This window comes from Neovison vison, chromosome X (assembly GCF_020171115.1).
Source record: "Neovison vison isolate M4711 chromosome X, ASM_NN_V1, whole genome shotgun sequence".
Taxonomy (NCBI): domain Eukaryota; kingdom Metazoa; phylum Chordata; class Mammalia; order Carnivora; family Mustelidae; genus Neogale; species Neogale vison.
Genome location: NC_058105.1, coordinates 129,064,206 through 129,136,294, shown reverse-complemented (window position 1 = coordinate 129,136,294; position 72,089 = coordinate 129,064,206). Strand labels below are relative to the sequence as shown.

At 40.6% G+C, this 72,089-nt stretch overlaps 1 long non-coding RNA gene across 2 annotated transcripts; it reads right to left on the bottom strand.

Annotated features, from left to right (window-relative positions):
* Positions 1-16,503: 16,503 nt before the first annotated feature.
* LOC122896580 lies at positions 16,504-68,252 on the bottom strand. 2 transcript variants are annotated; one of them, XR_006382420.1, is made up of 3 exons: positions 68,089-68,252; positions 56,444-56,558; positions 16,504-16,870 (listed from the first exon to the last, which is right to left on the bottom strand). It is a non-coding gene; the product is annotated as an uncharacterized LOC122896580 (long non-coding RNA). The 2 variants fall into 2 exon arrangements; XR_006382421.1 differs by lacking the exon at positions 16,504-16,870 and adding an exon at positions 46,049-46,067.
* Between the last annotated feature and the right edge of the window lie 3,837 nt (positions 68,253-72,089).

Here is a 72,089-nt window from a genome sequence, read left to right as displayed (position 1 = left end):
TATTGACATGTGGAAATCAGATGCACGCTCACAAGTAAGTAAGGGACAAGAGAATAAATCAAAAGGGAAATGAGGAAACAATTTGAGGTCAACAATGAAATCCATACTCCAAAACTATATAGGATGTGGCTAGACTAGTCCTTAACAGGCCATTAATGTAAAAATCTATACCAAAAGATAAGACAGTCTTGGAGTGCTTGGGTGGTTCAATGGGTTAAGCATCTGCCTTTGGCTCAGGTTATGATCCCAGAGTCCTGGGACTGAGTCCTGAATCAGGCTCCCTGTGCAGCAAAGGGTCTGCTTCTCCCTCTGTCCCTCCCCCTGCTCTTGCGCTCTCTCTCAAATAAATAAAATATTTTTATAAAAAATAGGACCATCTCAAAATAGTAACATCACCATTCCCCTTCAGATCTACATTAAGAGAAGCGAATTATATGCAAACATTATAAATACTGACGTGTGGCTAGATGAAGCAGAATACTGAAAAACAATACAGAGAAGTGAGTGAAATCGGTGAAATCTAAGGTGAGATCCTTGTAGAGATCAACGAAATTGAAAAGGAAAAAAAATAAAAGAGGATTCCAATTATTGAATAATAATTATGAGATTCAGTTAGTAATTAAACACACACACACATACACAAACTTCCCACAAGAAAAGTACAGTCCTGATGGTTCCACTGGTGAATTCCAGCAAGTACTTTAGAAGAATTAATACGATAAATCTATGAGCATTTCCACAATGAAAACAGGAAACTCTTCCCGAGTTTTTCCATGAAGACACTATGGTGCTGATGCCAACCAGGTCAGGACATCCCAAGAACCCGACAACCAACATCCCATAGAGAAATCCTATATATATCGGCGTTGATGTTATAGTGGTGAGCATAGTGCCTTCCTTAGGGACGACATGCACCCAAAATTCCTCCATAAAATCTTGCACATCCCATTAAGGACCGTGACCAAACAAAAGATACAGTAAGGTAAAATGTCAGAGGCAAAGAGCACATTTTTGCATCTGGCCCAAAGGAAGACCACAGGCTTGATTGGAAAGGGGAGTCATCTTAGGAACAGGACTTCTCCTGGGATATCTGGGGGGATCAGTTGCTTTACCACCTGCCTGGTGAAGAGAGAGAGAGCGTTAAGTAGGGAGAGCAGCAGGCAGAGGGTGAAGCAGACTCCTGTCTGAGCAGAGAGCTCGATGTGGGGTTCAATCCCAGGACCCTGAGATCATGACCTGAGCCGAAGGCAGACGCTTAACTGACTGAGCCAGCCAGATACGCCTATTCATTTTTTTTAAAGATTTTATTTATTTATTTGAGAGAGAGAGAGAGAGAGAGAGAGGAAGCAGGAGAGCAGGAGAGAAGCAGAAGGAGAGAGAATCTGAAGCTCTCTCCATACTTAGCACAGAGACTGATAAGGAGCTCCATCTGAAGACCAGGAGATCATAATCTGAGCTGAAACCAAGAGTCAGACACTTCACTGACTGAGCCACCCAGGCGTCCCTAGAACAATACATTTTAATCTATTTTGGCAAAACCAGGATTGTAACTGAGTACGGACACAGACACTTAAAAGCAACATGAAACAGTCAACCCCATCAAAACACTTTGTAAAGGATACATGGTATTTTTTTGATAAGCTAATAGAGTCATGGAGTTTACAGTTAAGTGTTTGAGTTGAAATTTAAACAACTACATTGATAAGTGTACCCCAAGTTGGCTTTTAATCATGAAAATATTCTACGCCACATGTAAGAGAGATGTAAATATTGATGATGCATATGAAATTCTGCACTTTTGAGAAAGACGGAAATGTTTTAGGTGAGTTTCAATTTGTTTTAAGGATTTTATTTATGCATTTGAGAGAGAGAACAAGCAGGGGCAGAGAGATAGGAAGAAGCAGATTCCCTGCTGAACAGGGAGCCTGAAAAGCAGAACTCAATCTCAAAACCCAAAGATCCTAACATGAGCCAAAGGTAGATGCTTAACTGATTGAGCCACCTAGGCACGCAGAAAAGATAGAAATGTTTTATAATGTGCTGGCAAAAAAGCCTGGGGAAATTAAACAAATAAAACTCTCCCTACATTTTGGATGACAGCATTGACTGATTCAACCCCTTTAGAGGAAGCTCTCACAATATTTTAAAGTTAAAATCACACCGCTATTGTCCCTGTGATGCCAATGGTCAGAATTCACCCTAAAAACATGTGTTCCAATGTGGCCCCAGATGTTAGTGTACAGATAAACAACGCACAATCGTTTGAGGGACCACAGTTGATAGTAAGTTCAATCTCTGCATGATTAGGTTAAATACATGCTACCAAGCCAATTTTATAGAATAATATGCAGAGCCTAAAGAAAAATTAGAGCGACTTGTATTTGATGATATAAAAAGATGTAATATGGGTATAGGCATCTCAAGGAGAAAATGGAAATATATTGTGAAGAATGTCATATATGTGGCTCTATGGGCTGGGGCATTTTCCAAGTGATTAATTCTTGGGGGCCATAGGCTCAAAAAACAGGAGCAGGACCTCCTTTTCATTGAGAATCACTATATTTCCTGCTTTAAGGAGCTTCATGCATTAATTACTTTTTAAAGACCCATGTCAGTCCAATTTCCAAATTAAAGGGGAAATGTGGTGGTCAGTGGAGTATGAATATAATTTGACCATAAAAAAAAAGTAAATAAAGAAGTCACGACAGCACAGCATAAACACTAGACACATAATGTAAAATATTAAAAAAAAAAAAAAAAAGAAATCAAAAGATTCCATCTCAGCTACCCCAATAAATACGCAGAGCATAAATTTTTCTGTCCAAAGATACACTGCCAACTAAGATAATATAAAGTCTATCCGCATGCTTTTAAAATGATGCTTACTGGGACGCCTGGGTGGCTCAGTGGGTTAAAGTCTCTGCCTTCGGCTCAGGTCATGATCCCAGGGATCTGGGATTGAACCTGGCATTGGGTTCTCTGCTCAGCAGGGAGCCTCTTCCCTTCCTCTGTCTCTGCCTGCCTCTCTGCCTACTTGTGATCTCTGTATGTCAAATAAATAAATGCAATCTTTTTAAAAAATAAATAAACAGGAGGCTGAGTGGCAGGGGAACAGTTCTGTGTGTTGATGGCCTTCACTTCTCCATCCACTTGTGTGAACAAAATGATGAGAACTCGAAGCACATGCTGTATCTACACCAGGTTCTTGGTTTTCACGATATGCTACCATTACACACAACATCACCAATGTGGGACCCCGTGAAGGATACAGAGGACTTCTCCATAAATCTCTGTGACTCTATACTTATCCCCCAATTTAATAAATAAATAAATAAATGCAGTATGAATAAAAGACTGTGAGTTATGATGTATCTGGTCAGAGATTTAACCCAATGCCCTAAATAATGCATTTTTCTTACCATTTTCTGATACCACTGAGAAAGAAATTAAACCTAAATGTACAATGTCTTACTTTATAAATACTTCAATGCCGTGTGCTACACAGATTTGGCTTACTTTTCCCTTTGAGGTGTTTTTAAATGTTAGCAATATGTGACACTTTTGTTTACTCTTTATGCTTCTCTTGGAAATAAAATTCCAGATTCAAAAGAACTCACTCACTCATGAACAGTATGGTTTAGTATCTCCTGCAACTACTAAAACACATTTTCCTGATTTCACCCTTAATGGGTTTTTTGGTTTTTGTTTGTTTTTTCCTCTCTCTCTCAGATCAACCATCTTCTGATTTGCTTCTTTTTTTTTTTTTTTAAACTTGTTTGTTTCCCATTTTCCAGAGTCTCTTTCCATGCTTCCCCTTCAAACTGTTTGATTACTTTTATTTTTATTCTTCCTTAAATAAGAGAGACAGATCATAAATCTGTGTTTGCCCCAACTGTTTTATGTGTGTGATGGTTTCCCTGATTTAATACCCCAGCATGAATCAGCAGTCTGGAAATTAAAAGACCAACGAACTCTAAAAACACAATTGATACGGACTTTTATGGCTCACGGTAGCAACAAAAAATACAAAAAACAAACCAAACACAACCAAACAAAAACAAAAACGGTATTTCTTCAGAGTAGAAACATTCTGAGAACCTAGCTTTCTTTGTAACATTTAAAAGTGGCATAAACATTGTGAGGAACAGGTCCTGATTGAGTTTGTATTTAATGCTCTAGAAGAAAATACTATATATAGCTTCCTAAAGTGTCTTCATTAGGGGATAATGTGAAAAAAACCTTCAAAACAAAAATAGAAAATCTTGCAACTTTATTGCTGATTAACTATCTGAAGCAAGTAGGCAGCAAAATAAAATTCAATTTAGACCACTATTAACGCTGGATGGAATTTAATTGGGAGACGAACTAAATCCTGGATTATTGTTTCTGTCTAAGATGCGTGAGCTCAAAGATGGTACTTTTGTTAAAATGTTAATGCAGTGTGGCTTTTATCATTTTTAAGAGTAAAAAAAAATAAAAATCAGGAAGCACAGATTTTCAAGTATACAGAATAAAAATTAATCACAAGTAGGCACATTTTTCTTCTCCAAATTAAAATATATTCCTGGGAAGTAAAGTTATTCTAATGCTTATTTAATAAATACATTATGATAAGCAATTCTTTACGAAGCAGGTGTAATAAAGAAAAGACTAAATTTGTTGTTTTCTTATACTTATTTTAAAAGTTGACTTTTCTAGGGAAGCCTGGGTGGCTCAGTCAGATAAGCATCTGCCTTTGGCTCAGGTCATGATCCCAGAGTCCTGGGATGGAGCCCCACATTGGGCTCCCTGCTCTGTGGGGAGCCTGCTTCTCTCTGTCCCTCAGTGGCTCCCCCTGCTCCTGCTCTCTCTCCCTCTCTCTCTCAAATAAATGAATAAAATCCTTAAAAAAATAAATAAAAGTACGTTTTCCCAACAGGTCATATGGCAGCACAGATAAGTGCATTTTTGCAGAGTTCCTACATCAAACCAGTCAAGGTTTTCAGGATACTTTTGAGAAGCTGCAAGCTACGTATATACTCGTTGCTTTTATTTGTTAACAATAGCATCCCATCTGCAACACCACAACATCACAGTCTGGTCTGTTCTTACATCTCACTACTGGGCTGTGAATGCCAGGCCATCAGGCACTGTGCATACTCTCAAAGTGGGGGAGTTCCCTACTCCATGTGGCTGACAAAGAGACCTCTCCAAGTAATTGTTGGAGCCTACAGAATTAGGAGTAGTTGGGGCAGGGATGATTTGGATCTTTCGTCCCAATGCCCTTGCAGGCTCTCGGGGAAACTCTGGGAGCGAGGACATCCCATGCATCTGGGGAACAGGTAGACCCTCAGACAGTTTCTTCTCGGCTCTGAATTAGTGCGCTGGTGCTTCCTCATAGCTAAGAAGCCAAGAGGCAGATGGGCACACGTTGATTCCCCTTTAACTTAAGCCTGGAGAAGAGTGAGGGCATTAGGAACATGGAGAGCTTGACTAGGTATTCCCGGGGTCTAGAAAGGTCACTGGACATGGAGGGTCATTGAAATCAGTGAGCACATCAAAACGTGATGTTTCCTAAGGAAGGTGACCCTGAAGATGGAAGGGTGTATCTACATTTGCAAACCAGTCAAAAGAACCCATTAATCCAATGGAGGAAGAAAGGCACACAATTACACTGAGGAAATATATCTGAAAATAATTATGCAGCCAATATAAAAAGGAAATAATAAAAGGATATGTAAAATAAGCAAAAACAGGGGTGCCTGAGTGGCTCAGTGGGTTAAGCCTCTGGTCATGGTCTCAGGGTCCTGGGATCAAGCCCCGCATCGGGCTCTCTGCTCTGCAGGGAGCCTGCTTCCTCCTCTTTCTCTGCCTGCCTCTCTGCCTACTTGTGATCTCTGTCTGTCAAATAAATAAATAAAATCTTAAAAAAGAAAGGAAAGAAAACCTATGAGAAGGTATAATGTGGTAACGTTGCTGAATAAAAAGCAAATAAACAAGAGTTTTTCATTTTTACCGCTTCTATCAGTAAGTACCTAGTAAACCATATAGACACACTATTCTAAATCCAATAAGTATAAAAAAAATTGAAAGTGCATTTATTTAAAAAAGAAAAACAAACAAACAAAACAAAACAAACAAACAAAAAACATGGGTGCCTGGGTGGCTTGGTCATTAAGCATCTGCCTACAGCTCAGGTCATGATCCCAGTTCCTGGGATCTAGCCTCACATCAGGCTCTCTGCTCAGCGGGAAGCCTGCTTCTCCTTCTCCCACTCCCCCTGCTTGTGCTCCCTCTCTCACTTTCTCTTTCTCTGTCAAATAACTAAATAAATTCTTAAAAAAAAATTTAGGGAGAAGCATATCACATCTTATTGAAGGAACAAAACAAGATATGAGCTTACAGAAGTACATGCTATATTCTTTCTTCTAAAGGAAACTTTACACCCAATGTGGGGCTCAAACTCATGACCGCAAGGTAGAGTTGCATGTTGTTCCAAATGAGCCAGTCAGGCTCCCCAGGATTTGCTATATTCTCATTAGCTTCTATGACCTATCCCCACGTTGCATGTGTCATTCACCTAGAAATGTACGGTTGCTCATAATATTTTCCTCCAACCTTAAAAAGATGTATGAACAACTTCCCAAATTTAAGCTTTCTTCTTTAAAAAAAAATAGATTTTATTTATTTATTTGAGAGAGAAAGAATGAGAAGGGGGATTGTCAGAGGGAGAAGCAGACGCCCTGCTCAGCAAAGAGAATGATGCGGGATTTGAGCCTGGGATCCAGAATCATGATGCGGGATTTGATCCTGGGATCCAGAATCATGAAGGCAGTCACTTAACCAACTGAGCCACCCACATGCCTTTAAGCTTTCTTCTATTGTCCATTTTGAAGTGAGCTATAGAGGTGAGCTCCCACATGGGAGGCCATGGTGGTCCCGAAAACTCGCCCAGAACCAGGACAAGTCTTTGCTTCTGCCATCCGTCCCTCTACCTTTTCCCTCTCTCTTCCCACCCTTCTTTCCTTCCCAACACTAACAAAACCAAAGAAAGAAAAGCAAAACCTCAAGAGCCAAGTTTGCTAATTAAACAATTTATGCCGCAGAAAGAACAATATGACTAAGTTGAAAACAGAACATTGGAAATTTGTATTTTAGAATAACTGGTTCATTTCTCTTTGTTTCTAGAATCTGCTTACTTTTTTTTTTTTTTTAGCTTTCTTAATTTTTTTTTTTCTAAATTGAAATACAGTGGATATATCATGTGATATTAGTTTTAGGTGTGCACCATAGGGAGAGGAACAGAGAGGCTAAGACAGAAAGACCATCATCAAGAGGCGCCTGGGTGGCTCAGTGGGTTAAGCCGCTGCCTTCGGCTCAGGTCATGATCTCAGAGTCCTGGGATCGAGTCCCATATCGGGCTCTCTGCTCAGCAGGGAGCCTGCTTCCCTCTCTCTCTCTCTGCCTGCCTCTCTGTCTACTTGTGATTTCTCTCTGTCAAATAAATAAATAAAATCTTAAAAAAAAAAAAAAAAAGAGGCATTGAAATGAGACTAGAACATAAGAGGAAGCCACTGTGGAAAGAAGAGGCACACGTGTCATTAAACAAAGCAAACAAAAAAAAAGAAAGAAAAATCCTCTAGACCTTTCAGTGTACCCACAGGACACCAGGATGCCCCAGCACGAGTTGCCCATCTTAACTGGCTCAGGTTTATCTTACAAAGGACATGCACTGTTCTTTCTATGTCCTCACAGAGTGGAGACTCCAGTGCCCTAGAGAAACATGAACCCTTGCCTCAAATTCATTTTCCATATAATTATGATTTTATAACACAAGAGGAAAATCAACAGGGTGTCCCACCATTCATCTCTGAACTAGCTAATTAGCGAATGCCCCAGCTAAATCCAGAGAAGAACTAGACAGGAGTGGAAGGCACATATGGCCGGAAATTCAAAGGCCACAACGCAAGACTTGGGCTGAGAGGAGCTGGGGGGTTACTCATTGGCCCGTTTAGGTCCACTCTCTCTGACCTGAGTGAGCCCAGCAACGGAAGAGGATTTTGAATAAGGAACTAAAAGGAATTCCCAGGACCCTTGAGAGTTCTTGAAAGAGACTGCCCTATTCCTTTGAGAAGAGCAGCCCTAACATACAGCACTTATGGGGCAGCTTCAATAGAGGACATGATCTCACCATTTTGGAAACCACTGGTCTCTATGTGGTTGGTATCTTGGGAAGGCTCTTCTGCTGTATACAGGGTTGCCTTCTAGCCATGTCCTCATGGGGTGGAGATAGAAAGAGAAAGCTCCCTGGTGACGATTTTTTTAAACCTATAGAATCAGGGATTGCCCATTATGATCTCATTTCTTCCGAATTATTTCCTTACTGGTCTGTCTTCAAAGAAGCCACACTGGGTGTTATGGCTTCAACATATGAATTAGGGTGAGGGCACATACATTCTATCCATAAGACTCGGCATTCCACCAGATTTTTCATAGGTAGAGACATAAGTTTTCATAGGTTTTTTTCATAGGTAGAGATTTTTCATAGGTAGAGACATAATGTAGATTTTCTACTGGTGTGTATACACAGAGAACACATCAACATTGGCCCTGATGGGAAGGATGCCCAAGAACAGGTGAGATGTAGAAAGAACCAGAAGTATTCTAAACACCTTGGAAGAAGAGGGACCTTTGGTTCCTTCCAAGGAGAACAAGGACACGGGTAGTCAGCAAGCACAGCCAAGTGGTACTCACAGAGTCATCTCAGGACGGATTCAATGAAGATACACTGCCCAGATGAACCAAAGTCTTGAAATAGGACAGCTGAGCGAATGGGAAGCATGTTCTCCACAGCAGCCCTACCGAGTGTCTGGATGGAATTCATCTGGGGTCACGGATGCCCATGAGTGAGGACAGGCACTCCACGGAAAGGGAAGTCAGCAAGTCTATAGGTTCCAGAGGGGCTCACACCCATTCTGCGACTCAACATGGCGCCACGCTCTCCACGCACTTTACGGATGTCTACACTGATTTACTTAAGATGATACACGTATTGAGTGATATCCTCCAACCCGCCCATCCTCTCATTACCAAATCAGAGCTCTGAGAAGGAACCTATAGTAGCGGACACGATTCATCTGCATTTGACTCCAAATCGTGTTGAGTAGCTCGATTTCATCACCAGGCATCTTCCTTTTGCATTTATTTTAATTCCCTTTTAAATATCACCCTTTCATGTTTTACCAACTGTTCCTTCGTGTCTTTTCCAATAAGGCCTTTAGACAAGAAACAACAAAACAGCAGAATCCAAGTACACCATACTTTTGAGGAAGCTTTAAATACTTGAATCACCACTTGGAATTAGATTTTAAAAATGTGATGGAGAGACAGTCAGCCTCTTTGATTGGTTCTGAATCAGGAGTTTTGTCTTTCAAATTAAAAAGAGTTGCAGGGATTCATGTCTTCATCACTAAAGGGTCTTTAAGTAATTCCAGGATGTGTGAGTTGCAGTGTTAGGTACGTGGGTGTCAATGAAGCCTGCAATCTTGTTGACATCCTTAACACACTTCTAAAAAGGCAAAAGGCAGTACCGTATTTGGTAACAAAAGTAGCATTTGTAAGCACACCAGCTGACACAGAGTAAGGAAGGAATGTTAACTGTTTGCCCACAGATGTTCTAGGGTAGGGTCCTCCAGAGGAACCTCCATGGATTCTAAAACTAGAAGAGGTACTTTCCATTGGGTTATTGTATGTTCCTGTGTCCACCTGTCTGCATGGACACAGTGTGATATGCATGTGTGTGCATGTGTGTGTGTCCATGTGCATGTATTGTGGAATGTGTGCGTGTGTGGTATACCTGTGTAGACATGTTTATACACATGTGGAATGTGTTTACATTCATGGGGTGTATGTGTGCACATATGTTTCTGGGTCCAGGTGCACGGACATGTGAAATGAGCACATTTGTGTGGTATGAACATCTATGCATGTTTGTGTGTACATGTTCATGTGTGGAGTGTGTGCACGTGTGGTATACTGTGAGCATGTTTGTGTACATGTAGAGTGTGTTTGTGTGTATGCATGTTTGTGGATGTGTGGAGTGTGTACGCATGTGTGGTGTATACACGCATACATGTTGGTGTGTACATGTCCGTATATTGGTGCAATGTGTGCACGTGTGGTAGTGTGTTTACATACATGTAGACCATGTGCCTTGTATGCATGTATATGTGTTTGTGTGTACACACATGTGTGGTGGTGTGTGCATGTGTGGTATATGTGTGTACACGTTTATGTGTCCACATGTTTGTGTGCACATATCTATGTGTGGTGTGCATGTGTGATATACTCAGGGTTTTGTGTACATGTGCATATATATGTGTGTGGAGTGTGTCCATGTGTGCTGTATGTCCGTGCATGACTGTGTGCATACAGAGTGTGTGCTTGTGTGCATCCATGTTTTTGTGTACAGGTGCATGCATGTGTGGGGTGTGTAGGTGTACACACATGTGGAGACCAGTTCTGTCTGCACCAGACAGAGAAACGCATTACATCCTTTTTGGGGAGAAAAGCATGCAAGCACTTCTACCAGTTCTGTCCTGGTTGCTGCAGAGCCCAGCCTCCCTCGGAAACTGCTCCAGCATCAGCCCAACGAGAGCAGGGCAGATGCAGTCCCAAGCCCTATCACATGGCTTTTCCCCCCTAAAAGTGCACAAATGATGGCTGAGCTAGTGGACTAACAGAAAATGGCCATTTGGTGTTATGGTCACTTTACCTCTTTGACACGTCCCTTTTGGATTTAAAGTCCAACACGCTCAGTCATGCTGCAATACCTTCATGGAAGGTCTGTCTATGCAAAAGGGATGCACTCCCTTAGATGACACGTTTTAAATATAGAAATGGAACGCACCCTTCCTTGAAGTAATCTAGCATCTAATGCAGGACACAGGCATGACTGAGTCTCCATCCTCCTCAGAAGGTTAAGTGATGGGGAGGTGACCCAGAATAATATTCATTTACGCTTGTGGATGATGAGGTCAGAGGCAGGGATTCTGTGCATAGGCTGGGCTACCAATGCCAAGAATAATCTCTTTTGTATTAATGCTTGGGTTTTTTTTATTGTTGTTGCTGCTGTTGTTGGTTTCTTGGGTTGTTTTTCTCCCATCACCACTGAAGAAACCAGAAGAAGAAAGGCATTTCCATCAGCCCACTGTCATTTGATTTGGGGTGATGTCTGACTTGACAACGTTCAGAAAACCTCTGGGCACCAGCTGCCATTGGCTCTGTGAGTGAGCCAGGGCTCTGGCTAATCACAGGCAGAGCCAGGGCTGCCCTCAGAAGCTCATTCTGGCTGATGAAGCAGAGAGAGGCTGACTGAAAGAGAAGGCACAGATCCTGAGATTTTGGGAAGGGCCAAGGACCTGGTTACAGGGAAATCATCCAGGGACAATATCCAATGTAAGCTTATGAATCGGTCTGGTGGCGACATTGCCACAGACGCTTGGCGGGGGACTGCTCACTTGGGGATGCCGTGACTTAAGTCAATGTTCTGAGTTCCTTCCAGCCGTCTGTCACTCTGGAGAGCTGGACGGCACTCCTGGCATCAACACCCATAAAAATATCTCTGGTTGGAAGAGACTGCATCACTGTTTGGGGTCCCGGCTGCAAGGGAAGCTGGAAATTTGAAATTTAAGGATTTATCTTGGAATGGGTGAGACTCATCTAGCAAGAAATGGGGCAGACACACCCAGGAAGCACCATCCAAATCAAGAAACCAAAGATATGACTCCTCCACGGGAAAAAAAAAAAAAAATTGTGCATGCAGTGGGCAATGCCGTGTTTGATGAATACCTTCCTTCTTGCTACAGAAATTTAGTCTGCATTGTGGTTGGCTCTGAGAGGAATGGGTAGGGATAAATGGAATGGGAAGAATTCCGGTGTTGGTTTGATGATGACAAATGAAAGACATGTCCATCTAATGAGCTTACTAAAGAAGGATTCCCCCGAGACCACACCCTGTACCACAGAGCTTCGTGTGAACATGACTTATAAACAAGCCATCACTGCCTAAAATGTGGAAGAAACAAAATAGGTTCAAAGATGTAAATGGTTGTCCTACTGGGAATATAGGAATCATGGTCTACTTTTTCCGCTAGGGGGGAATCTGCAGCAGAAGGAACATTACAGGATGAAGAAAGAAAAATAATCCATTTCTCTTTAGGAAGGAGCGATGGCTCTCATCAGGAGCCATGATGAACGGGGATGTTTGCAAGAAAAATGAGACACTTCCAGATTAAGCGAAAAAGCAACTCCATGCCATTTATCGGTTAACGGTAGCGTCCGAGGGAAAGTAGCCAGTGTAGGTCAAGGATACGTGCATCTCTTATTTGCTTGAACTGCTAACTCCTTTGACAACATCGGATGACTTGTGCCCTGGATCCCAGTGTTCACCAGCGAAAATTTCCTTGGAAACAGGTTGAGTGATAATCCCTACTGCCCACTGCCTCTTAATCAAGAGGTTCTCTGCCCTCCCTTCTAACTGCTGGAGGACAGAAGCCAAGTACTTGCCCCCATTTCTGCCAGATGATTTATAGATAGTATTAGGGTTCACTGGAACCACAGACCATCACAGTTACCGCGTTGTAAATGATTCAGGATTGCCAGTTTAATCTGCGCGGTGAACAGGAGGACAACAACACGCTTCTTCCCGGGTTTGGCTGATGGCAAGGAGTCCAACTCCTCCCGAGACTCTGTCTTTCCATTTAGAGCTGTTCCCAGATGAACACCCAGTGGTCCCAACCTTGGTGCCCATATGTGTGTCTCTCACACGCCCACAGGTGCTCCGAGATCTTCAGGACTGCTGTGGGATGGAAACGCGCCATGATTCCAACAATATATGGTCCACCCCCGCGCCCTCCTGGTGTATGGAGCCCTTCCTGAGTATGTGTCCCTGCCTTTGTCACGGTTGCTCTGACACCACCCTGTGTTCCTTCTCTGGACCCCCATCTCACGTTGGGGTTGATGATGCCAACAAATCCACCCCAACCACTCAACTTCTCCATGTCCTGCTTCTTACAAGGTACCATGTTTTAACCAGTTTCGGATGAGAGTACTGGTTCTTCAGAGACAGTATCTGAAACAAGAGTGTTGGACTCCAATGGGCCCGGTCAGCTGTGGGGCTCAGCATCCTCAGCTCTCGGCTCTGTCATTCCTGTCAATGTGATGGATGCCCAAGACCCCAGAAGGCTAAGCAGCCCAAAGTGTGTGCAAAGGATACTCTTGGGTCAATGTCCCCCAATACTACAGGGGGCACATGTGGTCATTTACAAGGGCATCATTGAAATGACGGGAAATGATAAAGTCAGACCAACTCTAAAATACTCTGACTACAAAAAAAAAAATAAAATAAAATAAAATACTCTGACTACAATAATAGAGTCTATTAAAAATGTTACTGTTTTGTCCCAATACAAAGTCATTGATGTAACAGTCTCCTTTTTCCATACTTCATATTCAAGAGTAAGATTGTCGTAAATAATGTCAGCAAAGGGGGCGTCTGGGTGGTGCTGTCCTTTCAGTGCCTGACTCTTGGTTTCCACTCAGGTTGTGACCTCAGGGTTGTGAGATCGTCGAGCCCCTAGTCAGGCTCTATGCTGAGCAGAGTGTTTGCTGGAGATTCTCAGTCTCCCTCTGTCTCTGACCCTCCGCACTGTCTTTCAAGCAAATAGGCAAATATTTAAAAAATAACAATAAGACAATCAGAAAAGAGCTGTTGTAAAAAAGAAATTGTTCTCCTTTGCTGGCAAAGATATGCTGATCACTGCAGGGTTTTAATTTAATGTTATAAAACTGTAGTTCTACAACATCTTTGATTTTCAGAAGGTCAGAAATGTATTGGTGGGCGGAGGTGGTCTGGAAAAGCTGGAAGGAGGGAAGGAACACTTTTAGGACATTGAGCCGGGTCATGGGTTAAAACCAGACAATGCATACTTCTCATTAAACGATAACATTGTGAAGAGCTAGTGTTGTCAGGACACGTGAATAGGAGGAAATACAGTGTACTATTAAAAGTTGTAATTTCTGAACATCAAAAGCAAACTCATGGTGCAGATTTTTATAAAGGCAGAGCAATTTCGAGAACGAGATTCAGAGGCTCTTTGCCTACATCCTTGAACAATAGCTCCTGTCATTTGTGTATTTCTAGACTTAGGTTATGGATATCAACGGATAGGATTATTTGTAATATTTTTTTTAAAAAAAGGTTCAATAAAGCATCAGCATCTAAATAACGTTCAGAGGCTGAAAAGAAATGAGTATGTCCTACTTGGATGAAGCATCTTTAAAGAAAAGAATCAATTACATTTTAAGACATTAAACAGAGACATTAGCAATTCATTTAGCGCTGGCTGTGTGTGGATTATGTTTTGCAACAATTACATGTCCGAGACACTGAGGAATGCGGAGAAGTAACTGTTAGTGAGTCTTTTTTTTTTTTTTTTTTTTTGGGTTGGGGATCTTGTTCTACTAAATTCCATAAGCCGAATAATAAAGGTTTAATTGTAGACGGTCACCAGTGGAGTAACGAAGGTTTAATTGTAGCCTGTCACTCACGAATTCCAACAAGAAATTAGCACCCACCACGATTACTATCACAGAACACTTAAATGACCATGTAGAATGGGGACTTCCCCACCACTTCTAAGGTCCAAGCCATGTGACTGACCACAGGCAAAGAGAGGCTGAGATGGTCCATTTTAAATATGTCTATTTTGGAGAACTGTCCTGAAGAGGTTGTCTAGGTAGGCACATGGGGTTCAAATGGGGCATTATATCAAGGTATTTCAACTCTGCTTATCCATGTTAGTCCATCCAGATGCACTGAATCCTTTAAACCAAGTCTCTGTTGGCGGGAAGAAGTATCTGTCATCCTTTTGTATTTCTCTAATATCCTCTACATCTCTCCATGGCAAAGTGGCATGGAGTTCGAATGCTTTTTGCATTTAAGTCTTGAGGTTTTGTGCTGACTAGATCATGCAAGCAACAAGTATTTCCAGTCATTTTTTTTTCTTCTCCTCAAACCCACAGATCTGGATCTACAACACAGTGTGACTGTGTTGTTTTTAAACCTCTACAATCCTGTTAGGCTTCCCCATCTTTTCTGCCTCACTCCCAAGAGGGGTCATTGGACCTTATGTAAATCTATGCTTCAGGGACTTATGGTAGGTGGGATTATAGCCCATTCTCCCCAAAATCTTTTATGCCCTACTCCTAAGAACCTGTGAGTCAGCTAGGTTAGCACGGCAAAGAAGAAGAAAGACCATGGAATTAAGGTTGTTAATCAGCTGGCTTTGGGATTGAGAGAGAATCCTGGATTATCTGGGTTGGTCCATTATGACCTTAAAGGCCCTTAGAGTAGAAGCTGGAGGAGTTAAGAGTCGCTGAGGAGCAGTCATTGGTGTTGAAGATGGAAGAAGGGACTCTGTGTCAAGGAATGCAGAGTTCTCTAGATACTGGAAAAGGCAAGAAATATTTTTTTTTTTCTGCCAAAATGTGAAAAAGAAACACAGCCTTGATGGCTTGATTTACCCACTGAGAAATGCATCCAGTTTTGATCTCGAGAACTGCACGCTAACATTTTTTTAAAAGGCATTCAATAAGTTGGTGGCAATTTGTTATAGCAGCAATTAAGAACTGATACACACTATAGCATCCTCTAATTCTCCCCTTGACCTTGACTGCAATCTGTCCTACTACTTTTGACACATGTTTTAACTCCCTTCCTGTACTTTCTTAAAAAAAAAAAAAAAAATAGGCATCCGGATTTATTAATTCTCAGATTACTCAATGTTTATATTGAATGTGGCTAAAGGTTGTTTTTCTCATTACTCTGTCGTAAATGAATAAATAAATTATATTGACAACTGACTTTTTTTGAATCGGCAGGATGCCTGACATTCAAGAGACAAAAGCTAAAAGCTTATTTTATGATAGGGAGGCAATGCAGTTTAAGATAAAATGTAAGATTTTGCCCTGATTTATGGCAATACCATTTCTATTTTGTCCATGTTCACTGTCCCAGTGCTATTAAAAAAAAAAAAAAAATCAAGCTTTGCCTAAGAAAACAGATCATGTAGTGAATGAAAACATGTGACATGGAGTATTCCTACAATACTTATTTGGACAATGCATAGGTGAATAGATACCGAAATTGTCCATTAAATAACTTATTTGTAAATTCAACAATTTTACTGAATTGACTCTTTTTGAACTTCAAAGCTGAATATGCTATCATTCACATTTTAACAATTTCTGTGGGTGTAACATTAAATTTAGTGTGTGTGTATGTGTGTGTGTTTTTTTTTTTTTTTAATGACATAAATAATGACACTGAAAGCATTCTTAGAACTTCTAACTAATGCGCTACTTTGAACACCGAGTGTCAGACTCTTAATGGCAAAACGCCTATTACGGATCAGACAAGCACTCAGAAGCCTCTTGACAGAAAGAGGCAACTCTTAGCATAAAAGGAACACACTTTTCAGATCTTAACGAGCAGCTGGTATCGGCCTGAGAACTGTCAGATGCAGGCAGAGGCGAGATGACCTCTCCTTTCCGACTGTCGATGGCAGACCTGTCATCTTCTAGCTCATTTCTGACTCTTGCGTTTCAGGACTGTACGGCTTGAAAGGGAGGACGTGGAAACCTTGGCGCAAACTGTGAGTTGACATTTGAAGCTAATTGTGTGTACTTGAAAGCAAACACATACCCCATTCTCAGGTGCCGGGGGCCATCCTAAGGTGGCGCTTACGCTGTAGGTGTTCCTCTGTGTGGGTTCATTCACACGCAAGCATGATCTTGCCAAATAACACAGAATGCCATTCCAGGGTAGAGTCTGCACAGAGTCATGGAAAAATACATCTTTTTGCACATACCACATGCACGTGTTGCTCATAAAAGGATACGTACATACCATTTTTCCAGGAGTTGAGTTGGGAACATATAGGAAGCGGGCGGTGAGGGCTCCGTGATAACCACTGCCTTTTAGGAAAGGGTACCAGTGTCTCTGCAGAGGATGTCACGTGGCTGATGTCATCGGAGGCTAGTCGTCCATCCAGAAGTCAGGGGGTGGTACCAGGGTGATGCTACCCTTTTATTCTAAGACCACCTGAAGGGCTGGGCATCCCTCTTTGGAATTCTTGCCTGGGATGATTAACTTTAGCTGAATCATGCCTCCCCAAACGATTTCAATCTCAACAGGAACTGGAGGGTTGAAGGGAGATGTGTGGGCTCCAAGAGACACGATCACATGCATCCAGGGTTTGAGAGGGGTGTGCTGCCTGAGCCACGGTCTCACCTCAAAAAGGTATAAGGTATCGGGGGAAAAAAAAAAAAAAAGAAAGAAAGAGAAATAGAAAAAGAAAAAGAAAGTGGGAGACTATACCAGAATAAAAGAGACTCCAGAAACTTGACTATCCTGTGTGAAGGAACGTGTATTTTTAGATGCCACCGAGGAAACGTGAACTTAAGTGATGGAATCTTAGGATACCAGAAAATTCACTTTATTTTCATTAGATGTGAGAAGGGAATCACCGTCTTGCTGGGGGAAAAAAAATGTTCTTTTATATTTGGAGGTACACAGTAAATTGTTTTGTGAAGAAATGCTAATGATGTTTGCATTTATTTGAATTGGGGGGATTATATACCTAATAATATTAATATAGCACATCTCCATGTTTATATATTAATATTCTATTTCTATAGTAGGGACGATTCTCCTTCCAGTGGGCATTTCTAATTTTCTGGAGACAGCTGGGTTGGTTTGTTTGTTTTTTGCAAGGGATGGAGTGGGTTCTATAGGTTTCTAGTTGGTGGAAGCCAGCAAGAATGCTGAATCCCTACAGTACATGAGACAGTCCCACACAATGAATTTATAGGGCCTCAAATGATGACAGTTACTTTCATCTATCTATCTATCTATCTATCTATCCATCCATCTGTCCATCATTTATCTAAATATCTACATACATTATCTATCTATATAATCTAGCATCTATCAATCAATCTACCTACCTACATAACTACATGCACACATATGTATGTGTGTCTTTATAAGCAAATCTAGTGGAATGCTAACTTTTTCTTAAAACGAAATGATGGATATTGAATGTAAGATGCTTTCTATGTTTACCTAACTTTGAAAACATAAAACAACAAATAAATAATGTCATACCTGGTCCCAGAAAAAGAAACATTCATTTAAAAAGGCATACCATGGGGTGCCTGGGTGGCTCAGTGGGTTAAAGCCTCTGCCTTTGACTCAGGTCATGATCTCAGGGTCCTGGGATCGAGCCCCGCATCGGGCTCTCTGTTCAGTGGGAAGCCTGCTTCCCTTCCTATCTCTGCCTGTCTCTCTGCCTACTTGTGGTCTCTGTCTGTCAAAAAAATAAATAAAAATCTTTTTCTAAAATAAAAATAAATAAATAAAAAGGCATGCCATTATGAGAAACTGGGAATGGAAATGGCTGCAGAAATAAGTGTTATTTATCTCAGAAAAGAAAAGAAGAAAAAAAAAAGATTATTTTGGATAGCGGACTGTTGATCACAGGAAGAAGTCCAGGAGGCCCACACTAAAAACAAAGCATTATCACTTAACAACCTAGAAATAAAAAATAATGACCACCTTTGTTCTCATAAGCCAGCCTACAGACAGAAGGTCACATAAGACCTTGATAGATATTTCAATCAAAGTGTACCAGAAATAGGACACTGCGGAGTTATCATGCTTCCCTTGGGAGAGAAATTCAGTAATGCTTAGACGGGTAAGAATGAGGGAAAGAGATGGAGCCTGATGAAAGCAATCTCGGCTTCTTTTCTCAGCAAAGGGTTAAGAGAACTACCTGGGTCCAATAGAAGGTATTCTAACAGAGCTTCAGGCACAGAAGTATACAGAGCCTTTTGGAAAAAGACTCATCCTGGAAAAAAGAAATAGATCTAAACTTACTTAGAGCCGTAACTTAAAGTAGGACTACTCTCTACTACTGTAGGAAGAAAAGATTCTAAGAACAGTTCTGTGAGCCATGTTGCTCAGGAGAAAATAGGATGAACTTCAAGGTGTCTCGAATCCAAATCAAGTGTCTTTGGTTTCATGTTTGGGGAACTTAGCCTCTAAGATCTTAGCCTCTAAGATCCCCAAACATGAAACCAAAGACACTCCCAACTCTGGCACAGGATTAAATTTTTGTGAAATTCTGTGTATTTGGGTCTCCAGGACTCTCGAGGTAAACTGTGGCTGGGTGAGTATGTTCCTTGTATTAGTGAACTAATGTGTGTATTCACTGAATTATGCCCTTTGGGGCTATAAACAGAACTATTTTTTTTTAAATATACGTGCATACATTTTTAATCTACAGTTTAATCAGTATTATCAAATATATGTGATTACATGATAGAGACATCATATCTACCAGGATACATCATCCACAGCAAAAGGAAGTATATTCCCACCATTCCACACAAAAAAAAATACATCTGGTCAACCCATGCTATCGCTAAGAAGTGACCACAGTTCTACCATTCAATGCCCTACAGTGGTTTTGCCTCATCTTGAAACTTGAATGAATGGAATCATACCATACACATTCTCTTTTTGTCTATCTTCTTTGTCTTCACATATGTTTTGGATTGACCCATTTTGTTATGTTTGATCACTATTTTTTTTTTTAATATTGGCTATTGAACAGCCTTCTGTTACATGAAAAATACTACAGTTTGGTTGTCCTACAGGACATCTGGTATCTTCTAGGGTGGTGTCATTAAAAATAAAGTTGCTACCAACATTCCCAGATGAGTTGATTGGGGGTATACACTTCCATTTTTCTTGGGTAAATGTCTAAAAGTAGAATGATGTACTCATGTGATATGTGGGGACAATTTGGTAAGAACTACAAAACTCTCTGCTCTTCTTGACCCTTCTTCCATGTCTTTTTTTTTTTTCTTTGCCATTTGTATGTTATCTGTTGTGATATATCCTCTCAAGTCCTTTGTAAAAGTATTTGCTTTTGTTAAAATACAAATTTATACCAACATAGAGTAGTACAAACAAAATACAAATTAGTACAAATAAAATACAAACTCATACCAATATGGATTAGTACAAATAACAGATGCTCTATATGTGTGATAAATAATTTATTTGAGGGCATCACGAGTTTAAATGAGAATTTATGTATCTCTATATAAATTTGTTTAGCTGCTTCTAAACTAGTCTTGGTAAAATTCATATTATTGATAGGTGTGTTATGGATATTTTCTCCCGATCTACATGGGATAACGGAAACACAGTATCTAATGTAATGACAAGAAAACCTCCATCGTATGGCGTATATAGATCTCCGAGGAGAAACATGATATATGAAGGATCAAATTTTTCAACGTAAGAAACTAGATTTTAAAAAGCCAGTTAAAAACCAGAAAGAGACAAAAAATGGAATATTTATATAACAGAAGCGCAAGCTCAATCAAGGTTAAGTAGAAGGGAATCATAGAGTGGCAATCCACTAAATATAAGAGAGATTCTACAAAACCCAAACCTTGTTTGTCTCAGAAGACCTGAGTGTTAGCGCCTGTGAACTGCCTCTGCCAAAGTTTCCACAGTCAGGATAAAGGACATTTCCATTATGTGGGACAGTTGCCTCATAGCATTGGGAGTTCATTCCGCTCTGTCCTTCATCCCAACTGATCAGCATCCGTCCATACCAGGTTGGGCTAGAAATGATCAATGGAAGGATATGGTATGTACTCATTTGTGTCCTGCTTATTCCCTCAACACTGTATTTCTCCCATTCCTCCACAGGGACATAGGTGCCACCATGATTTTGGGCTTTCCTCTGTTTTCTTTAATCAGTTGTATTTTCCGAGGTTTATTGATAATGTAACTGACAATCAGTTGTATTTTTTCCCCAGTACCGACAATTACAAAGAGTATATACCTAAGGTGTCCATCATGATTTAATATACATATACACTGTGGAATCACCGTAATATAAAGCTAATGAACATGTCCGTCAACACACGTGTGCGTGTGTGTGTGTTTGTGTGCGTCTGTTGGGAACATGGGAGGTCTTGGGAGAGGTCTTGATCATTTTCAAGCAGACAATAGTGTTCCTAACGACATAGTCCCTATGCTGTGCACTGGATCCCAGAACTTAACACATCTAGTCAGCAGACATCTGTACCCTGTATTATCTCCCCATTTCTCCTATTCTCCAGGCCCTTGGCCGCTGCCAGTCAACTCTCTCCTTTTACGAGTCTGGCTCTCTCGGATTTCATACATCCGTGCAATCATCCAGTGTTTGTCCTTCTGCGTGTGTCTGAAAGTCCTTCAGGGCCCTGCATGTTGCCAGAAATGACAGAATCTTTCTTTGGAACAGCAGAATAGTATTCCATGTATGGACATCACCCCATGTTCTTTTATTTAAATTTTTAGTCAAGTGTAATGAGCATGAAGTGCTGTAGTAACGTCAGGTGGACGAGGCAATGACTCAGCTTCTTCTACACATTAGTCAGTGCTCATCGAGGTGGAGTGTACTCATAGAGGATCCCATGCTCACTTCGTCATTCATCAACTGACCCTGAGATGGTTTCCAAACCTTAGTGACCGTGCATAAGGGTGCACTGGACACTTCCTGGAAAGGCGGTTGCAGGATCCATTACTGGATAAACAATATTTTCGCCTTTCCATTCGCCTGCTAGTGGGTATTCATTCTCTCACTGTTATTACCATAGGGGCCATAAACATTCACATGGACATTGTTGGGGAAAATTTTTTTTTTTTTTTCTAAGTAACTACCTAGGGGTAAGATGCCTGCATCGGGTATAAAATTTACATTTCGCTTTATAAGACTAACCCAAAGTTTTTTTTCCAAAGTCATGTAATCGTTTACATTCCCACCCACAACATAGGAGAGCTATGTGCCAATCCTGATTATCTGACTGTGATTTTATCCCTTTTAGTCAGTGCACATTAACATTTGTGTTTGGATTTAATTTGCATTTCACTAATAAATGATGTCAAATGTCAATGCACTTGACATTTATATATGTTTTGAATTGAATTTATCATATGCATTTTTAATTTATCATTTATACAAATTTTTATATATATATCATTTACACAAATTTATACAATACAAAATAGCATTGTATTATTTGTTGATGTGTTTGTTCTTTAGCTCATTGAAATTTAATTTTTTTTTTAAATTTATCTGACAGAGAGATAGTGAGAGGGAACTCAAGCGGGGGGGCGGGGAGAAGGAGAAGCAGACTCCCCACTGAGCAGAAAGCCTGATGCAGGAATTGATCCCAGGACCCAGGAATCATGACCTGAGCCAAAGGCAGATGCTTAACCGACTGACCCACCCACATGCCCCTAAATTTTTTTTAAAGATATATCTATTTATCTCATCTTATCAAGTTAAGTTTTTTAAACACTGATTTTGTATATAGTCTCTTTGTTGGTCATAGATGTTACAAATATTTTCTCCCAGACTGTGATTCATATTTTCCCTTCAAAGATCAAACTATTTTAATTTTAATGAAGACTATATTTATTTTCTTACTGTGGGAGTGTACAATCTAAAAGATCTTTTCCTGCTTCAGTAACACAAAAACCTTTCTCTTAAATTTAATTTTAACATTCTATACTAAAAATATATTTTTTGAAGATTTTATATTGAAGTCATCTCAACTCTTAGAGTTGAACTCACAACTCTAAGATCAAGAGTTACATGGTCCTCTGATTGAGCCAGCCAGGTGTCCCACATTTTATACTTTCAAATGTAAATGGATCTAGGATCCATTTAAAATTCATTTTTCTGCACGCTATGGGGAAAATTTGAGGTGGATCATTTTTTTTTTCTCCCTATTTGGGTTCCCAGTCGCTAGAGCAGCATTTGAAAAGCATATCAAAATCACAGTGAATATGCTTACTTACTGGTTTTTTAAATAGTTTGCATAAGATTACAAGAAAACAATTTTTTTCTTAAATGTCTGATAGAAGGCATCAGAAAATTGCATGGGCTTAGAGTTTTCCTTATTGAAGCTTTTTTTTTTTTTTTTTTAAGATTTTATTTATGTGAGAAAGAGTGCATGAGAGCACGGTGAAGAGCAGAGGGAGAGAGTGAGAGAAAATCTCAAGCAGACTGAGCCACCCAAGTGCCCTGAAGCTTACTCAAATTAAAATTCTATTTTTAATATGTACTTAAGTCTACACAGGATTTCTTATTCTCATATGTTGCTTTATATAATGCGTGTCTTTCAAGAATTTGTCCATTCCAGGGGCAACTGAGGGGCTCGGTTGTTAAACATCTGCCTCCAGCTCAGGACATGATCCCAGGGTCCTGGGATCAAGCCCTGCATCAGGCTCCTTGCTCTGTGGGTAGCCTGCTTCCCCCTCTCCCATCCCCCCTTTCCCTTGCTTGTCTTCCCTCTCTCACGATTTCTTTCTCTAGCAAACAAATACATAAAATCTTAAAAAAAAAAAAAAAAAAAAAGAATTTGTCCTTTCCAAACAGGTGGTCTACTTTATTGGCATTGGGTTGTTATTTGTGTTTCAATATTATTTTCCCTATGTCTGTGCGGTTGGAATGGTGACCCTTGATTTATTAGTGATACTGATAATTTTTTAAAAACTCCCTTTGTTATGGTGTCTTATTCCAGACCAAGTTTAAGAGCTTTTGTAAAGAATTTATCTTTTCTAAAATATGATGGAAGAGTCACAATAAGCTGTAGCAGAGATAGTCACTTGTTTCCTCCCCCACATATGCAAACTTCTTACAGACTATGGTACAAAGTGATTACCAGGACTTTGAAATTGATACAACACTTCTGTTAACTAAAAACCATAGACCTTACCCAGATTTCACCATGTTTTACACATACTCTGTGTGTGTGTGTGTGAAATAATCAGTTTTGGATTTTGGTAATGATTCGGCTTCCAATTTCAAAGATGTAATATTTATTTTGTCATTCCTTCTACTGATTTTCCATAAAGCTTGCTCTTTCTTTGCCAAATAGGTGAAAACTTGTTGATTTTTATGCTTTGCGTGCAAGCAATGCATTCTGATACATTTTTACTTCATTGTCTGTCACTACAAAATATTTTTAAAATTTCCTGAGAGACATTTTCTTTTGACTAATTCAGAAGCCTGTGTGTTGTTTAATTCCTAAATAGTTGCAGACTGCCTACATATGCAGTGTTCATCAACTTCTAATTCAATCCCACTGTGATCAGTAATTAAGTGGAACACAAGAAACTATTTTATTAAACAAAGAGCAGAGGAAGAAAAAATGCTTTTTGAACTTGATGAAAGATCATGACAAAAATTCTCAAGAGTGTATGTTCCAACTTTCGAAAAACATCTAGCTACGTTTCTGATGCTTTCTTATGCGGAATAGGGAGAATTCTGAGCTCAATCATGGTATAAGTGAATTATTTTGCAGTTGGTTGAGTGATGATCCTGAGAAAGTGCCCTGGAGTGTTTCTAATTATCAAGCTGCTGGGAGTTCCGTAGGGCCACACACACACACACACACACACACACTCAAACACACACTGACACTTCCCCTGGTTCTCTCCCATCTCACAAGATTCCCCTGAGCTTGCAGGAAGACATAAAAAGCACATCCACTGCACACATGATAGCTTGCTTGGAGCAGTGTTTTCCATTGTAGAGAAAACTAAAACAACCAGCCAAATGACAATGAAATTGGACAGAGAAAGGGTAAAATCTTGCATTGGATTTTAAAAGGCAGGGTTGGGAACTCCTCATTCATCCACTGAACAGAGTCATGATGTCATGAAAAAAGAGTTCACCAGCTCGTAATTCTGTGTACCTCATGCCTGGGTGTCACACGTCATTCCGATGGTCGGATCTTAAGACACACGCTAAAGGATTCCATATGGTGGGTCACAGAAAAGGTGTGTGTAGGATGAGAGATGCTTTTTAGTAGTAGATACTGGAGGAGGGGACATCCGGAAGATGTTCATTCATCAGGAAGGAGAAGAATGGGTTGGTAGAAACCGCGGGGAAAGGGACGAAACTTTACTCAAGGACAGATGGTACGGTGATGAACATTGTTCTTGGCTAGAGAGAACCGTCTTGTGAGCCCATCAGGTCCCAGGAAGGCATTTCCAAAAGGGAGGCTATTTGCCAAGGGTGACAGAGGGGAGGCAGAAACATGGAGTGCGTGTCAAGACAGATGAATAAACAGGTCTGTGAGTAGGACGCCGGTTCTTATAGCCATTTTGGGATAGATGGATCTTGTGTGAAATGCACAAGGCATTGGGAAGAACATGAATGAGCCCGAGAAACCCAAGAACCAGGAGCTGAAACTGCTGATCCTGGCCCACCCTTCTTGGTCAGACTAGAGGATCTATAATGCTGTATCCCATGGGATCAAGTCCTGGTATGAGCATCTCCAATGGTATCACAACAATCACCACCAGCTACATCTAAGCAAAGATGGACAATGTCCCCAAGATGCGGGCATCAGCCTCAGGTATCAACACTCCCAGTGGCCAGAGGTGGACACTCAGCCATTTAGATGATCAGAGGAGCACTTCCTTCTTTGTCCCTGCATGCAAGTGACAGGTCTGCTTTATTCATTATTCAACTTTTTCACATGGCTGTAGAGCAGAGTCTTCACCATAACCAACTCATGTGATAGAGCAGGAAAGACAGAACTATACAGCCTGTGGTTCTTGCAGCTGGCATAGACGTTAGCCGTGACAGCATGGGAAGCCAGCTCCACAGGGGACGGACATAAGGGGTGTCATTTCCAACCAGAGTGCACTTCCAGACCAGGCTGGGCTCTCATGCTAACGGTGGTAATGTGGGCTTCAGACTGCATTTACACACTGAAGCTTGTCCTCATGCACACACGCTATCTTTTAGGGCTACAAACTCCTTCAAAGGCATTATCGATGAAAAAGGGGAAGCAGCGTTGAGAATGTGAGCTTGATTCTAAAGTTAAACCACAGCACCAAAGCAAGAAGCAGAGAAGCCTTGGCGGGGTGGGGGGGGGGGGGTCCTTCAGCATGCACAGCTGTGGTGGGTGGCTTTACTTTTCTATGCAGAGGTAACATGGCTGCCTTTGTTTTCTTCTAACAGACTAGGTTGTCTTATAAAGTAGGTCTTCATATGAAATTGCAATGATAAATCCAGAATTATCAATGCAGGAATAAATTAAGTGCATGCCAAGGAAAGAACCAAGGAACAATCCCCCATGTGTTTTCATTAAGAGATACAAATCTATCATCTTTCCTTTCTTCCATCTTTCCCTCCTTCCTTCCTTCCTCTCCCCTTCCTTTTTTCTTCTCTCCCTCCCTCTCTTCTCCTTTCCTTTCCCTAACCCTTTCTTCCTTCCCTTCTTTTCTACTTCAAAGTAACAAGTCCATAATGAAGAAACCCATTTAGCAGTATTTCCATATATATTTTAAGCTTGTGGGACTTGGCATCCTTTCATGGAGTAGGGGGTGTCTCATCTTTAAAATTCTGTGACTTTGGAAGATGTGCCTTACGTGCATGTCTTCAATTTCATCAAGTATAAGCTGGGGAAGGAGTTGCTCAGAATGCACCAAGCTAAAACCAAAACCAAAACAAACAAACAGAAAAGAATGCACAGGCTTGATACGAGCATTTTATGAAATGACTGACATTTACCACTCAGCAGGCAACCAGCACATGGTCAGGGATCCAACACAAAGCCTTCCAGAAAGAACTACCAAAAAACCCAAAAAGTGAGTTCCCTGGGACTATCCAGGACCACCTACTCTGTTGCAGGAAGACAATGTCTTTGGGAAACAGAACTGGGCAATATGACTTGGGAATGACAGGTCAGAGATGTGTGTGCTCACGGGACCACGCCAGTGAAGACAGCTCCAGGGAAAACTCGAAGCAAATCACATCACTCTTCATTCCCACTGTTTTTATTTCTTTTAGTCCCTGCCCCTCTCCCCACCATGCATCCAAGAGAGAACGAAAGGAAGGGATCAATGGCCTGGCTCAGAAAACAGCCACTCCCAGACTCGCTCTGACAGATTTTTATTCCAAAACGAGGTCCACCAACTAGATAACCAACAAGCCAACTCTAGCCCGCTGCTTGTTTGTGTAGGAGTCACACAACTCCTATTTTTAAATGTTTGGAAACAGATCACTCAAGAGGAGAAAATTATTTCATGACATGCAGAAATTATATGCAATTCAAATTTCAGTATCTACACAAAATTGCTGAGGCACTGCCACACCCGTCTATCAACGTGTTTTATTCGGCTCCCTTTTGCTACCAGTGCACTAACTGGGACAAGGTGTGCAGTGCCTAACATCTTCACTACTGCCCCTTTCTAGGAAGGTTTTCAGAATGTGTTTGCTGACCCTTGCTCTAAACAAATCAGTGTGTTCAGGGCATAGGATATCACGTGGGATTATGTGGTTCTATGGGGTCATGAGTGAATTCTATGGTCTTTTTATTTATTTATTTTTTTAAGATTTTATTTATCTATTTGACAGAGAGAGAGACCACAAGTAGGCAGAGAGGCAGGCGGGGGGAGGGGGGGGCTAGGAGCAGGAGCCCCACCAACCAGAGAGCCCGATGCAGAGGTCGATCTCGGGACCTGAGACCATGACCTGAGCCGAAGGCAGAAGCTTAACCCACTGAGCCAGCCAGGTGCCCCTCAATGGGCTTTTTAAGAATAATTTATGGCTTTAAATAATATGAATACAATGAGAATCCAATAAATATAAATACTATGATAAAATATGATGCTCAGTAAATGCCTTGTAAGGTTTTTTATGTACAAGGGAGCTCATTTTCCTCCAAATCCAAAAAATCCTGAGAAATCAGGAAACCAGTAAAGCTTGGCGCAATTATCTGTCAGGTACAGAAGGTGTTCAGAAAAAGGGCGTTTCCAAATCACACAGGAAGGCATTTTGTTAGAGTCCTCCCTTCCCCCTCAACCTTCCTGGATTTCTTGCATTCTTCCAAAACTAAACAAACCGCACCAGTACAGTTCCTTTTCAGAAGACAGCTGTCAGTTCTGTGCAGTGACTCAGCACGGAGTTAGTAAGGAGACAGGGATGCCACCCACGGGTGGCGAAGGTCAACAGAAAAGGGAGGTACCAGAAAGGATCCCGCATCCTCTCTCACGATTGAGTGGACAGCTAATGATTTGACCACAGACTTTAGAAAGATGGGCCTTTATAAAGAGAAACAAAGGGATGCTATTTTCTAAGAAGCTATTATTAAGTCACAGCCTATAACTGATGTGCTGTTCTTCACCCAGATGACATTTTTGCTATCTGTCCACTGAAGCAAGAAATGCTCTGCACTGAAGCTGCCTGAGGGTTTTTATTTTCCTTAAACTACAGGTCAAGCTTGCTGGTTACCAATCATGGTGTGATAGGTGAAAACAAACGCATAAAGACGGGTGTGAATTTCTATTTTCCACGGAGCCTGAGTTTGGCAATGGGCTATGAAATTCTCTTTGATGGAACCAAAGAGGGGAAAAGATAGTTGAGATTAAAGGGGAAAAACTCTAAGAAGAGCTAAGGTACACGGATTGACGTAAATTTGCCATCGGGTACCTCCTTTTACACAAATAGGTAACGTACCTTTCCTCCATCGGTCGCCACATGGTGGATAAGTTCAGCAAAGTCAGCCAAAGTGATGAACCCTGGAACTTTATGGTCTTTGTAAAGAAATTACCTAATATAGGGATGCCTGGGTGGCTCAGTCAGTTGAGCAGCTGCCTTCAGCTCAGGTCATGATCCCAGAGTCCTGGGATGGAGCCCCGCATCCGGCTCCGGGTTCAGCAAGGGGTCTGCATCCCCCTCTGCCTGTTGCTCCCCCTGCTTGTGCCCTCTCTCTCTCTCCATCTCTCTCATTCTATCTCAAATAAATAAATAAAAACTTTCAAAATAAGTAAATTACCTAATATAGAAACAAAGAAATAGACTTATGAATGACAATGACAAAACACAATGCCCTAAGTGAAGGCTCAAGCCAAGTAGTAAATAGGGAATTAGGCATATTGATTATGGACCCCCCAGAAGTGTTTTCTCAACAAAAAGAAGGGTACAGTGATGGTCAAGTCCCCAGGGATGGCAGAGCAGTTGGAAACAGATCTCCTATAAAGATGTACGGAAGAGTGTTCAATGAAAGGCTATTTACAAAGACTGCACTCAACAGTCTACACTCCACGTTGGTCTTGAAAGTTGACTTTGAAAGTTTTAATAACCAGCCCAGCAGTGTGAAGGGGTAGGGGAGCAAAGGTGTTCCTCAGAGCCTGGGGAGCTCTGAAGTACCGCAGGTAAGCAGAACCATGGAAAAACCAACAGCAATCTTAATGGAGGACACCAGTACTACCACATTAAAACATATTAACAATCTTCTCTCAGTAAAACAGTACCATATTGTTAAGCATATACACAGACAAGTTCAACAAAAAGACCAGAAATTGACCCAACCACATATGAAAATAAAGTCACCAAAATAATGATACCACCAATCAATTGGAACTTTGGGGGACACTAGAAGAGTCCCTGCTTCTCCCTATGCATAAAATAGAGTTCAAACGGATTATAGTTCTAAATGGGGAAAAAAAATGGAAAGTGTACAATTTTAGCAAGAGATGAAATAACTTCTGTAAAACCTGGATATAAAGAATACTTTGAAACCAGTTCAAAATCCAAATGCAATTAGACGGATGATAGGGAAATACATATAGATGAATATAAAGATAAATGGATTTAGATAAGAGATAACAGACAGCTAGATATTGACATAGATACACTAGGGGTTAATTTATATATTTATTTTGATTTACTGCATAAACAATAGATATGTCTGAACAAAACAAATGTTATATTGAAGAAGGATTAAAGGAAAAAAAAAAAACATACTGTTTGAACATCCCACATAATGAATAACATAAATGAAATTTCTACTATCCAAATTAAGCAATCAGAAATACAGAAAGAAGAAAGAACATTGTATTGTCTACTTCTGTTAAGAGAATAGATTCCAGGTTAAGCGTACTTCCCACAAAAAATGAAAGTAAGTATTGGGACGCCTGGGTGGCGCAGTTGGTTGGACGACTGCCTTCGGCTCAGGGCGTGATCCTGGAGTCCCGGGATCGAGTCCCACATCGGGCTCCCAGCTCCATGGGGAGTCTGCTTCGCTCTCTGACCTTCTCCTCGCTCATGCTCTCTCTCACTGTCTCTCTCAAATAAATAAATAAAATCTTTAAAAAAAAAAAATGAAAGTAAGTATTAAAAACAGTAACTGCAAAGAAAATGAAAAAGAGGGGTGCCTGGGTGGTTCAGTTAATCTGCCTTCAGCTCAGGTCTTGATCCCAGGGTCCTGGGATTGAGTCCTGCATTGGGCTCCCTGCTCAGCAGGGAATCTGTTTCTTCCCCTGCCTCCCACTCCCTTTCTTGTGTTCTCTCTCTCTCTCTCTACCAAATAAATAAATAAAATCTTAAAAAAAAAAATGAGGGGCACCTGGGTGGCTCAGTGGGTTAAAGTCTCTGCCTTAGCTCAGGTCATGATCCCAGGGTCCTGGGATAGGGCCCCGCATCGGGCTCTCTGCTCTGCGGGGAGCCTGCTTCCCCCCCTCTCTCTGCCTGCCTCTCTGCCTACTTGTGATCTGTCTGTCAAATAAATAAGTAAAATCTTTAAAAATGCATAAATAAAAAATAAAAATAAAAAAATGAAATAACATGTACTGGTCATCACACTGAATGTAAATGGATTACATTTCCTGTTAAAATGGAAAGTGAAACTTTGTAATTTTAAAACTACTCAAAATTTTATATTACTTAGCGGAAACCTACTTAAAACATAGATATAAAATAAGACTGAGTATTAAGCTATAGACAAAATGGTGAATACAGCTGAATACAAATAAAAAGAATGTGACGGAGGTCATTTGAATGTCACAGATGTGGAGTTTTCAGTTAAGCACAGTAACCAGAATCAAGGCAACTTAATGAGTGAACATGTTTTGTTGTTGTTGTTGTTTAATAAAGATTTTACTTATCTATTTGAGAGTCAGCATGCAAGCACTAGCAGGGGGAAGAGGCAAAGGGAGAGGCATGCTCCCCACTGAGCAGGGAGCCCAATGAAGGGCTCTATCCCAGGACTCTGGGTTCATGACCGAAGCCAAAGGCAGATGCTTAACTGACTGAGCCCTCCAGGCACCCCATGAACATGGCATTTCTGATTCTCTGTCATAATTCTGTTTATATGACCCACATGACATCAATCATATAAATGAGAAATAATCAGAAAACGATAAAAATAAATCTAAAACACACCATACACCTCATTCAGGCTGGGCAGATTTAGTACAAAATAAAAATAGAGAGAAAATGAGTCGTAACATGAACAGCTTTGCTCTTGTGTCCACATCCATCCCCACGAAAAGGGATGTTTCAGTCCTCAGTAAGAGAATCTACTGCTTAAGACGTCAATAGAAATTTCATAAAAGTCAATACTTAGATAATTTCCAGAGCAACGTCTGTCTTCGTAACTCAATAAAAGTAAAACGGCACAGAAATAAAAGTTAATCAAAAAAAGCTTAGTCACTGAAAAACACACTTCCAGACAACGCTGTCATAGAAACAACCACTAATAAACTCTGAATTCACTATCTCCCAGAGACTCATTGAGATGGTGGCAGCTATCAGTAGAGGACCCAGTACTTCCTGAAAAACCAACACAGGACAAGAGCAGATACAAAGACACAACAACACCAGCCTCAAGTGACCCTACCGTCAGCCATGCCTACTCTTCAAATTAATTATTATGTACTAAAATAAGGGGGGGAGGGGACACTCCAATTCCAGAGAATTCCCTCATTGCTCTTGCAGGGCTTCCCAGCAAACATGCTCAGCTTAGCAAGACTGCAGGGAAGTCAGACACCAGAGAGAAAAGCTTTCCTCTGTGTGCATATTGTACATTGGAAATGCTTCTGAAGTCCTTATTTAAAACACTCACTACAGGGGCGCATCTGGGTGGCTCAGTGGGTTAAGCCGCTGCCTTCGGCTCAGGTCATGATCTCAGGGTCCTGGGATCGAGTCCCGCATCGGGCTCTCTGCTCAGCAGGGAGCCTGCTTCCTCCTCTCTCTCTCTGCCTGCCTCTCTGCCTACTTGTGATCTCTGTCTGTCAGATAAATAAATAAAATCTTAAAAAAAAAAAAACAACACTCACTACAATAAAAAGGAGATGATGTACTAAAGCAGAAAGACTACACTAGAGTAAAAGCAATGGAACTCAATTCCTTGAGTGTTGGGCACATGGTGTATCCTTTTGGGACTGGAACTTCTATTTCTGACATTAGTACATAGGTTGACTTTTTTTTTTTTTTTAAGGCTTATTTATCTGAGAGCAAGAAAGTCCATGAGTGGAGGGAAGGGCAGAGGGAGAGAATCTTTCAAGCACACTCTTTGCTGAGGGAAGAAACAAACTTGGAGCTTGACCCCACGACTCACGAGATCATGAGTTGAGCTGAAATCAAGAGTCGGATGCCCAATCATCTGAGCCACCCAGGCACCCCCGACCTGACATTAAAATGACTTGGTCATTTTAATGCAAGTCTGTGCATCATCTTCAAAGGAGTTCATGTGATATATATGTACGTGCCTCAGTTTTTTTTCTTTAGAATCTCACTGTTATGTATGGCTCAGAAGAGCCCAGAACTACTGTCATAGGGTACCCACTTAGTCCCTCTCATTGCTAACATCATCGAATGTGAGCAGAAAAGAACAGGGCTCCACTAGAGTCTGAGCATCTTGTAGAATCTGAGACAGTATGATCAGAACTAACCTCTACAGACAGTATTTTAGTTTGAAAATAACCAATTCAATTTATTAAATTATTTTCACTCAAAGTTTTCCTTTTTAAATTTTTTTTTTTAACTTCGATTTATGTTTTTATTTGTTCTGTCTTTGATAAATACTGCTAGGGCATTACAACATTCCATAAAAAGGGGAGCATCCATTCCGATAATCGCCTTTAGTGTACACAGATTCTCTTCCCTTGTTCCTATGTGGTTTGCTCAGACTACTACGTCTTCCCTGCAATGCAATGTGCTGGTCTCAAGGTATAAAGGCTTACACCTCTCAATTCAGTAAGTGTAGACATTGGCTTTGAACCACCTAAAAAGAAGAGCATCATTTTTGCTTAATTGTGCATTCTTTGATATAATACTGGAGTTCTCACAGCGTATTTGCCTCTTTATTATATTTCCTTAATATTTCCACTCCAAAGGCAAAAGGGAACTGAAATATAACCACGGAAAAACGTATCCAGCTGCATAATGACATAGCAGCTCAAAGCTATAACCAACAGATACGATTCTAAAAAGCGATTTTGCCAGCATAATATAACACGCTAACAATTCACCGTGCTTTTAGTTTGGGGGATGCTCCTGCACACTTCCACAGTGATTGCTCAACTCTGCGGGCAGCATCCTGACAGTCAAAATCAAACTCAACTGTTTCGGCTGACAAGGGACTGAAGACAGTACATTTTAAAACCACCTCCAATATGTAGCAATATTACCCATTTTTGGTTCAATCCATTTAACTATAGAATCATCTTAGAGCACTTTCAGATACTCAGCCAATGAGCTCTTCAAAGAAGGAGTCAACTTATAACATTTTGAGCCCTTCAAAGAAGGATTCAATTTATAAAATTTTGAGCTCTTCAAAGAAGGGGTCAATATGTAACATTTACTAATTGTTTATTACCAAATCTATGAGTTCCAGGTGCAATTGGATGGCTAAATACTAAATACTAAATACTAAATACTCTACCCCTACTGATATTCAAAACATGAGAACTTTCATCAACTATGCAAAAATTGGGGACTTCTTACTTAGAATCAAATGCAAAGATGATGTTCCCAAGCTAAAACAGCTTGGAATTTGTAAGAGGAGGCACGCCATACGTGAATTATTATGGTATAATTTATTCCTAAATACGTTTTAATAGATTCGAGCCTCTACACTCTACTTTCCTCTACCAGGAAGAGTATTAAAATCAACATCAAAAGCTGCTTTCTTTTCATAGACTGGTAAATGCGGCATTCATAAGCTCCTGATCCAGTTCACTTATAAATACCCATTGATTATGGTGCTACTTTTATTATTCCAATTTTTAGATGAATAAACTGAATCTCCTAACGTCCAATTTCCAGGTAGCTAGTAAATTATGGTACTAACCACATTTTCATCTAGCCAGTAAATAGTATCCCATGTCAGGAAGTCTCACCAAGAATCTGGTCCTTTTAATCGAGTGGATTTAATTACATATGTAACTATAGAGTTTCCCCATTCATTGCACAAATATAACCATTTGGACATTAACCGATTTATAGACTGTAGACGAGGATGTAATACACCTCTAAGACAGAGAGAAAGCAGAGGTAATTATAAACGGAGTATCCAGGAAGGTCAAAGGCTGGAAAGAAACAAAGTTTGTAGTCATAAAGGAAGACATATGAATGAGAAGCAGGTGATCCTTGTGGATCTACAAGGATCAGCTCTATTTAGATAGATGAAAGCAATGAAATCTTTCCTTGATGAGAGAGAACAAAACCAGTAAAGAAATAGACAAAGTTTTGATAAGATCTGGGCTATCCAATATGGTAGCCATTAGCCATATTGGATATTTAAACTTCAGTTAATTAAACAATTAACAGTTGCGTGAGTGAGTTACTCTTGCCACGTTTCAAGGCTCAGTAACCACGTGTGGAGAGAACAAGGTTAGAATATCTCCATCACCCCGGAAAGTTCTCTTGCACTGTGCCATCTCAGAAAAACGAGAGAACAGAGTAGTATCAACGTGTCTCCATTGGCAGTTAGCTTTCAGACAAATAGCTTAATGCCAAGATCAGGGAAGGTCTGAACTGATAACCATAAATTTACTTAAAAAAATTTAACCACTCATATGTATTTTTTTTAAAGGACATGACTATGGATGAACTGCTTTAAATCACAACTATAATCGAGTAACACACACCTTCTGTCCAATGTCAAGCAATCATTCCTAAATCCCACAAAGATAGTAATTTAGGGGAAGAAAAAAAGTGCTGTGCAAAAACAGGGTAAAGTGGTGTTAAACACGAAATTACTGGTTCCTAGTAGAGCCTTTCCATTCCTAGACAATTTATTTTATTTTACTTTATTTTCTTTTAAAGCAGCTTCCAATGTGGGGCTTGAACTCAACAACTCTGAGATAGTGACCTGAGTTGACATCAAGAGTCAGACAATTGACTGAGCCACCCAGGTGCCCCCATCTCTAGATATTTTAAGGGAACCAAACAGATTGCTCTGTCCCTCTTTCTTTTTCTGGTTTCTCAGATTATCTTCCCTCTCCTATGGCCGGCAATACCTAGAAATCAAAGCCACGTGCATTTTTTTTTTCCTTCTCAAATCATTCCACACAGCCCTTGCGTGGTGAGTTCACATGACCTTCAGATTAAAAACACACAAGTATTTCTCAAATGGTATCAAAACAACACTGTGTATTAAAAAACAGTGTCCAGGGGCACCTGGGTGGCTCAGTGGGTTAAAGCCTCTGCCTTCAGCTCGGGTCATGATTCCAGGGTCCTGGGATCGAGCCCCGCATCGGGCTCTCTGCTCCTCGGAGAGCCTGCTTCCTCCTCTCTCTCTCTGCCTGCCTCTATGCCTACTTGTGATCTGTTTGTCAAATACATAAATAAAATCTTAAAAAAAAAAATCCATCTTCTCTTCAAACAAAACAAAACAAAACAAAAAAAAAGTGTCCAATTTTACCTAATAAAATTACCTTCTCAACATATATCAGTAGGTTTAAAATGAGGGATAAACAATTTAAACAGGTTGACAGTGTGCACTCAATAAATAACTAAATAAGTAAATAAATGAAGGAAAACCATCATCCCCTCTGACTGCTGAAATGACATTCTAGGCTCCAAAGGGAGCTGCTCCCACCAAGGTATCGGGTCATACCACAGAACTGGGCTAGCTTCTGTGTCCTTGTATATGTCCTCGAGACAAGACTCATGAGCTGTCTGCAAGGCCAGTGTCCACACACCAAGGGTGACCAAATGGCCCAGCCAATCTGAAATGTTTTATTCATCCCTTGCTGTTCTTTATTCTTGACCGTATAAAAGCTTCCTGCCTTCTACCCTGTTTCGCAACTCACCAATGGACACTGCTTGGTCAAGTGTTCAAGTTAATTTGCATTACCTCAATTGTCTCCCTTTAACATGATTTTCTCTGCTCTCACTGGTTTCTGTTTTCTAATTAAAAAAAAAAAAAAAAAAAAGGACATCTTCAACATTTGGGTTCCTTTAACAAGAATCCCTTATATAGAAAACAATGTGGGGACAGCCATGACTTTTGGAGGCAAATAATGAAATAAAATGAAGACAGTAACAAGATCAAGACTATAAATTAAAAATGAATACAGCAAATTATACTAACGGTAACTGCAGACTGTTCAAAGATGTGCAAATGAGATCTTAAGACGTGGTTTCACTTCCTTAAGAGGAACTTTGTGCAAAGCCCTACGTGACAGAAGCCAAGGGGTTGTTGATGAAACACGTCAGTTTTCCCTGAAAACAGTACTAGGAAGAGTCCACCAGGACTGTAGAGAAATAGTTGGCCTCTCCCACCATGGAGAGCATGCGGTCTGGTCCGTGAGTAAATACACACAGCTAATAGATGTCAGGGTTGACTGTACTCAACAGAAATTTAACCTATTCCTTAGAGAAAATGAAATTTCTAATCAGTTCCAGGGGAGAAATCTTGTATCCTGCACCAGTGTTTGCAAATGGAATGGAAATAAATCCTTCAGAGCAGTGAGACTGAATATCTGAATTTTGAAATCAACAGTGAACGAACTAGGCATATTTTTGTGTTGGAAACCATTCCCACAATAGATGAAACCTCACCCTGGGCCATTAAACACTGGAACAACCACCGGCGTTGACAGTTAACACCAGAATTCATCCCATTTTGCAATGGAACAAATCACCACGGGAAAGCAATTGTATTCTGGAAGGTGAAGATCTGAGGGGTTCTCTCTACACTTGGACCCTCTCTGTATATAAATGTGAGATTATTTTGTTGTTGTTGTGGTTGGGTATTTCATTTTTGTTTTTGTATTTTGTGCCATGGCCTTCAGAGCTGCTTTGTTTCATGTAGTTGGGGGAATACAGGGTTTCGAGGCTTAATAAACAGACGTGTGATTGCTAGAATTTGATCACTGAAAAGGTGACCTTTGTCGTAGTACCTGGAAGGAAGTCATTTTGTGCGCCCCTTCCCGAAGGATTGAGGTATTATGTTCCACTTCCTTGAGGGTAGAATACCTCCATGAACTATATGGGATTCTCCTGCACCATCCGTCTTTATTTTAACTTTGGTAACCATACCTTTACCGATTTTCAACTCGGAAAACACCCACTGGTGTATTTTATTTGGAAGGAATTATTCAACACATGACTTCCTTCCTTAGTCCATTCACTATCTGATCTCTACAGAAGACATCAGACATTTAAAATCAAAGTTCTAATTTCAGTCCTTGAATTCTGAAATATTAGCTGTGCATTTCTATCTTTGGCTTGATTCTGTTCATGTGTTCCACTGTCCTTTGATGTACAACATATAGTTCTGAATTTTCAATGCTAGACTGTCTCTGTAGATTCTACAAAATATGCCAATGATATTTTCTGCTACTTCCTGAGTTCCCATTTTCATGCTCGATCTCCTTGATTTTTGCGACAAATCACATTTGGCCATAAAATTTGGTTAACATCCTTTAAATCTTATTCATACACTTGTAGGTCATTGCATGCATCCATGTAGACCACCCAGTTTAAGTACACAAATATGTCCCAGTATTTCCATGTAGATGATCATATATGTGTGGTTTAGTCCCCTGCCATGTACGGAGTTATTATAATCGACACTCCACTGATGGGGCTGCAGAGGGTCACACATTTCTGACTCCCCTCTAACAAAGATGCAAAACAAAAGAAATGGAAAAGCCGATTACCCACCGTTCTCTTCTTTAGCGTTGGAAACACGCTTTACCTTTGAGGATGCCTGCTATTCTGTGTGGAGAAATCACTTAAATAGGGATTTTGTTTTTGTAGGGATAAAACTCAAAGCCCGAGTCTAGGATACAAGGAGAAGTTTGAAAGTTATTACTGATAGGGTCTGTTATCAAAGGAATGAGACTGAGACAAAAGCGAAGGTCAAGCAAAGCTTTATTTCGTGCCAAGCATCGAGAATCAAACCAACCAGTCAGGTCCATATCTTACAAAGAGGCGACCCCTCCCAGCCTCACAGACTAATGTTTATAGAGCAAAGGCCATGTGGTTGAGCCGGGCCACACACAGGTGGCCAATGAGATTGCAACACACAGAGAAAACTGCACAGTCATGCTAGGTCACACACGGGCGGCCCACTGAATTTCAATTCACCCTAGCAGATATTTGAACTAGCCTACAGCTTGGTCAGAACTGGCGCCCAAAAGGCGGGGCACACTCTCCTTGGTAGCTAGGGAGACAGTATGCGTGCCCTACTGATTGGATGTCTCCACCTGGCCTGACAAACCCTTGTATCTGGGCTTTGCTACCTGGGACTGGGTTCCCAGACTTGCTTTTTAAGAAGTTCCTCTGGGAGGGGCAGGGGCAATCTAAGGTTACTGCATAAACAACAAAATGGCTCCCAATGGCTACATAGGCCCTTGCAATTACAATGAAAAGGGATCTTCCTCAGGAGAGGCATTTATAGACATCATGCAAGTAATTTTTTATCATCCTTCTGTGGATGGAGGGTGAGGGTCCTGGTAAGCAAGGAAGAAAGAAGAGACAGGGAGAAGCCATAGGAACAGGCTGGCATCCAGAGGAGATGTGGCCCCCCGGTGGGCTTCCAAACTCAAAATCTGAATGACAGACATAGAAAGCAGTAATATTCAGAGTTGCCTTCCCCTATTTATATTCCTAAGGCTTGGGTTCTGCTCTGAAACCCTGTATGCTCTTGTGTTTTGGTAAATTAAGGGAGGTCTGGTGTCTAATTCTGTGACAATTAAATCTCCTGAGGGCTAGACCAGGACTGAGGATCAGCAATAAGCCACCTAACATGACTGAATCATTAGAGTGAGCAGAGCTGCCCAACCAGTGACCAGAGAGATTCCGAACACACAAGCCACCCTAGAGATTTGGTAGACACCCCAAGGGCACTGAATATCCTGGAACCATGCTGGACTGGGAGGTGGGGCAGGGAGGCATGACTTTTATCTAGATAACAAGTAAGCTTAAGAAGTAGAATTATTATATCTCACCATCTCCTCTTGTTCCCAAGCTGTCTCCTATTTAACAAAGTCTCGACTATCTCGCTGCCCTCATGATGCTATTATTACATGTGGGCACTGTGTTAAGTAATACCAGATCATGAAAAACTCATAATAAATGCCAACTTTGAAATAATACACATTGGAGGTCTAATCCACAAAGCCAGAAATATTTACCAACCATCAAAAGCAATCCTGTTAATCATCAAGTTATCTAAAGTTGTGGCAATCGTATACATACATACCCAGCTAATCATAATATCCCTATCCTTTATCTAATTAATAACACTGCTGTACAGAAAAAGGAAATTGTGTTTTCCTGCTCAACAAATAAGGAATCTTTCTAATCCCAGAAAACGTTGCTGGCTCACAGAAAAATGCTAATAATTAAAATCGAGCATTTTTGAAATACTTTAGTGACTATGATTTTTAGAATAAATTTGACTTTCCCATTATTGATGAAACAAGCATAGTATGTTAAACAGCTCATTAGCCTAAATGTCAAGCAATTCAGCAAATATTTACTCTGTGCATTGTATGTGCCAAGCATCAGTGTTAGCACTGAAGAATCAGCAGTATTCTGTCATATTTTAACCCAAGATTACCTGAAATTTCATCTGGACTTTCATGACCTAGGAGAATTAATGAACAAATTTTGCCCAACAGTCATTATGAAGTTCCTAAAAAATCTAGTTTAAAAGTACCCTTTTGGGGCACCTGGGTGGCTCCGTGGGTTAAGCCTGTGCCTTCGGCTCAGGTCATGATCCCAGGGTCCTGGGATTGAGCCCTGCATCGGGCTCTCTGCTCAGCAGGGAGCCTGCTTCCTCCTCTCTCTCTGCCTGCCTCTCTGCCTACTTCTGATCTCTGTCTATCAAATAAATAAATAAAAATATTTAAAAAAATAAGTAAAAGTACCCTTTGGAAGGAGCTGAAATTCAAGGAAAGTTTCTAAAAAATAAACAGGCTTTGGGGGAAATAACCCTTTCACTTAGGTGGGAATGGAAAATAAGAACAGGTTGTGATCACTTAAAATACCCTAATATGCAAATGGCACACCAGCTAAGAGAATGGAATAGAATCTCTTCTCTGGACCAACAAACCCACAGAATTGGACAAGTCACTTTGCTGAAGGTCAACAAACCACTAATTGTTCTGGAAGTTTATGATTGAGGGTAAGAAGGTCTCTGATGCACGGTATTCCTTGCTGCTTTAGGCATGTGAGTGTGGGAGTATGTTGGAACCACTAATAAACATGGAAAAAAAAATCCAAATATATCACTGAAGAAAATCAGCAAAACATGAAAGAGAGAAAAACAGTAAAGAATCAGAGAAAATATCCAGGAACAATCATAAAATAAGTAATAAAAAAAAAATCTATCAATAATTACTTTGAATGTAAATGGACTAAATCCTCCAAACAAAAGACATAAGATGCAGGGATGGATTAAGAAAAAAAAAAAAAAAAAAGAAAAGAAAAGAAACAAGACCCATCTATATATGCTACCCACCTGAGACTCACTTTAGACCTAAAAACACAGACAGAAAGTGAGGGGATGGAAAAACATCTGTCTTGCAAATGGACGTCAAAAGAAAGCTGGAGTAGCAACACTTATACTGGAAAAAATAAACTTTAAAACAAAGACTATAAGAGACAAGGAAGGACACCATATCATAATAAAGGGGACAATTTAACAAGGCATAACAATAATAAATATTTATGTATGCAATATGGAAGCACCCAGATCTATAAAACAATTACTAAGAAACATAAAGGAAATCACGGATAATAATACAGTAATAGTGGGGGAATTTAACACCCTACTAACAGCCATGGACAGCTCATCTAAGCAGGTCAACAAGGAAACAATGGCTTTGAAGGACACTGAACCAGGGAACTTAACAGATATATTTCGAATGTGGCTTCCTAAAACAAGAGAATACTTTCATTTCCAATACACATGGAACATTCTCCAGAACAGATCAGATACTAGGTCACAAGTCAGGCCTCAACAAATACTAAGAGACCGAAGTCCTATGGTGCATCTTTTCGGACCCCAACACTATGAAACTTGAAGTCCATCACAAGAAAAAGACCACAAGTGGTTGGAGTTTAAACAACACACTACAGGGCGCCTGGGTGGCTCAGTGGGTTAAGCCGCTGCCTTCGGCTCAGGTCATGATCTCAGGGTCCTGGGAACGAGTCCCGCATCGGGCTCTCTGCTCAGCAGGGAGCCTGCTTCCTCCTCTCTCTCTGCCTGCCTCACCACCTACTTGTGATCTCTCTCTGTCAAATAAATAAATAAAATCTTAAAAAAAAAAAAAAAACACTACAAAACAATGAATGGGTCAACCAGGAAATCAGAGAATTTTTTTTAAAGATTTTATTTATTTATTTATTTATTTGAGAGAGAGAGAAAGCAAGCACAAAGAGGGGAGGGGCAGAGGGAGAAGCAGATTCCCCACCCAGCAGGGCTTGATCCCAGGACCCTGAGATCACGACTTGAACTGATGGCAGATGCTTAACCAACTGAGCAACCCAGATGCCCAGGAAATCAGAGAATTACAAGTAAAAGAACTAGAAAAAGAACAACAAAATGTAAAGCCAGCAGAAGGAAGGAAATAATAAAGATTACAGTAGCAATAAATAATACAGAAATTAAAAAAAAAAAAAAAAAGTAGAACAGTTCAACAAAACCAGGAGCTGGTTCTTTGAAAAAATAAAATAAGATTAAGATAAGATAAGACAGATAAGATAAAAAAAATAATAAAATAAATAAAATAAAACAAAACATAAAGCTCTAGCAAATTTATCAAGAAAAAGAAACAGAGAGAAATATCTCAAATAAGTAAAACCACAAATGAGAAGACAAATAACCAACACCACAGAAATACAAACAATTATAAGATGATATTATAAAAAATAATGTGCCAACAAATTGGGACAACCTGAAAGAAATGGGTAAATTCACAGAAACATATAAACTACCAAAATTGAAAGGGGGAGAAATAGAAAACTTGAACAGACTGACTGCCAGGAAAGAAATTGAATTAGTAACCAAAGAACTCTCAACAACAACAAGAATAACAACAAATCCAGGGGCAGAGGGCTTCAAAGGTGAATTCTACCAAATATTTAAAGAAGAGTTAATATGCATTCTTCTCAAACTATTAAAAACAAAACACAGAAAAAAGAAAACTTCTATGCTGATTCAATGAGGCCAGTATCACCCTGATACCAAAACAGATACAAACCAGTAAAAGAGAACTTACAGGCCAAAATCCCACATGAACATGGACAGAAAATTCTCCAATGAAATACTAGAAAATCAAACACAAAAATACAGTTTAAAAAAATCACTCAACATGATCAAGGGGATTTATTCCTGAGGTGCATCAAAAAATTGCTAAAACTGGTACTGTTGATTCAAGAAAGTCACAGGATATAAAATCAACATGCAGAAATCTGTTGCATTTCTGTACACCAATAATGAAGCAGCACAGAAAGCCCAAAAAATGAAATACTTTGCCATACATCTAACAAAAACGTGTACCACAGGATCTATATGAGGAAAACTACAAAACTCTATGAAAAACAATAGGAGAACACAGTACATGGAAAGATATTCCATGTTCATGGATAGGAAAACTCAATATTGTCAAGATGACTATTTGTCCCAACTTGATCTGTTGAGATTCAATGCAATCCTAATCAAAAGTTACCTTTTGCACATTAGAACAGGTTCTCTTATGCACATTATAAACTGACTTTATTTTAAATTTTAGTTACTTTATTCATTTTACTTTTTTATTTTATTTTTACAGTGTTCCAAGATTCATTGTTTATGCCCAGTGCTCCCTGCAATATGCGCCCTCCTTAATACCCCCCACCAGGCTCACGCATCTCCCCACCCACCTCCCCTTCCAAAACCCTCAATTTATTTCTCAGAGACCACAGTCTCTCATGGTTCACCTCCCCCTCCAATTTCCCCCAACTCCCTTCTCCTCTCCATGTCCCCATGTCCTCCATGCTATTTGTTATGCTCCACAAATCAGTGAAACCGTATGATAACTGACTCTCTCTGCTTGACTTACTTCACTCAGCATAATCTCCTCCAGTCCTGTCCATGTTGCTACAAAAGCTGGGTATTCATCCTTTTTGATGGAGGCCTAATATTCCCTTGTATATGGACCCTGCCCAGACACATGACATTTCTACATGTTTCCTTCCTGCTTTCTTTTCTTTTTTGTCCCCCAAACAAACCACATATTCGTTATTTTTTAATAGGAAAACATCTTTCCCCAAATATATCCATGGATTTCTCTCATACTGCATTGTAGACTCTGTTACTAAAAGTTCATGTCCTCATAGAGACCCCCCATTGATTTATAATAAAATTTAAGCAACAGCAGGGGTTGGCAAACTATTTCTATAAATGGTCAGATCGTAGGTATTTTAGGCATGGTGGGTCAGGGCGTCTCTGCCACCCTTAAAAAAACAAAAACAAAACAAAACAAAAAAACATTTATAGCACTTCATAAAGGCTTAATTTACACACCATATTTTCATCCATCGTAAGGTACAATTCAGTGATTGTTAGTCAATCTATACAGTTGTGCAATCTTCACCGCAAACCCATTTTAGAAAAGTCATTTCCCTTCCAAAAGTAGCCTTGCGCCAAGACCACACCCAGCCCAGGTAAATACTCATTTACTTATTTTTAGAAAACTGTGACTTTGCTGGAAATTTCAGATAAAAGAATCCTATAAGATTTACCATCTGTGTAGGGTTTCTTTCACTTAGCATAATGTTTTCCAGGCTCACCCAGCTGTAACATTGTATCGGGATGTGTCCTTTCAATTGTAGAATATAATTTCTTTAGACGGATGGGCCACATTGTCTTTATGCCCCAGGGACAGGCATGAGAACTGCCCCCAGCTTCTAGTTATTATGAATAATGCTGCCATGAACATTGGCCAAAGGGCACAACTACCGAGTTAAATAAGTTCAGGGGATCTAGAGCTGCATGGTTGTCATTGTTAACAATACCGTATGATACACTGTTACAAATGCAAAGAGAGTAGATATTAAATGTGCTCAACACACACACACAGTAATCACATCATGTATGGAGAGGTTAGTTAACCCCACGCTGCTCGTTATTTTGTTGCAAAGTATAAGCGCATGAAGTCAACACATTGTATCCCTTCAACTTACACCATGGGACATGTCAATTATAGGATCTTTAACTCTGCCAAGTCAGCGCAAAGCATCACTGGACAATATATACATGCATGAGCACGAATGAGCTCCAGTAAAGCTTCCCTGACAAAAATGAGTGGTGGGCCCTAATTTCCCGGCCCCTTGTTTCGCTAGAATGTCTGGAACCAGGGAAACCTGCCGTCACACCACGTGCTTACTGACCCCCTACAGGACCTTCAGCTCCCTGTGCACAGAGCATGGTTTTGTTGGCTGTACATCAAATAAATATTTGTCCAATGCATGCTTGAATTTGTAAGTAAACCCATGAAATCCCAAAGCATAATTAATAGCCAAGAGTCAGGTCTACACTCTTAGAATTGGATTTGGTGTTCAATGTTTTAAATATTTTATTCATTTATGTGGCAGAGAGGGAGACCATGCATGAGCGTGGGGAGGGGCAGAGGGAGAAGCAGGCTTCTTGCTGAGCAGGGAGCCCGATACGGGGTCCCTGGACCCTGGGATCATGACGGGAGCCAAAGGCAGATGCTTTACTGACTGAGCTACCCAGGAGCCCCTGGATTTAACATTCATGAAACGAGTACTCTGAAGATAAAGTATGAATAGTAACAAACTATGATCCTTTTTTTTTTTTAAAGCCATAATTTTCAAAGGATTTAGATTTGTTCCATAAAATCCAACTTGTTCACTGTTTCCTCCTCTGATGTAAAGATCACAATGGGTAATTTTCTAAAACGAGTCTAGGACTTCTTACCTTCCTTCTATTCCTCCTTCTTTCCTCCCTCTCTCCCTCCCTCCCTTCCTTACTTAAAAGAGAATGTGGGGACAGCGGTGGATTTGGGGGGGCAAATAATGAAATAAATTCCTCAGGTTGTGATTTCAGGGTTGTGGGATAAATTCCTTCCTTTCTTCCTCCCTTCCTCCCTCATTCTCTCTCTCCTTTCCTTTCTCTCTTCCTTCCTTTATTTTTTAAAGATTTATTTATTTATTTGAGGGAAGGGTAGAGGGAGAGGGAGAGACTATTAGGCGGGCTCCATCCCACAACCTTGAGATCCCAACCTGAGCCCAACTCAAGAGTTGGATGTAAAATGGATAGTACCACCCAGGTAGCCCTAGGGCATGCTTGAAAGCCATTCATAGTTTCAGGATATCTTCAGAAGAAAATAATAAAAAATGTTGATTTTTGCTAAGATTAAGGAACTCTAATGCCAGTGCATTTAGATGACATTTTCTAGGCAGTTAGAGGAGATTGTACCATTCCCCTACTCTATTCTAATACAGTTAACATGGGCACATTAAAGTCGTACTTACTCCCAAGACAAAATTACTTTTCAAGAACGTAGTCCAAGTACCGGATGTAGAAATTCACTTTCAGGAATATACCGGTGACCAAGCAGCAATGTTCTTGCCATTTCCAAGAGCTTTTGAAAACTGAGCTCAGACCCCAAAATGACTGACTCTTGGCTAAAATAAATGCAATAAAATGGAATTGAATTAATCTCAAAATTACCCCCTGAAGGGAAAAGAAGGTTACATTAGAGTAAGCCCACGTTGCAATGCAGACAAGTCTTGGTAAAGAGGTATAATTTATAATCTGTGTCAAATGGTTTCTATGACATTTTTAAAAGTTCAAGGTTACGAGTGAGATTCGATGTAAGCAGTCCTAATGTGGCATGCTTTCTAATCCCTGCTTCCGCACTGATAGTTCATGGTGATGTTCAGAATCAAAGTCTTCCTTTTGAAGGATAAATAGGTCGCCCCTGTAATTATCGTTCATACTGTGACCTATCTGTGGGTAGAAGGGAATAGTCACAATTATACGGGGACAGGCACCGTATTCCAAAGGTTTCCTAAGCAAAAGTAAATGGTCCTCAATTTAGTGAACTCTGACTATAAAAATAACTTTACATAAAATAATGCCACCAGCGTGATGGTGAGAATTTTTTTTTTAAAATACTAAACTTCTTAAAGGGTTGTGCACCTACTGTTCAGCAAATGACATAAATTTATTCATAAACAGGAAATAAAAACAGGAAACCAACAAAAATCATTCATCATTGTCTATTATGTCAGGAGTGCAGAAGAGCTCTGAACATTCATGCAACAAATGTTTAAAATGTGTCATTTGGGTTACCCACCCTAGGGTCCTTGAAGGGGACAAAGGTCAAGCCCTGCCACATTTAGGGAGAAAGAAATGAATCAATGATGTTCCCTAATCCTTTGTTTGAGAAGGCTGGGGCCTGCTGGAACCCATCACACCTTGAAAAATACAGATGGAAGGGGCTTAAAGAATTTGGATAATTTGGGATAATTCACACCACCCTTCCTCCCTTAAGTCTGGATTCACTTTGGGCAAAATGAACTCAAGCTACTTCTGCGATATCCAAAAGTCTGTGTCCCGGAGACTTGCAAACAGAGGTCCAGATCTCGGCATGGAATTGTAGGCTAGAAACACACGTTTGCAATGAGTGGGGTGAAGGGGTTGGACAAGGGGAATGTATGTTGTTATGCACTTGTCCATACACAGATTTAATGATGTCATTACACATCTCTATATACAGTATGTAATGGATTCACAGGGGCTTACACATACATGGTATCTATATACACACATATATTATCAAACGCCCATATATAGCAATTCCACCTTTTCTATATGCACAGTTACAGAATTTGCTACATACATATCTCATGAATGATAAAGATCTACATTGTGTGTCATCTCTTGTGTCTCTCATGTGGATCTACCTCTACCTGTTGTCATTTATCATCAGTTACACCTATCTATCATGTTTGTTATATCTACCACCTGTCATACCTATCTATGTGTAATCCATCTCTTCTACCATCTGTCCTATCTGTCCATCTACCTACCATCTGTCCTATCTATCTATCTATCTATCTATCCATTTATCTACCATCTGTCCTACCTATCTATCTATCTATCTATCCATTTATCTACCATCTGTCCTACTATCTATCTATCCATCTACCAGCTGTCCTACCTATCTGTCCCCCATCTGTCCTATCTACCTGTCCACCTACCATCTGTCCTATCTACCTGTCCATCTACCATCTGTCCTATCTATCTATCTATCCATTTATCTACCATCTGTCCTATCTATCTATCTATCTATCTATCCATCTACCTACCATCTGTCCTATCTATCCATTTACCATCTGTTCCATCTATCTATCTATCTACCATCTGTCTTATCTATCCATCTACCATCTGTCCTATCTATCTATCCATCTACCATCTGTCCTATCTATCTATCCATCTACCTACCATCTGCCATATCTATCTATCACCTATATACTGACTACCATCTGTCATATCTATCTATAATCTGTCATATCTATTATCTGTGATATCTACCCATCCATCCATCTACCATCAATCATACCTATCGACCATCTGTCATATCTACCATCTGTTATATGTATGTCATATCTATTATCTACCATATCTATCTACCATCTATTATATCTATCTACCATCTATGTATAATCTATCCTATCTATCAATTATCTGTCATATCTATCTATCTATCTACCATCTGTCATATCTATCATCTGTCATATCTATCTATAATCTACCATATACATCTATCATTTGTCATATCTATCTATTCATCTATCTACCATCTATCATATCTATCTACCATCTATGTATAATCTATCATATCTATTTATAATCTATCCTATCTATCAATTACCTGTTATATCTATCCATCTACCATCTGTTCCATCTATCTATCCATCTACAATCTGCCCTATCTACCCACCTACATACCATCTGCCCTATCTGTCCATCAATCTACCATCTGTTCTATCTATCTATAATCTATCATAAATATCTATCATTTGTCTTATCTATCTATCCATCTACCTACCATCTGCCATATCTATCTATCACCTATATACTGACTACCATCTGTCATATCTATCTATAATCTGTCATATCTATTATCTATGATATCTACCTATCCATCCATCTACCATCAATCATACCTATCGATCATCTGTCATATCTACCATCTGTTATATGTATGTCATATCTATCATCTATCATATCTATCTACCATCTATATCTATCTACCATCTATGTATAATCTATCATATCTATGTATAATCTATCCTATCAATTATCTGTCATATCTATCCATCTATCTACCATCTGTCCTATCTATCATCTGTCATACCTATCTATAATCTACCATATATATCTATCATTTGTCATAACTATTCATCTATCTACCATCTATCATATCTATCTATCTATAATTTATCAAGTTTATCATCTATGGAGACACCTGGGTGGCGCAGTAGGTTAAGCCTCTGCCTTCGACTTAGGTCATGATCTCAGGGTCCTGGGATCGAGCCCCACATCGGGCTCTCTGCTCAGCGGGGAGCCTGCTTCCCCCTTTCACTACCTGCTTCTGCCTACTTGTAATCTCTCTGTCAAAAAATAAATAAAATCTTTTTAAAAACCTATCATCTACGTATCTATCTATCATCTATGTATCCATCTCTCATCTGTCATATCTACCAGCTGTCTATACTGATATCTACCCATAATTATGTAATTTTGAATAAAGACCAACTGAGAACGTTGGGCAGAGGTCCAGTTATGGGGTCCTTGAAAGCTCCTTAAATTATTTAGATCAGAAGGGACACGTGTAAGGGAAGCAGAAAACGATTGTCTAAGTAAGAGAGACACCAGAAGCAATGTTGTCAGAACATCAGAGGTTACAGTCTGTTACAGTAACAGGCAGAGAACAGACTCTCCACAAACGTTTGTCTCCATCAAGGTCATAAGTGCTGAAGCGTGCTCCGTTGGAAGAATAATCGTGGCAATCTTTATCTGAACAATAACTGTTGCTCTCTGAGTGAGATAATCCGCCCCCTTCTATCTGCTCCTCTCAAACAGCAGGATTCCTTGGTTCCTGAAAAGCCAGGAATGGATTTTTTTTTTTTTAAATAAACAAGCCCACAGTTCGAAAAATATAAAAGTTACCAATAGCACTGTTGATAAAGTATAACCTAATGGGGCTTCCTCGAACTTTGCTGAATTTCCTTTTTTGTCAGGTCCTTTTCTTGATAGGGGAGCATTCCTCACCCTCTAGAAGTAACTGGAATCTGGCACAGCTTTCTAAGCGAGAGAGTGTACTGTCAGAATGTGCGTGGTGTCCAGACACACAGGGTTTTTGGATCTCTCGGCTAATGAGGGTTTGGAAGGTGTGCATGGGGAGTGACCGCAATTTGATCTTGCCACTAGATCACCTCCACGTGGCAAGAACCATCCGCCAAGGGCAGTTGATCAAGCGGAAGGAAGATTTGCTGTGCAATGTTCAAGTCGTGCTTTGGGAAGAGCTAAGACATACCAAGCTAGGTGTGGACACGCTCCTAAGGTGGACACGTCATTTGTCCATGAACAGAGAAGAGAAAATACCTCTGTCTCTTTATTGCCTCACACTTTCCAATTAGAGTCGGCCTGATGAGCTCTTCCTAGCAAGGACCAGATTTCACATGATCATGGCTACCACATGCTACTTTGGATCACTAATGCGAGCATCATTCCTTCACAAAGTCTAGCACAAAGCATGGTAGGACAAACCATTCCCCCATTGAAAGGAGAGTTTGTGGTCAGCAAAATAATGACCCCCATCCCCAAATATCGACTTATTTCAACACATCACCACAGACATAAGGTAACCACAAATGAGGTTTTGCTTATTCATTTGCAACACACCCAAGTCAAAAGACTGACATATACAATAACTGATACACGAGTCTGCATTTTATTCTATAGCAACCATAGGTGAGTTCCACAGAAAATGAGGCAAAATCAATGAAAAGCTGGGTTTTTTTTTACGCCCCCTATGGAAAAGAATGAGGAATCAGTAAATGACAAGATCCTCAAAGTCACTGCTAAATTAGAAAATGGCAAATTAAAATAAAGGTGAATTTGATTGCCTAAGTGTCAGTTTTTGAAGAATTAAGGTGTCACAACACTTGATAATGGGAAGCCCTGTGGGGAGTTGACAATCGTCACTCACTTCTGATGGAAGTGTGTGTTTCAATAACTGAAAACGGTGTCTTAATCCATAAGGCTGAAAATAAGCATAACCCCTTAGTCCTGTGTGTGTCTGCTTCCCATATATTCCTGGAGTCTCCAGGGTATGTGCTCAAGGAGAAATGAGACAGGTTATCTGCTATAGCATTGAGATAAAAAAAACAAAATGCATTAAACAAAATCTGAAAAAGGGGCACCTGGATGGCTCAGTGCATTAAGCCTCTGCCTTCAGCTCAGGTCATGATCTCAGGGTCCTGGGATCGAGCCCCGCATCAGGCTCTCTGCTCAGCAGGGAGCCTGCTTCCTCCTCCTCTCTCTCTCTCTCTCTGCCTACTTGTGATCTGTCTGTCCAATAAATAAATAAAATCTTTAAATATACATATATGTGCATATATATATTTATATTTATATTTATATATAATACATATATATATGAAATGCATTTAAAAAAACCTACAAACACTAATAGAAAACCCAGAAGATCCAAAATGCCCATCAACAGAAGGTTACGTTGTGTCATCTATTCCCATAATATGGCACTGAATGTGTCTTTTAAAAATATATACATGAAGTCACATGAATATTTGTAAAAAATAAATTATTATCTTGGAGAATTGTATGCATAACAGGATATATTATTTATAGTTTTTGTTTCTTTTCTTAAGATTCTGTTTTTTAAGTAATCCCTGCATCCAGTGTGAGACTTGAACTCACAACCCTGAGATCAAGAGTTGTACGCTCCAACAACAGAGCTGGCCAGGCACCCCTTAAAGATGTTAAAATCACGTAACTTACTAAAATTATTATGGAAATATTCACAATTAGGAGAAATTTTTAATGCCAGGTTGGACTGCCTGGCTAGAAACTCTTGATCTCAGGGTGGTGAGTTCAAGGACCAGCATGGGTCCATGGAGAGAACTTAAAACAAACCCCAAAACAAAAAGTATTAAAAAAAAAAAAAAAGTCAGGTTGGGCACTTGGGAGGCTCAGTGGGTTAAAGCCTCTGCCTTCAGCTAGGATCATGATCTCGGGGTCCTGGGATTGAGTTTTGGATCAGGCTCCCTGTTCAGCAGGGAGTCTGCTTCTCCCTCTGTCCCTTATCCTGCTTTCACACTCTCTTTCACTCTCTCTCAAATATGTAAAATCTTGAAAAAAAAATAAAAAAAATAATAATAAATAAAAATTAAAAATGCTGTGTTGTTCAAAGTTAAGATAATGATCCCTTGTGTGAGACAAGAGATAGACAAAGCTCTTGGAAATATTCAAATAATTTTTTAAAATCTACCAAAAGGGACACCTGGATGGCTCAGTAGGTTAAGCATTGCCTTTGGCTCAGGTTATGATTCCGGGGTCCTGGGATCGAGCCCCACATCGGGTTCTCCGCTCGGCAGGGAGCCTACTTCCTCCTCTCTCTCTGCCTGCCTCTCTGCTGCTTGTGATTTCTGTTTGTCAAATAAACAAATAAAAAATCTTAAAAAAAAAAAAAAAGAACGTAAATCAAGTACACGATAAAATACAAATATTTCCAGGATGAAATATTTTTTTTTAAAAAAATGTCCCAACAAGCTGATGAATGATGTAGCAGGAAGGTCAAACACATGATGTGAGGTTTCCCCTCCCCTGAAGTCCAAGGTCTTGAGGGTCCAGGGCCACGTGAATGTGCTTCATTTTAACCCATTATGCGTATTTATCATGCTTTATTTTATGCTTTACATGCTTTATTTTACCACACGTGGAAATTTATCACACATGCATTTGGCCTATGCGCGTCTGTTCTTTGCCTTCCTCTAAGACCAGGCTGCCCGTGGAGGACAGGGCTAAGTCGTAGATGGTGGCTGGAAGCTCTTCCTTGCAGGCAAACCTTTGGGCAAATGAACCTGGGGGTGCCATGTTGTGCCTGCCGTCATCGCAACCACATGCACTAGCACTAGTGTTGACCCACTTCCATAGATCGATCCAACGTAGCATCAAAATCCCCAAGACCTTAACTCCAAGCCACTGGCTTCGACCCAGCTTTCCACCAGAGTTGTGCATGGCAGGACTACATCACAGAACTGCTAGGTTTGGTTTCCACTCCGATCTGATCCCTTCTGGGTACCGTTCTGTCCTGGGCAAGGAGTGAATGGAAGGATTTCTACCCTGGTGGGTGGAGGAGTCTAGCTCCAGTGCTGTTACACCATTCCACAACCTTGTCGATATGTCTAACAACTAGAAGATGGTAGAAACTCATAACTCAAAAACTCAATATTTGATGACAGAGCCAATGGAAGCCAAGTTTAAATGGAAGCCTATGCATGAATGGGACAACATTCTATCCAGCTGGTCTCAATGGCTTGAGGTCCAGAAGCTGTGGGCAGAAACTTATACAACTAGGAAGGAAGGACAAACAGCTAGCAAGACCACAGACGATGGGAGTTCCTTCTACGGCATCGTGGACCCCTACGCATGGGTCTGTCTAGCCCACAGGAAACGGAACATGAAATGATCACTTCCTAGATCGGCTGCTGGGGAGAAGAAAGCTGCTTGTCTTGAGTGGAGATGAAGAGAGAAATCTAGCAAGCAACCTAAATTTTGCTTTTTTTCTTTTTCCCTTTTGCATGACAGAATGTTTCAAACACACACAGACACACAACGTACTTTCAAGGAAAAATGTGACACATGGTTGTCTGTCTACAAAGAAATGGAGGTGAGGAAGGGCTCCTGGAAGAGGAGAGGGAGACACTGATGAGTTTTTCCTGCCATTAATAGATCATCTGTGAACTGGGGATAATCAACCTCCCAGAAAAGCAAAACCACAGCAACAACGGGGCATACGGACGGGTGTGCAAATCAAACAGGCATTAACAGATAGCACAGGGGATTTTAACGTGGTCAGAGACAGTCGGACAAAGGAGTGCCTATTTCATAGTGAAGGGAAATGAGACGGAGACTACAAAGTACCATCGGAGGGGCGCATGTTGTCGGCAAGTCTATGGACTGGGGGTCAGGTCACTGCCATCCTTGTCCAGGTTTGAACTTGGGGTTATGTTTCCACACTGTTACTTAGTGATCCCAAGCTGGGAGATGCCAATGGAACCATGCCATCGTGACTCAATGGCGGGCAGTGGGGGTCTCAACAGATTCCCGAAATGGCAGGCTTTCAGGCTGTGGAAAAGCAAGACCAGACAGCTGGAGAGGGTACAGGCATCTGTGTCCCCATCATGAGTCTACCCCATAATGGACCTAGGGCTGCTGCATGCTGACGTATACTCTGGGAGCCTCAGGCCGTATTGGAAAACAGTGCCAGCCTCTGACAATGGGAATAATGCCCCCGATAATCCAGGGATAAAACTCATGCTGAGAGTCTCACGACACCAAAGTAGGGCTGCTTCCCCCCTTGCATATGGACACCCTGTGCTGTTACCTGTACACACACCTTCGTTCTCCACTGCCCCCTTGCCCTTTTAAAGAATCTCCAGTTCATGGCGGGGTAATTCAAGTTTACATACAAATACAAAAACTACCTGTATCACTACTTTACAACCAATCAGCATCATAACCACGTGAACAACGTTGATGAGAACCGCCATGGATGGTTTTTGAATCCTACAAAGCATGCAGAATGTTGGAACGACAATCCTATGTCAACTTCATAACCCTTCTCCATCCCATAGCACCGTATCCAAACTCCAAGGTCAACCAGAAGCACCCAGACATTGGCATTCTTCCCATGCACGTGTCAGATTTTAATAATAAACCCGTATAGCCACATACGGTCTATACTTTGTATGCTTGACATAAATTACATACCATGGGGCCATTTTGGAAACTCTTTACTGGATATCCAGGTTTGTTTCACGGATGGTACCTCAGGGTCTTAACCACTGATTGTACTCTGCTCTAAAGGAGCATTTCCATTGCTTTCTCTGTTAGATCAACCCACTCATCACAAAGGAACGCCGTTCTATTTTTCTACAGGTTTGGTGCAGAAAAGCGAGATTCTCTGTAGGTCATACGTGCAGAATGAGAATTGCATCGTATTAAGGTACAAGTTTCAAAAGGAGAAGTGTGTGTTGTGGATCAGTTGCACGCCCAGAGCAGGTGAACAGGATTGGAATGGATGCTAAGAGCTTTCGGGCGAACAGCAACTTCTTTCAAGATATGTCTCCAAAGGCAAAGAAAACAAAAGCGAAAATGAACTTTTGGGACTTCATCAAAATCAAAAGCTTCTGCACAGCAAAGGAAACAGTCAAAAAAACAAAGAGGCAACCCCCAGAATGGGAGAAGATATTTGCAAATGACAGTACAGACAAAAGGTTGATATCCAGGATCTATAATGAACTCCTCAAACTCAACACACACGAAACAGGCAAACACATCAAAAAATGGGCAGAAGATATGAACAGACACTTCTCCAATGAAGACATACAAATGGCTATCAGACACATGAAAAAATGCTCATCATCATTAGCCCTCAGGGAGATTCCAATTAAAACCACATTGAGATATCACCTTACACCAGTTAGAATGGCCAAAATTAACAAAACAGGAAACAACATGTGTTGGAGAGGATGTGGAGAAAGGGGAACCCTCTTACACTGTTGGTGGGAATGCAAGTTGGTGCAGCCTCTTTGGAGAACAGTGTGGAGATTCCTCAAGAAATTAAAAATAGAGCTTCCCTACGACCCTGCAATTGCACTCCTGGGTATTTACCCCAAAGACACAGATGTCGTGAAAAGAAGGGCCATCTGTACCCCAATGTTTATAGCAGCAATGGCCACAGTCGCCAAACTATGGAAAGAACCAAGATGCCCTTCAACGGATGAATGGATAAGGAAGATGTGGTCCATATACACTATGGAGTATTATGCCTCCATCAGAAAGAATGAACACCCAACTTTTGTAGCAACATGGACGGGACTGGAAGAGATTATGCTGAGTGAAATAAGTCAAGCAGAGAGAGTCAATTATCATATGGTTTCACTTATTTGTGGAGCATAACAAATAGCATGGAGGACAAGGGGCGTTAGAGAGGAGAAGGGAATTTGGGTAAATTGGAAGGGGAGGTGAACCATGAGAGACTATGGACTCTGAAAAACAATCTGAGGGGTTTGAAGGGGCGGGGGAGTGGGAGGTTGGGGTACCAGGTGGTGGGTATTAGAGAGGGAACGGCTTGCATGGAGCACTGGGTGTGGTGAAAAAATAATGAATACTGTTTTGCTGAAAATAAATAAATTGAAAAAAAAAATAAAAGAGCTTTCGGGCAAACATAGTCGGTACAGGGTCACTGTGGTGCAGCTCTTGTTGATAACCCCAATTATTTGATGAATTATGGTCTGCGGGGCATTGTCTCTCAAAAGTTATTTATCCCTCAGCAATTATTGTGTATCCGTGAGAGATACTTTGAGGCCATGGAAATATGGTATTTTTCCTCAACTTTGTGCCCATTAATTTTACCATCTATTGGGGAATATTGGCTGAAACTATTCTTGTGGTCGTTTGGCTAATACTGACTTCATAGGAGCCCTATCCCTTCCATAGCTATTAAGAGAAATTCTTCTCTAACGTAGAGCCTACCCATTTATTTGCTAAATTATAACCTATAGCAGCATGACCTCCATGGATTTCCTTATGACCCCATGGGTTATAATTCTGTATGTTGTTATTGTCTTGCCCGTTTTCCCACCTTTTGATACTGAAAACACCTTCATTTGAGGACTGTGTCCTTCCCACAAGACATCACACCGAAGCACATGGAGAAATACTCTAGAAAAGAACTTACCGCCATTCTTCACAAATAGGTTGCAAAAGATCAGGAAACACGTAGGACCTTCCCCCACACAGGTGGACAGTCAGCGGTCATGACACGTATGTAACACGGGATCCCAGTTTGGATCCTGAAACAGGAAAACAAATACATCTCAAAATGGTATTTGGACCTCTGAGTGGCTCAGTTGGTTGAACATCTGATGTCTTGGCTCAAGTGTTGATCTCAGGGTCATGAGTTCAAGTCCCACAATGCTCCATACTGGGCTTAAGAATTTTAGAAAAAAAAAAAAAAATGGCATTTGCATTATGTGTGTAATAAATAGCATTGTTCCCAAGTTGATTTCTTAGATGTGTGCACAGTTGTCAGTGTTGGAGGAAGTGGGGTGAAGGCAAGTTCCCATGACCCCACCTCCCTGTCCCTATCAACACGGCCAAGAGCACCTGGAGGGGCTCAGTCGTTGGGCATCTGCCTTCGATTCAGGTCATGATACCAGGGTCCTGGGATCGAGCCCTGCATTGTGCTTCCTGCTCAGAAGGAAGCCTGTTTCTCCCTCTCCCACTCTCCCTGCCTATGTTCCTCTCTTGCTGTGCCTGTCTCTGTCAAATAAATAAATTAAAATAAAATAAAATAATACCAAATCAACACAGCCAGACTCTGTTTCGCCTATCGGCTAGGAGCAATTTCTGAGATTTGCATGTCTTCGTCGTGATCTGTTTTCTATCTTTGCACCAATACTGGGCTGATGTTTTAAATGAAACCATACGGATCTTGCTAAAGAGTATTGGGAATTAAAACCCACTTAAATGCCATCTCTTCTAACCACATACAAATATTGTGACACTGCCTGGTGAAGTAGTCTCACTGCTTAAATAAATCACAAACATTTTTACTAAAAGAGGGACAACCCCCCCCCAAAAAAAAACCTTGGAAGTATTTTAATTTGGATTAAAAAAATCAAGAAACTTTGACTTCTCCACGGACTCAAATATTCAAGTCAAATACATTCTGCGAAGTATGTTTAATTACATGATATGAATGCGTCGTTATCACAAAGTATTATGAAGTTCTTTGAATTCAGATTTACTGTACCATATGGCAAATGTCTAGAAATGATGCTTCCTAAGTTCTGTTGTACTCTTCCATCAGAAGAGACTTGATTCCTCAGGTTATCTGTGGGTTTTTGCACGAGTCGGGAGCTGTTAGTTTCCACCCAGGTGTGAACCCAGAAGAGGACAGACCATCTGGAAATCAGGGACCCTGGGTTTATTCATGGTTCTGAACTCAGGGCGATCCAAGGAATCTCGCCAGGGGATTCCCTAAGAGCTCAGGTTCACATTCTTACCAAGGATGTTCCCCGGGCACATCTTATCGGGGATACCCCGTAATTGGGAGAAGACTCTGGAGAGCCATTAATCAATGACAGAAGAAGGAAGATGCTTCCTAGATGCGTCTAACTCACTCTCCTTTTATCTTCTTCTTCTTGTAGATAAGGTCTTGCCAACTGCGATATTACCTAGTTATTCTAGGCTACCAGAATTTCCTCGGGAAGGAAAGGGAACACAACCTTCATGCAGGACAGTATTTTTTTATGTGCAGATGAGGTGGGGAATCCTTCCTGCAAATGTGGGGCATCTTTTTACCAAATGGTGTTTTTATTCTCTAAACATTTACTTCCCTCTTAGCAAGGGTTCATAAAACATGGCCCTACATTTTATGGAAATAGGGAACCTCAACAGTGAAAATTCTCAACCTAAATAAAGCGAACAACAGTGAAAATTCTCAACCTAAATAAAGCAAAATTAGTGGACGGCTCCTTTTGAGATGTTTGACGTTGGGACACATGATGAAAACAAAACCACACTCGGTTTTCCCACTGAAGTCCCAAAAGAAATGCATACGTTCCTATACATGATAACACTTTTTTTCAAGTTGATAGGCTGCCTAATTGCAAATAAAAACATTCTTTGTTTTGATGGTCTGGAGGGACAGGTTGTAAATTAAAAGGATTGATGGAAAGCCTGAACCAACAAACAGAGAAATACCTCGCAGATGGCTTCAAATCCTCATATTTTTATAAAATTTATGTGCAAACTAACTTTAATTGGCCCGCGTCAATACACGACAGATTCTGTGTCTTCGGGGAGACCGTCATGATGACAAGCGCTTCTGTCTTTTGAGCCCGAGGTTTTAACAACTCATTTCTTCATTACTACCTTTCTGGGAAGCCAGATTGCAAAGAAACCTCATGTTCCCTGAATTCCAAATTAGACAGGAAAGGGACTCCCCAAGATGGGTCTGGGTCAATGTGGACGCGGCAGGGGCGTGGGGCATATGTCTTCCGAACTGTCCCACATCACAGGAGAAGGTCCGTCTGCAAATGTGTTGAGCCAGAATGTTACTGAAAGAAATCGGCTGCAAAACAACCACTTAGCTCAAGAGCCACATCCAAATGCCCTATCTCACCTCACAACGGATTCCTTCCAGGAAAGGGAGGAAGATATGAATTCTCCATCCTGCCAAGTTTTATACCTTTTCACTATCTTTCACATGAGGATTTCGGAAAGTCTCCCAGGACCCCTAGGATTTCTGTTCCTCAGCCTCCAAACTAACAAAGCCCCCTTGAAACGTTCTTTGGTAGAGATTTGCTTGAGTGCCTTATTCTGGTGTGTGGTTTGACTTGCCTACCATGATTCCCCCCTGAAGTGTCCTTATTCATCTGCTTTTTATTACTATTACCATTTTTTTTTTTCTGTTGCAGTGAAAAGCAAGACATTAATGGGAGAGCAAGGCAAAGCATTGTTTAAAAAAAAAAAAAAAAAGCCATCATGGTTTACTAGTTGTCCACCAACTGCAGTATCTAGAATGATAAGACGTCTACAGGACACCCTAAAGAAGGCTGTCTGGGCGTACTTGGGGATGGGGGTATGGTGGAGGGCAGGGCTCCCTGCAGAGGTGCTGAGAGATGGGTTTGGGGCACAGCGTGTTGGGTCTGCTCTGCAGATGTTCACAGGAACACCGCCAGCGTCCTGGATGGGGCAATAGCCCAGCAGCACCAGGACTTGTGAGAGGACCTACAGAGGAAAGCATTCGGTGATGCACTGCCCAGCTCTGCTTTTGCACCTGCTGCTCTACCTTCCAACCTCCCCGCCCATCAAACTTCCCACTCCCCAGGGACTTGGAAATCAGGAGACAGTCTCTTTAGAGGCATGCTGTTGCTTGAATTTTCAGGTGAAATGGAATGGGTTAACCTCAAAGGAGGATGGCCAACAGGTCTACCTGATGCAGATCTGCAAATCCTAGAGCTTCCTAGAGCATGCCATCACACAGGCTCAGGGACCAGCCAGAGCAGCAGGGCTGTGTCGTTGGAACACCACATGAGTCACCCATCCTGCAGAGGACCTCCTCATCCTCTGGCTGTTATCCCAGGCACCTGAAGGGCCCTTGTGCATTTTCCAGGTCTGGACCATCTCTGTACCCACCTGCTGTATCAAAGCCCTACTGAGGCACACAGTGAGGTGTGTGTAACGCCTCCTAGATCCCACCTAACACATCTGATGGCAGGTCAGCAGACCAGGGGGGCCAAGGGCATACACAAGTGTTAGACATGTATCAATACACATAGTTTATGTTACATTGTATTATGCTACATAGTATATTATATATATAATACATATGTATTATATTTTTTTTTATTTGACAGAAAGAGAGATCACAAGGAGGCAGAGAAAGGGGGGGGAAGCAAGCAGGCTCCCCGCTGAGCAGACAGCCCGAAGCAGAGCTCGATCCTAGGACCCTGAGATCATGACTTGAGCCGAAGGCAGATGCTTAACTCACTGAGCCACCCAGGTGCCCCTAAATTATATTTATATTATATATTTGCATATTAACTATTTATGTTTATTACATATATTATGAAACTTTACTTACATAATGCCTTTATGTATTCATATATTACATTATACTATTTTCAGATTTATATACTATATATTTATTTTTTTTTCCAATTTATTTATTTTCAGAAAAACAGTATTCATTATTTTTTCACCACACCCAGTGCTCCATGCAAGCTGTGCCCTCTATAACACCCACCACCTGGTACCCCAACCTCCCACCCCCCCGCCACTTCAAACCCCTCAGATTGTTTTTCAGAGTCCATAGTCTCTCATGGTTCATCTCCCCTTCCAATTTAACCAAAAGCACATGCCCTCCCCAATGTCCATAACCCTACCCCCCGATATACTATATATTTATTATATAGGTTTATATATTGTATTCCATACATATTTATATAATTTATATGTGCATATACTATATGTATTCATACTGTGCATTTTATGTATTGTTATATTAGGTATCGTATGTGTTTACATATTATACATATTTGCAAATATTTACATGCTGTAAGCTGCAATTCAATAACTGTTTTTTTTTTAAAGATTTTATTTATTTATTTGAGAGAGAGACAGTGAGAGAGAGCACGAGAGAGAAGGAGAAGGAGAGGGAGAAGTAGACTCCCCATGGAGCTGGAGGCCTGATGCAGCACTCAATCCCAGAACTCCAGGATCATGACCTGAGTCGAAGGCAGTTGCTTAACCACCCATGTGCCACTCAAGTGTCCCATGATAAATGGTTTTTAAGTTATCCTTACACCTGACGTGGGGGGTTCAACTCATGACCCTGAGATCAAGAGTCGCACATTCTCTAGAATGAGACAGATCTACGGGCATCTAGATGGCTCAGTTGGTTGAGCATCTGACACTTGATCTCAGCTCAAGTCTTGATCTCGGGGTTGTGAGTTCAAGGTCCACTTTGGGCTCCAATCTGGATGTGGAACCCTACTTAAGAAAAAAAAAAAAAAAAAAAGAGAGAGAGAGAGAGAGAGAGAGAAAGACAATCTATACAGTAGTACTTGCACAGAGAGCTCAGATATGGACCTACCCATGCATGGTCCATTTCCTTCCCACAAAGGAATTAATTACTAAGGAAAAGTTAATTCTCCATGAAGCAAACCATGTTGATGGAGAAACAAAGTCGTTTAACCAAGTAGTAAACGGGGGTTTTGTGGGGGGGCTCGGTCAATAAGTGTCTGCTTTCAGTTCAGGTCCTGGGTTCAAGCCCTGCATCGGGCTCCCTGCTCTGTGGGGTGTCTCCTTCTCCCTCTCCCACTCCCTCTGCTTTTATTTCCTCTCTCGCTGTCTCACGCTGCCAAATAAATAAAAATCTTAAAGAAAAAAGAAAGCAATAAAGGAACTACAATAAAGAGCAATAAAGAGGAACTACGTGAGGGAACTGTCCATGTTACATCCCTGGGCTTGTCTATATACCTACATATGGGGAAACAGACCTCAGTGTAGGTCCAGGTACATCTTATTTTTTTTTTTTTTTAAGATTTTATTTATTTATTTGACAGACAGAGATGACAAGCAGGCAGAGAGGCAGGCAGAGAGAGAGGAGGAAGCAGGCTCCCTGCTGAGCAGAGAGCCCGATGCGGGGCTCGATCCCAGGACCCTGAGATCATGACCTGAGCCGAAGGCAGCGGCTTAACCCACTGAGGCACCCGGGCGCCCTGGTCCAGGTAGATCTTTGCTCAGAGACTCACCAGCAGGCATCCATGAAGTCCACTGTTGCCACCCAACTGAATGACTCGTGTCCACTTGACAATGACACATTTTCTGAGTCTGTACAGTTAAATAAGGTTAAATGGAATGCTTTCATCGAAAAAGGCGGATTTTTGTAAGCCACACACCGTTGAACTACACAATCTGCTAAACTGCAAATTTTGTTAGGGCAGGAAAACGTCACTTTTTTTTTTTTTTTTTTTTTAAACTTCACTTTTCATTGCTGTGTTTGAATGACTCTTTTTAAGCGTATGATACAAGATTTCTGGCTGGATACACAGAAACGTACATGCTTCATCACACACTTTTCCTTGTTTATTCCGTATACCGAACCAAAGAAATGCTAAAGGGCAAATCTAAATGTTTCTGCATCTGTCTATACGGTATTTACATATTATTATATATAAAATTATATATATGTGATATACAAAATTATATATAAGATCATACAAATTAAATTTTAGATACAAATATATGGATATTTTATATACCTTTATAAATAAAATATATAAATATATATTTACACATTTAACGTATATGTTATATGCATATAAATATAAGTATATAAACATATATTAAATATTATATATTATGTTATATTATGTTATATAGCATATATAAGTTTATGTATATATGTATATGTAAATGTGTATATACTTATATATAAACTTGTTTATATATAAGTTTATATATAAGTATATACACATTATACACATATATACACTTATATATATAAGTATATACACAGTATTTTATGTAAATGTGTATAACTTATATATAAACTTGTTTATAAACTTATGTATAAACTTGTTTATATATAAGTTTATATATAAGTTTATACATAAGTTTATAAACAAGTTTATATATAAGTTATACACATTTACATAAAATACTACTTATAAATAATATATATAATATCTATATATAAGTAACTATTACTTATATATTTAATATATGTATTTATATTTTATATAAGGAAAGAGTATATAAATTTATGTACAGGAATAATAAAATGATAGGTCATGGGAATACATTTCCTAAGAATTGATTTTATTACATTATATGAATCATATAATTATATTATTATATGAATTATATAATTATATTATTCATATCATATTTACAATTTATATACAATATATTATATACAGTTATATTATGTAATAACATATGCAATATATCATATATAGTTATATAATATATATTTAAATACATTTATACTATATAATATTTGAATATATTCTATAACTATACATGGTATATTACTTATATATTATCACAACGTATCACACGATATATTATTATATAACTATATACGATATATTATATAATGTTATCTTGTATTATAATATTATAGGAGCTGGTCCTCAGTCACGAAGATTCAGAAACCCGAGTTTGTAGAGATTGCCTGTAGAATAAAGGGTTTGGTCAACGGGCCTGGGATGGGTGACACCGTCATTCAGTTGGGCCCTGTCGTCTTTGCCTTATTAAGCGCAGGTCTTGCTTCTTATGGCACCAACTACCCCTAGGAGTCTAGTGACAGACTGAAATACAATCACCCACTGCATTTAATGGGACTTCATATTTTCATGTTCTGTGGGGATTCTGAGCTCTCATTTCTGAAGGACGCCATTCCCTCCCGCCAACCTGAGTTTCCTAACTTCTTGTAGGAAGATCTCATTCCCCAGTCCGTGCAGCAGCTCCAGCTTGTGAAATGGCCTCACGCATATCCTGATCCTTTGTGCATGCAGACTGTTTTTGTTCAGTCCCCCGTCTAAATTGGGGACTAATCGGGCTGTGCTCTGTTAAGCAGCTGACACATTCCAGTTGGATGGGAAACGACCGTCCTAGTCATTTGTAGTGGAGCAGTTGTTAGGCACGCTATGATCCTTCTGGATGTAAGATATAATAGAACTGGAGGTCGTGATCATTATGAAGATTATCTTCCCTTTTCAGAATGGCTCACGGCATTCCAAATTTGTAAACAATTCGTATGACCTTCCCTCCAACCACAAAGTCAAGTGCCCATCCAAGGGTCTAAGTCAACACACCACTAGGAAAAAAAAAAAAAAAAAATTCCTGTGCTATTTAATGCGATCAACAGGGTAGAAATCTTGCGGGCATCATGTACAGTAGTATACATATTTTAACCAGGAGCGGAGATTAAAAGGGTCCATGCTGAGGAAAGGTTACATTTTCCTGTCTGCTGCCGGTAGAGGAACAAACATCAACTTCTCTGAGACAGGGACAAAAGAGAGTAGGGGACCTTCCATCCTACAGCCCAGGTTGCTGTAACCTGAAGGGATCACCAAGACCAGAGAAATCCCTGTGTAAGCGGGGAGCCTGCTTCCTCCTCTCTCTCTGCCTGCTTCTCTGCCTGCTTGTGATCTCTGTCAAATAAATAAATAAAATCTTTAAAAAAAAAAAAATAGAAATCTTAAATTGTTCTGCAAGACCAAGAATGGGAAAACTGGAAAGATGCTGTCTTTGACCAAGACCTGCTGTTAGGAGAAGGGAACAGAGAATCTAGAACAGAGTACCTTGAGGAAAGGCTCTGCTACTGACCCACTCTGCTAGTAACTGCTCCCTGAGATTTAAATAAGGGGGGGGGGGGTTAAAACTGCTACCATGGGGATTTGTCCAAAATGCCAAGTGACTACTTCTCAAAGGAGATCATTCCCAACCCTGTAGACCCAGCAAGACGAGGGTCTATAAGGTTGGTTAAGAACTATTTTGAGAAGAGTTTTTGGTAGACACAAAAGGACTTATATTCAGGTGCTGCTGTTTAGGGATGCTGACGGGGGGGCCCATGCCTTCTGGAATAATAATGAAGCTACAACCTATTATTAACAGTTAAAATTGAGTATATAATTCAAGATCAAAATCCACTTTCTTTGCCACTTGTCAACTGCAAGAACGTGACCTTCATTTTCTTTTTCATTCTTTTTTAAAAATAGACTTGATTTTTTTTTAAGAGCATCTTCAGGTCCACGGCAAAATTGGGGGGGGCAGTTAGCGGGATTTCCCAAGGAGTGTAACATTGCCTGCTTGCACTCCTGCAGAGTCTTTTCTGTTAACATTCCCCCAGAGGGTGCATTTATTATGACTGATGAACCTGCATCATACATCATCATCACCCAGGGTCCGTCATTTCCATTAGGATTCACTCTTGGCATTGTGGGATTGGACACATGCATGATGGTGGGTAAACAGGTCATTACAAAACCCCCCTTTTTGTGCACAGTTGATTCATCAGTTTTAGAGAACTTAAAAATTGCTCAAGTTCGTGTCCTGAATTTCATTATTTCTGTTTAGAGGCCCACAGCCACCATGTTGGTCAAACCTGGGTGGTTCAGTTGGTTTAGTGTCTGCCTTCAGCTCAGGTCACGATCCCAGAGTCCTGGGATGGAGTCCTGCAACAGGCTCCTTGCTCAGAAGGGAGCCTGCTTCTCTCTCTTTGATTCCCCTATTTGTGCACACAGTCTCTCTCTCTTTCTGACAAATAAGTAAAATCTTTAAAAAAAAATGTAATAGTCTGTCTCTACTCCCACATGTTTCTAAGTGCTATATACTAATAATCGATTGCTATATATAGTATTTCTTACCTAAAAAGTAATACATGCTTTCTAACATCTGTCATTATAACTTGGTGGTCAAGCCTAGATTTTGTAGTTGTTAGTTGTTAGCTAGAATCTTGTTTTATAGTCACTACTGCTCCCTGAGATTTAAATAAGGGGGGGGGATTAAAACTGCTACCATGGGGATTTGTCCAAAATGCCAACAATAGTTTATCAATTCAGAGATTTTTGCACTCTGAGCTATAGAGGTTGAAACGTTAACCCAATCCTTGACCTCGGGACAGCTTAGCTCCAAAATTCTCACTCTAGCCAACTGCTCCTCTCAAGTGTCTTTAAGTAATTCAACCAGAAGGCAAAATTAGTAAGAATGATGAAAACATACATCAAAAGTAATGACATACTGTACGATGGCTAACATCACACACACACACACACACACACACACACACACACGATGAACCATCAGAGATTTGCCAGAAGTTGTGAACTACATCCGCACAGCCCTCTTGCCTTAAAAGTTGGGTAAGTATAAAAACAGAACCAGGTAAATATAAGTCATTGAGGAGCGTACAGCTACCCATAATAAAAATAAACCAAGCCAACGTAACAGTTAGTTGATGTGTCCTAAAAATGAGATTCTCATGAATTTCTAGTAAGAGGCTGAAATTGGGTTCACCTTCATTTCTAGGTTTCTGTCCTAAGCATGTATCTGTATCTATATCGGCTATAGATACATATATGGAGAGACAGAAGTCCTCCAATGAGAAAGAGACAGAGATAAATCATCAAAAAAAAAAAAAACATCAAAAATCAGGTAGGGATAGGGTGGTTGGGTTATGGACATGGGGGACATAGCATTGTACATGCTACAGTGAGTGCTGTGAAGTGTGTAAGCCTCACAATTCACAGACCTGTATCCATGAGGCAATTAATACGTTATATGTTAATAAAACAAAATAAAATAAAAATGAAAACAAAAATAAAATCATGATCCAGCTCAATGCTCTACTTGCTTTGAAACCGGTGAATCCCTGACACTTGGAAAGGACTTTACAATTTACTTACTTAGTGTAGTTTGTGTTCGTTGAATAGCCTGCATGTCCCCCAAGTCAGCTTTTAACTTTATGGGGGGACAACTCCTGTTTGAGATTTAACATGTAGACGATGAGTATTTCCAAAGGACTAGTGTGTTGGGTCATTCCTCGGGTCAAAAGCTGGCCTTAAGGTGGATGTGTGCTTATAGAACCCATCAGCCCAACTCAATGCTTTTCACCAATGCTGGAGTCTTACAGTAATTAATTTATAGTCTTGCAAATCTCTGCTGCACTTGCTGCTGGATCTGTGAATCATCTAATAATCTAATAATGCACAGATTATTTCCCTTGCTAAATTTACTTACACTTTACTTGCAATCACTTGAACAATACAGAGAAAAAAGTAACGTTCCAAAATTCCGTTCTACGCAGGCTCACGCATCAACCTATTAGTCAGCATATCGATATGTGAGCCTAGTAATATGTTTTTACGTATCATTTTGTGATATATATATATATATATATATATATATATCGACATAATAGGGCAATACTGGCAATAGCTTAGCAAACATATTCTATATATAAAAACAAAACCAATCACGATTTCTCGCTGAGAGGACTCAAGACCGAAAGCAGGAACTTAACATTTTCTTATTCTGCATCTTGGCGCGTCGGAACATTTTCTTTTCCATAATGAGTTGCTGAATCTCGAGTAAATTGCTTAAGTGCTCCAAGATTGAATCTGAGCTCCAAGCCACTCTTCATGGATCACCATTTATTCATTTTCTATTTCAATCTCGGGGCACTTGTTTAGCTGTATTAACTCTGAAACTGTGGCCCAGAATGACATGTAATTTCGCCACGAGTCACAACTGAACCGACGAATACTTTCAACACCAACAACCACCTGCTTGTCCGCATAGTGTATCAATGGGATTCTGATGGCGGCGTCTTCATGATTATTAAGAACACATGCTATCTTTAAAATCCAGTTCTCCACCAACATCTCCAAACTCAACTTTGGAGAAACCCACCGAGTTCTAAAACAAAGACACACAACGTTTGAAGGCTCTGCCTCTAGGGGGAAAGGATGCGGAAGAAGGAGGGAAACAGCACAGGGCTTCCTGAAAGAGGTAGGAAGAGATGCTGGTCACCAATTCCATGGTGGGGAGGAGGGTTTCACCACCACCCGTGTCTCCACATTCTGAGACATCTACACAGAGATAGTGTCTGCAGCCAGAGGTCAGGGCTCAGTCCTACAAGAGTACCCGCCACCCCACTTCAGGTACAGATCTCAAATCCAAGTTTTGACCTATGCTGCTAAACCAGGACCTGGAGACACAGGACGGCCCATGGCCTCCTCTTCCTGGGATCCCATTAATCTGCTAGAGCAGTTCCCAGAGCTCAGGAAGCATGTTACTCACTAGATCACGGCGGATGAGAACAGGATGTAACTCAGGAACTTGGGACGATGAGAGACAGAGGACCAAGTGTGGAGGACGCTGCACTTCTCTCCCCAAACCTCCTCCTGTCTGCCAACCCCTAAACTCTTGGAAACCACTCCTCCCCGGTTTCTAGGGAGGCTTCATAATAGAGCAAGGAGTGGTTCATTAGCCATTGGCCCAGGGCCACCGAGTCACCCTGCAGCCCCTCCCCCTCCGCGAGCTCAGCTTTCTAGCTGCAACGGTCGGGGCAGGTGCTTGGTTCCCCTGGCAACCAGCCCCCCATCCCAAAGCCACTTCATTAACTTAACAAAAGACACCTTTCACGCTCCCACCACAGGAAATTCCAAGGGTTTTAGGAGCACAGTTCCAGAAGGCCAAACCCTTAAGGGGACTCTTAAAAAAATCACTGGTATGTACTCGAGAGCTCCCTTCTTCAAACCCTATGAGGCCAAATTCAGACAAATGCTTGTTATTTAAAGGAAAAAAAGAAATGGCAAAACGTGCTTGCTTAAAATATGTGAAGGTGCATATAAAATAACTCCTTATGATGAGGGAGCTGGAGGCTGGCTGAGGAGGGAGCAGGGGCTGGCGCCCTGCACCCCCTCTCCACCCACTCCCCTTAATAATATGTGTGACATTCCTCAGGCACCCCTGACGGCCCTGAAAGAAGAACAAATGGTTATATTGCACAGATCACAGTCCTGCAAGGCAGGAGTCTCCCTTGGTTTGCAAATGTCCTTGAGATTTACAAACAAAGAAGTTACCTTATCAATAGCCCAATTTCCAAGGACACAGAACTCAGTTCCTCAAGCCCTAAGGTCACCCTCCCCTCCATAAGAAACCAAAGGAGGCGGAGGTAAAAAGAAAAGTAAATAAAGTTAAATTTCTTCTAAACCTAAATCTCACTCACAAGGACCCTTGATAGCAGGAATGTCACAGTCCACCAGGAGACTCCCAATTGTCTTTATGTTAATGCCTCATTAGAAGGGAAGTGGCCTTGGCTTGATAGTAACTAGGCCTTCAATATCCTGATAGTATTCTTTCCCCCAATAGCTCTTCTGAACACCCCTTTGTCCTCACCTACCCTACTCCTGTGTATATAACCAGACACTCCTCACAGGCTTGGGGCAGCCGCATCTCTGCCTGCCCGCGGGTCCTGTCCCCGTGCTCTAATAAACCACCTTTTTGCACCAGAGACGTCTTAAGAAATCTTTCTTTAGCCGTCGGCTCCGAACCTCACCCCACCGAACCTCACCTAGGTTCGAGAACTTCATCACTTATATGAGGGGAAAGAAAGGCAGCGATGTCCTGCTGTCCAGCAAAGTTTTCTCCTTTATTATTGGTCGTGAAGATTACGTTACTTGTAGGGCACACACTCGAGAAATCTCACCACGGACTAAAATCATCTACCACTAAATGTACAAAATTCCACTACCTGGTGTAAAGTGTCACGTGCTCTATTTTCAGAAAAAAATAACTTTAAAAATCTAATGTCAGTCCACAACGAATCCAACTTTTATCAAGTCAATAAGAAGTTTCATGCTTTTAAAATTATCAATTAAAATAAATTAAAATTTAAATAAAATTAAAATTTATTTAAATTAAAATTTATTTTAAATTTAACAAATTAGCTCCCCTGTGACATAGGGGAGATGTTAGGGTTTGAAGCCGGCGGCCAAGAAAGCATTCTTGAGATGTCTTTGGTGCAAAAAGGTGTTCTGTTTTGTTTTGTTTTTTAAGATTTTATTTATTTGACAGAGAGAGACACAGTGAGAGAGGGAACACAAGCAGGGGAAGTGGGACAGGGAGAAAGAAGTAGGCTTCCTGCTGAGCATGGGGATGTGGGGCTCAATCCCAGGATCCTGAGACCACGACCTGAGCTGAAGGCAGAAGCCTAATGACTGGGCCACCCAAGTGCCCAAAAAAGGGTGTTTTTATTAAAGCAGGGGGACAGTGATGAGGGAGCAGAAGGCTGGCTGAGGACAAAGCAAAAGCTGGCACCTTGCACCCCCTCTCCACCGGCTCCCCTCGGTAATACGTGTGACATTCCTCAGGCACCCCTGACTGCCCTAAAAGAAAAACAAATAGTTCACTTGCAGAGATCACAGTCCTGCAAGACAGGAGTCTCCCTCGGTTTACCAATGTCCTAGAGATCTACAACAAAGAAGTTACCTAATCAATAGCACAAATTTCCGGGGGCACATAACTGAGTTCCTCAAGTCCTAGTTAACTTTTTTCTAAACCCAGTTCTCACTAACAAGGCCACTTGATAGGAGAAATGTGAAACTTCATCTCTAGATCTCCAAGATAGTGTCGAGAATCATTCGCAAGCATATGGCCCACTGATAGACGTCTAAAGGGTGTCACAAGAAGGTTTGTACTACTAGTAATAAATCACCTTTCTCCCAACAATAGCTAGCCCCTCAAGGTCCTGGAGACCTTGCTTCCAAAATTCCTTAGAGACTAACATCACCCCCTTTGTCCTCACCTCCCCAACTCCTGTGTATATAATCAGCCACTCCTCAGGATAACGGAGCAACCCCTCTTCCTGCCCATGGATCCTGTCCCCGTGCTTTAATAAACCACCATTTTGCACCAAAGACGTCTCAAGAATTCTTTCTTAGTCATCGGCTCCGGACCTCAGCCCACCGAACCTCACCTAGGTTCTAGAACTTCATCAACAGGACTCATGGGCAGAAGGAGAAGGGGCCCATTATATACTTTCAAGTTGGGAAGGGGTCAGGAAGAGCGTGAGAGGCTAAGGAATTTGGGAAGCAAGGTTTCCAGGACCTTGAGGGGCTGGCGGCTGTTGGGAAAAGGTCATTTATTACCGTCTCATAAAACCTGAGTCATGAGACCCTTCGGATGTGTACCGGTGGGCCAGATGCCTGGAGATGATTGCCAGCACCTATCTTGGGGTTTAGAGATAGAGGAAGTTTCCAAATAATTCTTATATGTTAAAGAAGACTTACAGGGTCCTGGGTATCGGGCTAAGATTGTCTTCTGCCCTTAAAAATGTATTAACATCAAGGTCACTGAGTCCATAGAGGGATGTCACTCTTCCTGTTTCAAGGACTTGTCAGGGGCTGGAAGTAGTATGGAAATTTAATTTTTCTTTTGTGTTTCTTCTGCATATCACTCTACACACTAACTCTATGAAATGCTTGTTAATATTTAACCATGTTGCGTGGGGTCCTTTATCTTACTTTTACATTTTTTATCATATGCTGCAGATCATATATATTATACAGTAAAGACTGTAGATTATTATAGATTATGTATAGATAATGTATTATATAGCCATTTTATGTATATTTGATGATTTTCTTGAATGTGTAGACTATCTCAGAGCCTTTGGAAATTCTGTTTAATTCTCAGGCCAGAAATTATTTCAATTTAATGAATTAGGCTCTTAAGTTTTTTATTGAATTTTTCTTTATTTGGGTATCTTTCTCTCAGCTTTCCCAACTTCTTGACTTGTAGAGAAGGTAACTGATTTTCAGCCCTTTTGTATTTGTTAAATCCGGAATGTCACCATTTCTTCTCAAAGAACTGAAACAGGTTTTAATGCACTTTTACTAGTATTCATTTCTGTAGATTTTTAAATTTCCATTTTAATGTCTTACCTGATTCATTTTATTGTAGCAGGTGTATTTTGAAAATCCTAGGCAGGTGTTTATTTAGTTAATATTTTAGTTAATATTTTATTAATTTATAGTTTATTAATACTATTTTATTCATTCTTTCATTCATCCACTCGAATTTATATTTGTTTCTAATCGATATGGTTAGAAAGATACTTGTATTCAGGTGTCTGTTCAGACTTGCTGTGCGAACTAATTCACAGTTTTAAAAATCGTATCTCTCTGCTTGCCGCAAATTATACTTACGGCGTTATAGCCATCAACTAGACAAGGCTTGTGAATGAAGATGGGTTTATGTTGTCTATTTTTTTTTTTCCAATTGGCCTCATAATAAGG